Here is a 72,089-nt window from a genome sequence, read left to right as displayed (position 1 = left end):
ATAAAGTCAAGCGGCTACTCAGTAATTTCTTTGCTCTCCCTGACTAACTATTTAACGAAATCAAGTTATAAGGCACTTACTTGTATTCGCGATTAATTCACTCGAATAAATGACCTGATGATCTCTCGGGAGACAATAGCGCGTTTTCACCTAAAGACAATGCGCTTTTTTTTGTTTTTTTGTTGGAGGTTTGTAAATCTTTGTACTCGACTTCAGATGTTGTGTAAAGCAGCTAGGAAAGCCAAGGACGCGAGTACGTGGTCCTTCAAAGAGCTTAATTCCGCCGAGACTAAATTTGGGGTATGCACTTTGATGTCGGGAGTTGTGCTTTCTTCTTAAAGTACCAAAATAAAAAAATACTTAAGCAAGGTACAAGTACATACTCAGAGAATGCACTTCAAGTAAGGTACAAGTTTTCTAAATCTACTTGAAGCAGTATGCTTTAAGCACAACGCACTTAAAGTACTTCCCAACACGGTTTTTACGCCAATGACTATAAGCAGTGTGATAGAAGTCAAGTTAGTAAGCAATGGTCAAATTTGATAAACAATGACATTTTCGAAACGTTTGGTTCAGTGTACATCAATTTTTTTTTCTATCGAACTGTTTGTTTATAACTTTATTTTAAAGTAGATGTTTCGTTTGTTAAAGGAATTGAGCTATACAATTTTCTTTTTAAATGTAATCTCCGCCCCTGATAAGTTTGTTCAAATTCAAATTAAGCCGTCTTGTACGTACTAGCCACCAGAAGTCACTAAGCCAAAACTCTGATCGTGATCGCTTTGTTATTTTTTTCTTAAAAACCGGCTAGCAGCCCTAAAACCTTGACAACTGGATGGTTGACGGCGACCTGGTCATCGCTCTCTGCTCAGGCGCCACATAGATTCTGACGCCGCCCCTCGAGAATGAAGGACGTACCTGGTATCTGCGAAGCTCTGATATCTCGGCAGAGGTTCGTCGTTTGCTCTGGCACGTGCTCTAACGGCTTCAATTGTGAATGCGTAAACGGTCTTGATGCTGACTTTGACCTACTTATGATAACCGTGAATGCGTCAACGTTCTTGATGCTGACATTTACCTGCCTTTAATGAATCGTGCTAGCGTGTTCAAGGGCAATGTGCATGCACACTAAACGCCAGAGCCAAGAGACGTCAATCGTGAGTAATATGAGTCGTCGGCTGCGTTGGTCCAGCAAAAGCATAAAAAGGAGAATCATCGCAGAAGGACCACGGTCCTCGTGATCTGGCAGGAAAGCTCTGCCGCGAGATCTACTACTTATCGGAGGATGTGTGGTCTTTGCGAAGTGACAGTGAATCTTTAATAACACATTTCGTAAAAAACAACGAACTCCTTCGGAAGTGGCTTGCTTCTGAGCGACAGGATGTACCAGCGCCAACAGCCTCTGAGATTTTACAGCCCGACACAATCGTCAAGTCGTCAAACAGAAACTGGCCAATTATCACAGAGGCCTCGAAGCACCAACCGGGAAAAGCGTCCACTGTCCCCACGGCTTCCGAACGCCCACCTGGAGAAAAGGCAAGGCAGCGTGCATCATACTCGCGGATGGCGAGACCTCCCGCGAACGTCGAGCGACGAAGGGAGCAGCCCGAAGTGCGACGCACCTCTTCTGGCGTCGACGGAGGCAGCTTTTTACCAAACGCTTTGGATCAGCTAATCTACACTGTTGCAGATCACTCCAAGAAGGTTGTACATGCGGACCGCTTTTAGCACGCTCTGCCACAAAGAGGTGTGAAGGCTTCAGTTGGCTCGTGCAAGGGCAGCAAGTTGCAAGTCGTATGTAAGCCTCCAAGGAAACAGGCTCTTTTCGTTTCCAGGCAACATCCTGACACCTCGGGCGATAAAATCGCAGAAATAGTGTCACGTGCTCTAAGGGGCCCGGATTTCTCGTGTACGAAGCTTCCATCTATGTGCGATACATATCCTTCGTTCCATGTGTCTGTTCATGACTATGACTATGAGAGGATTACGCGTCCTGACGTTCGACCGGCGGATTTCCTTTTTCGGTCATTCTGCGGTCAGCTCAGGCTTGACGGTGAGAGTGTTCTACTTGTGTTCTGTGCATTCTTCAATGGTGTATGTGTATATACCATGTAGCAATCAAAAATCTGGGTAACTTGAAGAAAAACAATTTAGATGGTGCTGGCTAAAAAGAGCTATAGGAAAACCCATGAATTTCTTTAAATGACCATGTAAATGGCTAAAGACATAAAAGAAAAAGCCAGAGGCAGCTATAGCATCCTGGCTATAGAGAGCCATAGGACGACCCACAAGTCCTTTTTAGCAGGACACGTAAGAAGCTTCTGTGTGTTGAGTGATGTAACTCTACCATGTAGCGTTCGAAAGTCAGAATAACTTGGAAAAAAAAAAACACTTTTTATAGTGTGTTGGTTGAAGAGAACTATAGGAAAACCCATGCAGCCTTCTTTAAATGACCGCATAAGTGGCTAGATACACCAAAGAAAACGGCATAGGCAGCGATAGCCTGCTGGCTAAAGAGAGCTATAGGACGACCCACACACCTTTTTTTAGCAGGACAGTAAGAAGCTATAAATGACTAAAGCAATCAATGTAAAAGCTATAGACAGCTGTAGCATGCCGGCTTAAAAAAACCGTAGGGTAGGCCATACAGTGGTCTTTAGTCAGGCTTTAGAAAAGTTAATGAGCGCTATGGCTGGAGAGTGATGCGGCCATACACAACGGAAAAGATGCCCATTAAGGCGACCTTAAAAATGCTAAAGACTGCCATAGAAAACTCTTTAGCTAGTTGGGCCAAATAGCTATGCCGACCATACAAATAATTTTCTATAGCCGACCGTACGACACTTTTGGATTGGTTTTTAAAGGCGTCTACTACAACTAGGTTGGGGTGCACTTGTATTGGTCCCGTAAAGTGTAGATGGATCGTGTGCCAGGGTGCTTCTGAACGTTCCCAGACAGAAATCGGTGCCTTAAGGGCATTTCTTTGTGCCGAGCTGTGCCGACTGTGCCGAGCTTGGCACGACGACACGAGACCCAGAAGTAAGGCATCATTCGTGAATTGCCAGTGCTGTATGTGACTCTCCATCGGTAAGGCGTGAACTTATCTCCCGCGAGTTTGCTCACTGGGCCGTTCTGAACGGCGGTGTAGCATTCACAGAAAGTGTCCCCTTGCTGTGTCAGACGTGCTATCTCTGCAACTGTGAATGGTAGTCTCCACAAGGACTCAAACATTAAAATACCACCGGTCGCCCACGGTTCGTCGTCGCTGTCGGTTAATGGCAGTCCACTTGACGCGTCAGCAGTCTGGTGGTACTTGCTTTGCCTGTAGGTTATGTCCTAGTCATACGCAGACAGTCTGGTGCACCATTGGTCATTCGTGGTGACAGGGCTTAGCTGTCTGCTTCTCCGGACCCAGTATACCCAGCAGATGTTGATTGTCCTTGATTAACGTCACCTTTTTATCAGTGAAGTACTTGGGAAATTTTCGGGCTGCGAAAACCACTGCAAGGCCCTCTCGGTCCAGTCGAGCATAGTTTCCCTCCGCTGATACCTGTGTTCATGAAGCAAAAGTGATCGGTGCCTGCCTTCCTTGGTCATCATGTTACGAAGTTGCGAAAGAGCTGCTCCCACACTGTATGGCGATGCGTCGCAAGAAACATTGAGTGATCTTCGTTCGTCGTAGCGCCAGCACTCTGTTTCAGGATCAGAATTTTCAGTCGCTCAAACGCTTTCTGGTGCTTTTCTTTCCATCTCCACAAGGTGTCTTTCTGAAGGAGCTCGTGGAGGCAGCTGCCGATGGCTGCTGTGTCCTCCAGGAATCTGTAAAAAAAAGCAAGCATGCCCAGGAACGACTGTGAGGCTTGTCTACAAGTCAGAGCTGGAGCATCAACAATGGCTCGGGCCTTCTCCTCTGTGGCGTGGACCCCTAGCTGTTTCGTCGATTCGGTGTCCCAGAAAGAAGTCTTTTTGAACCCCAAAACAGCGCTGGGTGATTTAAGATGAAATCGACTAAAGCATGGCTGGTCAACATTTTTAAATTAACTGATGTTTTTATATGCTATTGTCTAGGTCTGGTATGAACGAATCCAAACTTAGTTTTGACCAGAAAAAAAAATTGGGAATAAGAAAAATTGTAATTCATGAAAGGGTGGGCAGTTTCATTAACACGCTGATGGAGGGGCGGGATGTTTGAAAGTAAATAACTAAAACGATAAATTTAGAAAAATTATAATACCTTTAGAAATAAAGTATATGTACAACTTGCTTGGAATAAGGAATAATTATATTTATTTACAGTATATTTTGTTTTCTAAAAGTTGCCAAACATGGCCGCTTGAACGACTAATTGCAAAACCTGGAGGCCTGTATCTTATGAAATAATTTAATCATTATCCCACAATTTTCAGATACTATCCTGTTTATATATGGCTATTATTTAAAATAAATATATAAAAGGTATCTTAGTGATACGTTAGTCGGAATATATTTAGGTAAACATGGGGAAAAAATCCCACAACGAAAATTTCTGATGCGAATAAAAATAATAAACACCAACTTCGTTTTTTTTTATTTGGGTACACTGTCATATTTTATTTTGGCATTCATTTCTATTAAAACATATTGCATTATTTGATTGAGAAAGAAGACAGACTTAACCAAAGTAGGATCCTTTTTCAAAGCCTACACTTAGCAGGGCCTTATACGAGATGTGACTTCGAGTTCCAGTTTCATGAAACTAACACGCATTTTTTACATAGTTTTCTTTAGGTGAGGCAATTAAAAAATATAGCAATCGTTTACACAGTAAAAGTGAGCAGAAACTACTGCGTACAAACAGCTGTCATATTACGAACTAGTTATTCGAGAAAAGATCCTGCAGCCATTGGCCACTGGGAATTTTTTTTTACTTTATTTTCCTGCGACCACTATATGCTCCTCTCTATTCCAGTCTATCTCCATTCCTCTCTCTCTCTCTCTCTCTGTTATACATATCCTTGACTTATATCTAGAATAAAAACGTATTCAAGAATTCCCTTTCTGCATGATAGTGTTCTCTGGCTAGCAGCAATCATTTCCTCGAGATCACGATCATGGCTCAATAGTTGACGGAAGTACCAGACGACACTAATCGCTAGTTCTGGCAAAACGGCCGATTTAATCTTGTTTCCCTGCTCACTGTCAAGGACGAGGGGGTTCGCTTCAAATAGCAAAATATGGCCGCCGATGCCTGTTTACAGAGCAGTCGTGCCTGTCGCCATCCCACTCGCTGGCGTCACGGGCGCTAATATCAGGCACAAAGAGGCACACCGACAGACAGCAGAACCCTCAAATACTTGAGCCCCGCCTAAGTACAGTAGTGCGCATACACTGTCGCCATGTTTACCTAGGAATGGTTAATATGGCGGCAGTGTTTACGCTCTGGGTAAGGAAAAACATGGCGTGTGGTATAAGCCGGATCCTTACACGAGGTGCAAGGTGAGCCGTCAGACCGTGTCTGCTGCCCTAGAGTACTTCCCGAAAGTCGAGCTACACTGTTTGCGCCAAGGTCCCAACCAGAAAGACGTGATCTCTGTAATGTTCGACGGGGAAAAAACGTTCGTGCAAAAGCACTTCCTGAGACGCTCGATGCGAGCGCCCTTTCGTGTATACAAAGACAAATGTCTTGTTTCCGGCGTTGGGCTAACAAAATTTTATTCCTTGCGCTCTAGATGGGTCAAATGTATTCCACACCAGGAAGTGGGCGTTTTTGTGCGCTGCGCCAATTATTACCTTTGTATTGACGCTGTAGAGACCGTTACAGGCTCAACATTCAACACTGGTGAAATTAACTAAGCATTTCTGTGCGACCCACTAACAAGTCTGCGACTTTAAGGAGGCTGTGAACACTGCCCAAAAGGCCACTCTCTTACACTCGAGGAACTTCATATCCCAGAAGATGAAGATATATTGTGCTTAGAACATGAGAGTTTGGCGACCTTGTGAAAAAAAAAAAAAAAAACATTGGATCCTGAGACTTTCTTATAAGTCGTGCAAGTAACGGTTGACAGTTCTATATTTCACTACCATATCCAGCAAACTCAAGATAAAGCGATCTACGACGAAAAGCAGTGCATGCAACGCGGTAGCACACTCTTTCATTTTGATTTTGCTGAAAACTGGACCATCGTGCTTATGACAAAGTTCAAGCATAGCACTGGGGAAAAAAAGAAGTTACAACATTTACATCTCTAGTGACGAAAAAAAAAATTACAAACAGCTTTGGTATCATCAGTGAGGACCTGTGTGACGACGACGCTCACACGTGCTTGGCTGTAAAAAAAGTGAGAGAGAGAGAGAGCTGAAGGCAAGGTTGCGGTATACTCGCACGTGACGTAGGTAAGTGACGGAGCCACCAGTCATTTTAAGAATGGCTACCAGCTTCACCAGTCAGCTCAGAACGATTTCCCACAAGACCAGTGGTTATTTTCTGCGTCTGGACATGGGAAAATCCATGCGACGGAGTTGGCGGACTCGTGAAGCACCAGGCCACGCTGAACAACCTGAAAGAACGTTCAATAAACGTCATTCAGACGGCCAGGACGATGGTGGGCGTTCTATTCGAGAAGCTGGGTTCATCTTGTGTATCTGGACGAAAATGAGATTGTTCGGTATCTTCACAAAAAAAAAAAAAAAAAAACGAAGTGGCTGACGGTACGCGCTTTTCCTGGCATTCAGTCTTGGCACGCGTGGCGGCTGTGCAAGTCATCAACAGAAGGAGCCTGTGAAATATGTGTTGCACGGACAGTCGCATCTGGTTAGAAGAGACTTTATTAAATGGGTACCTCGCGAAAAGCCTTAGCGTAAAGTGCCGAATTCGATTCCCCAAGGACTGCTCATTTTGAATGCAGGGACATATTTATCACAGTTTTCTTCGCGGGATATTTAACCTACTGTTTTACTTGGTGATAGCTTACATTCTTTATCTCATCACCATATGAGAATCCCCAAACCTTATCCTCGCGCAGGATAGAATATCTCGGCTTGCCACGATCCATTCGTGCACCGAGAGTATCGAAGTTCTTACAATCCGGGTGATTGGTGTCCGAGTGGTCTAGCACACACCAGCACGGAGCACGTGGAGCGAAAGCTCGCGCTGCAGAACCCAGGGATCCTGCGCTCAATCCCCACCCCTGCCCGTTTCGATCTGGATGAGCATCGTAACGGCGTGCGGTCGTGTATCACTTCTGCGTGGTGCACGTTAAACACCCCAGGCTAGCGGTCGAACCGCACTGGCTACATTGTTCATCTACAGCTGAGACACCAGACGCCCACTCAGGCAGACTAGCTTCCGGCTGTATAAAAATACACACAACAATTTGCTTTTGCTTAGGATCCGGCGAGGTGGCACTCCTCACCTGAAATTGATTGTCCCCGGAAGTAAATATAGCTAACCTAAACAACTTTAGTTTCTATCTTTATTTTTGTTTGTAAAAGTAAAGTTTTTTTTTTTTTATCTTAAATATAAAATACACCGGAAAGTACAACTTCACACTGCATTATCTTTTTCTTGAGTCACTAGTCTCTAATTGTACGCTGTATATAAAATACTGTACATAGTTGCTCCTGACTTTTACTGTGTGACCGATCGCTCTAGTTGTCAGTTACCTCACCTGAATCAAATATATGAAAGATGTGCGCTAGGTTCCTGAAACTGGAACTCAGAGTCACTTCTCGTATAGGGCACTGCTAAGTGTAGGCTTTGAAAAAAAAACCTACTTTGGGGAGTTGTGTCTTCTTTCCCGATCAAAGAGTGCAACATGTTTTTAATAGAAATGAATGCCGAAATTGAGTATCGCATGGTACCCAAAATTTGAAACAAATCGAAGGTGGTGCTTTTTTTTGTTCATGTTTTTGTTTGCATCGGAAGTTTTTGTTGTTTGACATTTTCCCCATGTTTGCCTAAATATATACCGACTATCGTATCACTCAGATACCTTTTACATGTTTAAATGATAGCCATATATAAGCAGAATACTTTCTAAAAGGTATATGGCAATGCTTTAAATCATTTATAAAATACAGGCCTCCCAATTTCGCCATTTGTCGTTCATGCGGCATGTTTGGCAATTTTTAAAAAATGAAATATAATATAAATAAATATAATTATTTCATATTTTAAACTAGCTGTACTAATAGTTTGTTTATAAAAAAGTATTACAATTTTCCTAATTTTATCGTTTTATTTATTCACTTTCAAACATGCCTCCCCCCATCAGTGCGCGTTAATGCAATTGTCCACCTCTTCATGCCTTACATTTGCTGCCCCTAATTTTTTTTTTTCTGGTCAAAACTAAGTGAGGATTCATTTATATCAGACACTAGACGATGGCAGATAAAAAAATCAGTTGACTTAAAACTGTCGACCAGCCACCCTTTTGTCGATCTTATCTTAAATCACCCCACTTGTCTTTACCAAGGCGGAGGCTGTACTTTTCCAGTTGCTTCAGGACGGCCTCCAGCGGGGAAGCGTGTTGTGGTATCCTTGTCCCCGATAGTTACATCGTCGAGGTACACACAAACGCCCGGAATGGCCGTCAGCATAGACTCCGTGAAGCTTTGGAATACGGCCGGTGCTGTGAAGATCCTAAAGAAAATCGCTTTACGTCCTGAAGCCCTTTCGGCGTGTTGAGGGCCAGAACGTCTGCAATTCCTGGCGTTACACGAAGCTGGTGATACGCTTGGGCCAGATCGACAGTGCTGAAAATTCTAGTGCCTCTCAAGTTGCTGAAGACTTCGTCTGTTGTAGGAAGTCGGTAGGCTGCCTTTTTTGCTATTTTGTTGACTGTGCAACGGTAGTCGCCACAGATGCCTAGTGTGCCGTTCTTTTTTCGTACCAGCACTGGAGCGGTAAATCACTCACAGTGTGGTGTTCACTATTTGATGCCTTGGTCTTGAAGTCGGCCTAATACAGCGTCTACAGCTGATCGTTGGGCGAAATGAACGGACCGTGATTTTAAGATTGTCGGTGTTCTTACTTCAACCAGCTCCAGTTGCACTGCAAGACCGACGTGTCTCGAGACGTCTTTGTGCAATACACACTGGCACCTATCTAGTTGATTGGAGGCATGTTCTTCGTGTAAGACATAATTGATTCTAGCGATGTATATACCGAGGTATGAAAACCAGTTCCGATCCCGGAGGTTGCAGCCGGATCCTTTGAAAGAGTGGCAGATTGCAGGTCTTGCCTTTGTGCGTTGCCTGCACTGCTGTCGTACACAAAAGTTGAAGTGACTGTCCCGACCATGTGGGCAGAAATACACTTCTGGTCTCCAGCCGAGGTGAGTCGTCATTTGAAGTGGACCTGAAGGTCTCTTCACTGATGAGCGTACAGGCCGCTCTTGTGACAACTTCGAAATTCAGGCTTTTGTTGTCAATAGGTACATCGCGTTTGATCTTTGGTGCATGGGTTGAGTCTGGTTAGCTCGTACAGTGTGGATCAGTCCGCTGAGTGGTGGAAACTGATACCTGATGCAATTCCAGTCGACAGCGGTTAGTGTTGCGGTAGCTCCATGTTGTGGTTCCGGTGCGGGCTTTTCGCATCTTTTCGTCTTTTGGTGCACGCTTTTTTCAATGTGCCCGCGTTTCTTGCAGCATAGTTGCAAGAAACTCTGTGAAACTTGCACTTTCCCGGGATGTGCTGAGCCTCGCACATCCATCAGCGTTGAGCGTTCCGATTACTCCGAGGACGATCTTGTTTTCGTGCCGCGCAGTCACTTGTGCATGCCTTGTGCACATCTATAAAGTCGGACTTTGCCGTCTTTTGATCTTCTGTGGCGTTCTTTGCTCGAGAGCGAAGTTGCAGGTCCTTTTAAGGATGAATTCCTTTTCTGCAAAAAGCCGTTGCTGGGCTTTCCATTTATAGTACACAGGCAAAACGATCTTGCAGCATTATAGCTGCACGAACTGACGGAAGGTCTTGCAGACTGAGGGAAGGACCGGCGGATTAGTTGCTTGCTAGGTGTTGCCCGAAATTGCAGTCTGCTCCGCGTTTCTTAAGGACCGTTCCGTCAGCAGTCACTGTTTTGCCATTCTCCTGGTCACGACATTGAAAGCGTGCTCTGCTGTACATCTCGGATAGTTGTGGATGAAAGTGATCTTTAAAAGCGTGTACAGTCTCGTCGAAGGTCGCCTGGCCGGGCTGCCGAGGTTGGATGAGAGCGCGGACCACATCGTATGTATCTGCCTCACACAGCGTTGGTAAGTGCCCTATTGAAAATTCCATCAAGCTTCGTAATTTGGGACACTGACTGCCAGTCAGCAGCGTTGGTGGAACGTGATGGACCATCAGACGTCATCTGATGGTCCATCAGATGACGTCTGACTGCCACTGCCAAGGGAATTTCATCAACAAGGGCAGCATTTATATAAGAGTAAAGCTATACGCACTCATAAATATCGCCAAATGCCTCGATAAAACAAAATGTTCGAGAAAAAAAAAAAAGCAGCACCACCGCGCATCGAACCCGCGACCACATGCGTACAAATCGGACACCTTAACTGCTATGCTACGCTACCTTTCTTTTTTTTTTTATTTAAAATTGATCTTTATGTACATGTTTAAAAAAATTCGTTCACACTTCCTCATGCACTCAAAGTGCAGAAAAAAACCCAAAACAGCATAACACAGTGTGCAGCGTGCAAAGTAACACAAAGCGACACGACAGTTCACGTGTCTAATCCGCAGTTCAAAGGCCGCAAATGAATAGGCAGTACTAACCCTGGAGACCGCCGCAAAGCAAATGGCGTGCCTCTACTTGGTGATGGCAGAGAGCCCGCGCACACCGAGCCGAGCCTTCAGTGTTTCCCAACACTCAAGCCCATCCTGCTCTGTCGTCGCTATCAGCGAGCTGGCATACACAAAACCATCCAAAAAATGCCTCCAAGCTGGTTTCCCTCCTTCGACAACATGAAGGTGATCCGTTCTTGACCTCCACAACGCGTGCAAACCAAGGATGGTCAGAACCTCAAAGGCTCGACTATCTCTTCCCGTCCCACACTCAAGAAACATTGCACTTCGCCACGACACATACAGATCAACTTCTAGTGCCGCCCGCAGCTGTGCCCAAAAAAAGTTCAGCATTTGTGCAAAATAGGATAACATGTTCAAGAGTCTCTGGAAAAGGACAAAGCGCACAATTCGTGGACCACGGTACGAAAAAACCCTTTTGCACCAACCATGTTTTCACCGGGAGAACCCTCAGATGTAGACGCAAGAAAAAAATTTTTGTAGCTGTTCTTACGGGATAGCGTCGGAGCCGTTTGAAAACATCCGATTCCACTGCTGTTCCTCCCCACATCCGATACAGTGGGACAGGAATTAGCATGTCGAGCGTGTCCCAGTACAGGGTCTTTCGTTTCACCTTGTCAAGGTACTCATCAGAGAAGCGGTCCTTAAAAAACTTAATCGCTGCTTCAATTTCTTTGTAGAATTTTAAGATCCGCGAACGGGAAGATCCAGCCTCACCTTCTAGCCACTCTCCTAAAAAATTACCTCCGAGCACTCTGAAGGAGGATAAAACAATGTCGTTCCTCTGACTTCTGAAAAACATAAAACGGTGAACAACCCCAGGCCACCTTTCTTTTGGCTCAAAAACAAGTTGTCGCGTCTCATGCGCTCAAACAGTGATTCCCACACAAAGGTGGCAAGAAAGCGGTGCACTTTGCAAATCTCACTTTGTGCACATGGTCCCACTTGGGCTGGATACCATATGGTTGGAAAAAAAACAGCATTGCAGACAAAAGCCCGAGTAGGCAGAGACATCTGCCTACCGTGCCACTCGAACATTTTGACATTTAGACGGTTCAGATCGATTCCACCACGCCCCGTGCTGAGACGCTCCGGGTTCAAATTCACTCCTAAATAGTTCGTCACCGAGTCCGCAACTCTTATGCCAAGAAATTGTTCCGGCTTGGAGCCCCATTCGCCAAGCCACGCTCCCTTTGACTTCCCCGCGTTCATTTGGGCACCGGAGGCAGTGCAGAAAGCGCCGATATGTTGAACCGCCGCCTGCACTTGACTTTTCGAAGAGCACAGCACTGTTAAATCGTCCGCATACGCAAGCACATTTACGGAGCCTCCCGGCAGAGTTAAGCCACGAATGTTCACGTCACCCGCGATAGCTCTGCACAGAGGTCCGAGGTAGAGCGCGAACAAAATGGGGGACATTGGGCACCCCTGTCGCACCGATCTGCTGATGGGGATGGAGGCAGTCCTGTTTCCGTTCACAAGCAGGCAAGTCGACACGTCCCGGTAGCACAGCTTCACGTACTTCAGAAGCCGCGCTCCAACCCCGCAGCTCTCAAGAATGCTGAAGAGGAATGAGTGCGATACACGATCGAAGGCCTTGCTCAGGTCTACTTGAAGTGCTGCGAGGGGCTGGCCGAGGACCTGCGCCGCTTCGCACGCGACTCGCATGGTGTGCAGATTTGTGGCGATAGTCCTGCCTTTGAGGCCGTAGGTTTGGTGTCCGCCTCCGACGTCACGCAGGCCAGCGTCCAGCCGTCGGGCAATTACCTTGGCCAGCACCTTGTAATCCGTGGTCAGAAGGCTGATGGGACGAAAGCTGTCCAGACTGGGTTCTCTCCCACCATGCTTCTTCGGTATGAGAACTGTCAGAGCCTGTCGCATGGATGGTGGCATCAGGTTCCGTCGCCGAATGTCTTCGAAGACGTCACAGAGGATCGGGGCAAGTTCGCTCAGGAACGTCTTGTAGAAAACGCCGCCTAGACCATCGATCCCCGGAGACTTCCGTGGGGCGAGTTTTTTTACGGCCCATTCGATTTCTGTGACGGAAATCTTCTCGTTTGATTTCCTCTCGCAGCTTCTCCGACACCTTCGGAAGCGGCACTCCGGGTACCCGGAGCGGCTGAAGGTGGTCTTTTTCCGTAAACAAATCCTTGTACGCTGAGACGAAAGCGTTTTCAATATCTTCTTGCTCTGTCAGAATGGTATCCAGGACTCGGAGTGACGTAACGCGCTCCTCAGCAGAGCGCTGCCTTTCCTTCGTTTTAAAAACTTTTCTTGGTTCTTCGTCTCTTTCCAACGCAAGCGTGCGACACCGGATCATAGCTCCCCGGTACTGCTTCTCGAGTATTTCGAGAAGTCGTCCCTTGCAATATTTGATGTCTTCAGTGAAGACGCCAGGAGTCTTATTCTCCTCGTGAATCAGTGTTGAGAGGGTTTGCAGGAGTTCGCGCTTCTCGGCACGTCCGGGGGCAGCCTTTTTCCGGCCGTATCTGTACGTGGTCAACTTAACTTCTTTCAGCTGTTCCCATTGTACTGCGTTCATCGAGTGGTTTCCTTTGGCTTCTTGAATTATCTGTTTTATCGTTTTGCAGAGCTGCTCGTCTTCCAAAAGTGCGTCATTCAGTTTCCAGCCACTCCACCATGATGACGTGACGTTTCTGCGGACGACCTTTCCCATTGTCATGATGACGCAGGCGTGATCAGAGAAAGCTACCGGGACAGCTTTATAGGTCAGGCTAGCTGCGGCGAGTTCGCTTGATACGTAGATTCGATCTAGCCGTGCGTGACAGTCTCCCTGCCAGTGTGTGTACCCAGGGAAGGCGGTTTCCGTCAGCTCTGTGACGTCTTGAAGATCAAAGTCACGCAGTAGCTTGCGCAACTCGACCAAACTTGAGTCTGCCCTTGCGCCTTTCGAACAGTCCACCGCTTTCATGACACAATTAAAGTCTCCGCCAAGCACTGTTTAGCATGGAGTATCCAGGTACTGTCGCAAAGACGCAAAAAATTCTTTCCGACTCGCCGAGTCATTCGGAGCGTAAACCGACACACACTTGTACATTTCGTTATGATAAATGACGTCAATACTGCAGATCCGGCCATTCTTATCTGTTTCCCACTCGGGGCATACATTTATTCCTCTCCCTTTTTTAACCATTACCGCCGTTCCAGCGCTTTGGCCGTTTGCGACGGACACTAAGATTGCGTAGTGACGCGCCACAAAACGAGCCATGGCTTCAACTTGTGCATTTGTCGAAAGTTTGGTTTCTTGCAAAAACAATACGTCTATCTTCTTTTCAAGAAGAAAGTTCAGCACCCACTGTTTGCGTTGTTGCGCTTGTACACTAACGCAGTTTAGCGTGGCAAACTTGAGACGCTTTATGTTTCCTTTGATTTCTATAAAGGGAGGGTCACTGGCGGCGTCAGTAAAAACATTGCGAACGTCTCAGCGAACCGAGAATCGAATAGGAATGAACGAAAAGAACCCCACCTACTCCGGTGGCTTCCGGCCATGTTCCTCCGTCGGAAGTCGCGTGGCGGGGTTAAACCTGGCCCGTCGGCCAGGTTTAACCTGCCCTTTCTTCTGCCATTTGAGGCCCGACCGCTGCACTTGGCCGTCGTCCTCGGAGCGCTGGTCCGACGGGAGCTTGAAGTTCTCCCCAGAGTCACTCAGCTCGGGGTCGTCGTCCGTCGCCCACTCCGCCGTGCCGTCCTGGTCGTCCGCCCAATTAGATGCCTGGCCCTTCTCCTTGACGTCTCGCATTGGAACCTTGAAGTCCCTTTTGCCGGGATTGCTCCCCGTCGATGCCGCGGGAGCCGAAGCAGGGGGACTCGTCGGAGCCGGTGCCGTCTGCTGCTTCTCGGGCGGCGCACTTTCAGCTTCCGTTTGACCCGGCGTCGTGGTCGGTACTGCGACGATGTGCTCCGCGCCCTCTGCTGCCTTCTCAGCCTCCTCCTCGTCCATTTCGAGGCTCGACGCTTCGTTTTCGATGGTTGCCTCGGTGACGGTGGCATACGTCACCACACAGTTGACGCGCTCATGCCCGAAGCGTCCACACTTTTCGCACTTCGGTACGCGACATTCGCGGCGTATGTGTGCCCTTACACCGGAGGCAGAGCGGTGAGCGCCCTGGTACAATCACCAAGACGTTCCCGCCAGCGATCCTCAACTGATGTGGAAGGCGGTCCAGGGATACGCCCTCCTTTGGGCTTAGCCGAGCCAGCCTAGTCGTGGACTGGATGCCCGCGAAGCCATCGGCTCTCCAGACGTCACGGGTGATTCCGTTCACCTTTCCGAAAGGCTCCAGGGCCTTCCGCACAACCTCGTCGGTGACGTGAAAAGGAACCCAGTGCAGCTTCACGCGAACATCCGCGTTGTCGGGGTCGATGATCACACAGCGCTTGCCTTTTACGGAGAGCTCCGCCCCCTCTACCACACGCCGCTTAGATTCCGCCGTCTTCAGAGAGAGCATCCAGACGTGGTTCATCTGGTATCCTCCAAATGCGTCGATGTCGGCCATCACGTCCAGGCGCTCCAGCTCTGCCCGGAAATCAAAAATCTTGTACGGTCTTCCAGAGACGTCGCCATGAAGTAGAACGGAGTTCAGCGCAACACTTCTTGAAGGAAGCGGGGGCAGAACGACACGGTAGTCGTCGGTGGAAGCAAAGACAGAGTTTCCGCGGCCTGCGAGGGCCGTTATCGCCGCTCCTTGGGAGAGCATGATTACACAGCCGTCGCTGGCGAGCGCCGGGCGTGGAATGCTATGCTACGCTACCGTTAGAGGAACTCGATTTGACTATTCCTTTTATACGAAATGCTTTGGCTGCAAATGCAGTTAAGCCGTCAGCATGTTATGCAAAGCACTCGTACATCACTCGCCGTACTTCAGTTCTACTCACCTGCCATGTAGAGTACTTTCGCGTCGTAGGACGATCCTTTTGTTCGCGCATCACCGGCCCAGTAGACCTGGTACACCCTGTCGTCTTCAACTACACCGCTAAAGTCCCTTACATCGTCGGAACTCACAACAGGCTGGGTCTTGTCGAGTAGAAATTCTACTAAAACATAAGACATTGTAGAGTCCGGGCAGGATCGACAGGTTGGAGCGAGCGGGCAAACAAAACGAGTCGAGAGCGATCGTTCATGAAAGCTCGGCGAAGCCTCTATGGGCGAAGCGAAGTGCGAAGTGTCGTGTTCGGCGCTTCGGCGGGCTTCTGATCAAGGTTGTCAGTCGGTTGCGTGTCATATCTCTAACGTCAGCGGTTTTATGGGCTCACGTCCCAAAATCGTTTTCTCCTGCATAGATTATTTTTCGTATTCATAGATTTGACGAAATAGCGGTATCCGAACGAACTTTACGTCCTTTGACCGTACGTCTGTCTGCACGTCAAAGCTTTCTGACGTACAGTCAGAGACAATCGATGTACAGTCAGAATCACCACCAAGACATCCTGATGGCATTTCGCGGCGGCCGACTGCCACCAGGAAACCATCAGAAAGCCGACAAGCGGGGTCTGACTGGAGTTTGACTGTCGGTCAGAGTAACTTGTTGAACAGTCAGGTATGCTTGACGTACAGTCAGGCACAGTCAGCGGTCCACTAGAAAACATTGACTGCCAAACAGGGTTACATTGATGGATTTTTCCTTCGGGTGGGCTCGTTTCTTCGGAACGTTCTTGATGTCGTTGGCTTCGAAGAAAAATTAGAGCCGCCCGTACCAAGATTTCCAGGAGCTTCCCGTGCCATCGAACTCTGGAAGGCGACCGAACTCAGGCGTGTCCATTGCGTTGCGCTGGTGGTCGTTCAGTGTCGAGGCAGGGTGTCCGGTGAGCCCTGAGTCTCCCTCGTCGCCAATTGTAATGTCCGTGAAGTCATGGTTAGTTTAAATACAAAATAGCATTATACAAAAAATAAGAAATGGCCAGCTTAGCCCAACGTCCGTTCAGTTCAAGGTCTCGTGCCAGAGTGCCCGCATGTCTTTCGCGCTGGCAAAAGCTTTGATGCTCATCGCTATTCGCGTGGTTCCTGGGGACGGAACCTTTCCATCTCGACACATTAGATGCCTAAAGGAAACTGCAAGCATTACCGGCTTCTTGTTGATATTGCTTAAGCAACAATTTAATTCAAGTTGTCAAAAGTCCCACGCACATGTAAAATGTTAGCGAGTCGCTATCTTGAATCCCTGTCTGAGATCCTTACCAAGAGTGTACTTAAAGAAGCGGCGAAACGATACTCAATTAGAATGTTTTTTCACTTTACACGAGCTGAATGGCAATAGTGGGACTCAAGGATACGCTCACGCAACGCCACTGGCCAAAAAAACTCCTTTGTTGCTGTGTAATTTCAAGGACAAAAGCGATCATTTTCATTCAATCTCGCCTTTGCAAAATGTGATGACGTAACGCGGGGATCGCAGTACACCCCAATGACGATATTTGGATGCGGATCATAAACTGAACCCGAGCATTGCGTGGGCATTCAATTTTGGCTCGTGATAATTACTAGCTCGAGAAGCATTCGGTTGACCCGTGCCCAATCGCTCCAACGACGAAAGTACCCGAGCCATAACAATGTCTGTAACGCAGCGCGTGTCCTGTGCTTTGCCAACCCCAGCGCGTGGCTATGAGCAACATTGGTGGCATATAATCGGCTCCAGATCACGTGGCCGCTTGTTCTGGCTTCGAGTTGAGGGAATGAACGCTGCTTGTTTTTCTTTAATTTTTTTTTTTTGAGACTCCTATTGCGTGAGGCGAAAAACGAACGCGTGTTTCATAGGTCATCAACGTCAGGGATTTCTTCTAAGCGGTATTTGCGCAATGTACAAAAAATGTTGCATCGTCCCTTTAATATATCAACCACAAAAGACATATCTGGCCATGCACTAGTTGTCGGTGACCTCTATGCTTCGCGGTATCTGTACGTATAAACCGAAGAGAAACGCTGTTGTTATTTCACTCGAGCAAATGACTCTGATATTTTTGATTTCTTAAAAGGGGACCTTGATAGACTTCTTGTCTTTTTCGAGATCAACAAGGAGCCGGTAAATAAACTTTGGTTTTCTCTATTTTTCCTTTACAAGTAGTTTTTACATGTGTCGACAAGTTCGTCCCTTTGGGAACACTCAAATTAAAAAAAAGAAAAAAAAACGCGTGAGTGATGCCTGAATTATTACAACTACAACGAAAGATAAATCAAATAGAAACGTTCCAACCAAGTTTTTTTTTTTCCCTTCCTTCTTTCTGACATCAGTCGCACACCCTAATGCCTATATTCAAATATGAATAGTTCAATATCAAAATGCACAACTTCGTCAAAACAAACACCAAGAAAGTTTTGGGCGCATTTAAAAAAAAAAGAGAAATGTAACAGTTAAAGAGCTTTTAAAAAGGGCAGATGCTTGTCGGTGAATAGTGCCTCGCTAGGCATTATAATCATTTCTTTTTATATGTGTACGCTATTGAAAACTCTGTTATCATCATTCATTTATGACAATCACGGGATCAGTGGCTTGGTAGTCTGAAGCGATCCTTGACAGCCTTCTACGGATAGACATTAGAAAGTCGTGGGTGGTCAGGATGTAATTCATAACGCTTTCCTAAAGAGGTATGCCGAGTGGTGTTCCAAGCTTCTTTACGTGATTTACTTTTGCATTTTAATACGAATCAAGGGCCACAAAATTGCAAAGTAGCCAAATTAGTGCCTATAGCACATAAGAATGGAGGGAAAAATAACGTTTGCAATTATAGACCAGTGTCGTTCTGGTGTGCATGTAGTAAGCTTCTTCAACATTTCATTTTCAAGCACATCCTAACTTTTCTAAACCCTGCAGCGTTTCCAATAGTTGTACAACACGGGTTACGTAGAGTGGGCTCGACAGTGACCAAACTCCTCCACACGGCCCATAATTCTGCTACAGTAACTGATAGTGATGGTCATGTGATGCTAATAAAGCGGTTCTGGTTAAAAATTAAATCAAACGTGGTGATTCCCAAATTGGGTTAGTTAGCCAACATAAACTTTTACAAGTACTTTTTTTTAGTATATGATGTGGGATTGCCATGTTAACTATCTAGTTACTAAACTTTCTAGAGTTGTTGGCATTATTGCCCGCTGTCGTAATGTTTTACCAATCAGTATTAAGTTAAAACCTTACTACGCACTATTCGAGTCCAATTGAAATTACTGTCATCTTGTATGGGCTACAACAACTGAAACAAACCTTCAAAATTTACTGTTATTGCAAAAAAAGTTTTACGTATACCCTGGCTGTCTCACATACAGATCATACAGAACGATTATTTTCTAGATATCAAATACTTTCCGTAGAATGCGTATATAACTATCGTTTACTCTGTACCCTTCGTTTCTCATCGCCAACACTCATAGAGTTTCTTGTATTTTATTTCTGAACTTGAAAAACTTGAATGCAATATAAGCACACGTCATGTGGACACTTGGCTCCTTCCTCGGTGCCGCACAAACTACAACCTCCAGTCATTACATCACAAAGTACCGTACGTGTTCAATAAATGTTTCACGAACAATATAAACATCTACACACTTGGCAAAAAGACCTACGTAGCTACTGTTTTAACTATTCATAACTAATATTGTTTTTCTGCTACTTCAGTGTTATGTGACCTTGTTTTATTTTTCTTAACATCCTGATGAAGTGTTTTATACGTTTGTTGCCCAAGCTGCTGCCATGTATAAGGAGAACCCAGACACAGTTAAGCTGCTTTTTGTCTGGGGACCCCTCCAGTACTTCTGGAAAAATTAAATTTATTGTATTGTATTTATTGTATTTTAAAGTTGATGCTGTTTTCTTAAATTTCGCAAAGGCGTTGGACAGGGTTTCGGGTCGAAACTTAGTGCATAACCTAAAGCAGATATTAGATAATGATTGCCTCTTGAATTGGCTAGACTCTTACCTTACCAACCGTAGACAGTTCGTACCTGTGGGCAGGACAGAATCCATTGATTTAGCTGTTTCATCTGGAGCACCATTTCTGTTTGTTTTTGTGAATGATCGGATGGTTAATAAATTCTCAATACAGTGACGATTTTTCGCAGACGACTGTATACTGTTTTTCAAGATAGCTTGCGTTTATGATAAAAAAAGAAATCGTTTACATAATAGCCTTCAATTTTTTTTTTCTTTTTGTGATGCCAGAAGTGCAAAGGGACTTGGACGTTATGAAAAGCGTGCAAATAACGATAGCGCTGAAGAAGGTACCGTTTTTTTCTCCTGCGCTCTCAACTTCAATGTTTTAGCAGTAGACAGTGAATACAAGTTTCTATGTGTTACAATTATATCTAACTTAATCTCGACCTCACACATTGAACCAAAGCGTCTAGAAAGGTGTGGTCGCCGTGAAGGACAATGATACACTGCACCCATGAAACGAAGCTAACGGCGTATAAATATGGGATCCGTCCTTGACTAAAATGTGCTGACATCTTATGAAACCCCAATTCACAATCGGAGGGGTTAAAAGGATATATTAGGTTCATTGCTAATTCATATGGTAAAGAATCACATTTTTGTCTGTTTTATGCTGAGTCTGGGCTGCCTGAGTAGTCACGTCCAAGGAAAGGTAAAGCGCTTGCATTTTTTACCATAGCATAGTACATAACAACACTAACTTTAGACTTTAGACATCACACTGTCTAAAGTGTGATGTGTATCTACAGTATAACGTGAGCCATGACACAAGACAGAATCATAAAAAACTGTTTCGTGAGTTTCCTGCAGAAAAAGACGCGTTAAAACATTCCTTTTTTCGCGTACCGTTTGCGAGTAGAACGAGTTGTCTCGAAGCGTGACGGAAATTGCCTCTTTTCCTACATTTTCTAGTGCAACTGAACTTTTTTTGTGTTAGAATGAACTGCAAAAGCTAACATGCTTACTCGTTTTACTGGATGTTTCTGTGTATCTATCTTCTATGCTGACTTATTTTATTTTTAAGTTGCACCATGTCTTGGCCTTCAAAAGTTGGCCGGCAGTTTCTTCAAAATAGATAAATAAATAATAAAATTATCGCCTCCTAACATTTGTTTTAGATGAGATCATTACAGATTTAAGGTGCAACTTAAACTACAAGTCTGAAGACGTGAAACTGCCCGCCCTATTTTAAAACTCTCGGTAAGATCATTCTTAGTGTTTTACATATATTATCTTTTTTGGTTTATTGACTTTTTCTTCGCATAAAACGTAACAATACTTTACGGACGATACACGCCATACATGAGCAGTTCTGGAAAACGTGATCTCTCAATTCCCTTGAACATTTTAGCTCTAGGGCTGGAGGAACTTTTTTTTTCTTCTTTTTTTTTATTAAGGCAACAAAAAAGGCAAGTCCGCCCATCTGCCAAGACTTCATTTCTTTGCTAGAAATTTAGATGTTAGCTCCTGCTTCAACTTGAACGTTTTCAACTGAGCCTAGAAGAGCAAGAAAATTTTCCAACATTTTTAAATATTTTCTTTAATTGCAGAAGTACGATATAACGGAAACCGAAAATAACTGCAACTTTACTGGTCCGCCATCCTGCTGTGACGTAAAACTCTGCTTGAGCAGCGTTTGACGCAGCTTGAGCCTGTTTCGCCCAGTGTCAGAAGCAATCAGAAGGCTGTCGCGATCCTTCGTGGGAGTGAAAAGTTCATGAAGCTTGACCGAGTCAAGCAATGATCAGCAAACGTGTTAAGAATTTCAGCCCAAGCTTTCAGACCATTCGCCGTTCGCATTCGATCCATTGGCATCGCATCGGAGCGGACCACATATGGCGGCCTTATTCACGATCCGCCGGCATCCGGACCTTGATGCCGCTTCGTAAGCAGAAGGGTACGGAAGGTTTTGTTCGCTAGCACGGTGCGGACTGTTTGCTAGCACGACGAGAACGTTGTAGAGCAAGCGTTCGTGTCCGACTGCCTGAACCCACTTCCATCGCAGAGACTATACTCGCTCGGAAACCGATAAGATGTCAATCAGCTGCATTTTTTGGCTGTTTTGTTGCGCCCCCCAGCACATCACCAATATCCCCCAATTCATCGCATACGGCAAATAGCCTAAATTATACGCACTCCGCTAAACTACAGACGCTCATGCATAACGACGCGAAGCAGGGAGCGTCATATGCTTTTGGATACAGCATTTGACGTCACGGGTGACCCTTCTCGTTGTTGCAAGAGGTGTACGCGTCAGCTTGAAAATTCATTTTTTCGAAAAAAAAAAGTAATATTTTGATTAGATGGTTTGTAGGTATATTAGGGGTGAATATTTATTCCATGGTAAAAATTTTATAAAGATTTATGATCATTAATATTATGCAGAAGCTCCCCTTTAAAGCGCAAATTTATGACCTCTGAGTTAGAACTATACTGTGTGTGCGAGAACAGGAATGCATGTTTTCGCATGCCAAAAAGCGTAACGTCAGTAACTACTTTTACGGTGATAGCAAAAGATAGGCGCGATTTCACTTTGCTTCCCGCGTTACGTCGTGGCATATTTTTTCTCTTTTTTTCTCTTTTTTATGAAATGAAGACAGGTTTGGAATGTCGCTTATTATGAAGGAATGCATCCAGTCAATAAAAAGATTTAGAATAGCGTAAAGACCCTTACGTTTGCACTGCGTACGACTAACGCAAGTTTTCAGCGGAATTCTGCCGAGTGCATCATAACTAAGGATGCCGCGAACTTTTTTCGAACCGAAGGTTCGATGATCGAATCAAGCGGTTCCAAAGAATCGAAAGATTTCGATTTTCGAACTTTCCATAGCGAGAAATTCGACGGAAATCGAATCTTCGACCTTGTTAAACTAAAAATTTCGACACTTTTCGAATTTTTGAACTTATTAAGCAGCAAAATTCGATGCTTGTCGAACTTTCGAACTTAATAGACTACAAGCTTTGATGATTTCCGAACTTTCGAACTTCTTGCATTAAGAAGGTCGAAGCATTAAGAACTTTTGAACTTCCTATGCTAAGAAATGCGATAATTTTCAAACTTTTGAACCGATTAATCTAAAGAAATAAAAAATTGTCGAACTTTCGATTCCTGGAAAGTCAAAAGTTGACGAACTTCGAACTTTTAGAGTAAAAGTGCGAAGTTCGTCGAGCTTCGAAAGGTTGGCGGGCGTTTTCATTTGGATTCAAGCAATAAGGTACATTCGTAGTTTTATTTTTTTTTTTTTTCATTTTTATGTGTGGTGTCGTATTTCTTGGGAAAGACAATGCTGTTTATTTCAATCATCTGACATGCTTGGTTTTAAAGAAGAGATTCCTGGAGGAGCGAGGAAGCACGACGGGTTTTTGACAATTGTCGTTCGTGCCATATTTGAAGCGCTCTATAGCCGAAGCAATTTATGGTAGAGAGGTTAAGCTTTTTAAGAATGATCTATGTATAGCCTAGGTAAATGTCGTCTTAAGATATGATTACGTTCAAGACGAGTTTCGAAGAAATATCCAACATGTATCTACGGGCAATTATCCTCTAAAGTTGGTAATTTTTTTCGTCTAAATTGTTTTAGGTATGGCATCTAAATTAACACCATTGACAGTACGTATTATCACGCGTAATACAAAACAATGTGTTTATTGTTTTTTTCACGTTGAGGAATAAATTAACTCATAGGAGAAGGTTTCTAAAATTGTTCAAGTTCAGCACGTCATAAAAAAAAATGTTTTTTTTTTTTTTGTTTCACGTTTTTGGGGCGTGTTTCTTTTAGCTTGCGCACATTTTGGTAGGAGAAACTTGTTTCGTAGTTCTGGGCTTCTGAATATGCAAGAATACAACACTTCCGGCGGGTTCTTGATGTTTTTTTTTCTTCAGCTTTTTTATTTTTTCCTTTATTGTTATGTTTATTTATTTAATATTATTATTTTTTACCAATGTCACAGTTCTTTTGGTTGAAAAGACATATCCTTGAACTTCCGAACCACCGAGCATGTGACGAGTAGTGCCTTTTGACAACGAGTTTCTCACAATGACCATCTACGCGATCTTTTATGCAGTGAAGAACGACAGTAGCTATACATAGGAGTAAATAATTTCAGATTAAAATAAGCTCGACCATGCCCTCTTTCCCCGTATTGTTTTCTTTAACAGTCCGAAATATCGGCGGGGGGGGGGGGGGGGGGGGGGGGGGAGAGACTGGACCCCCCCACCCACCCGTTTTTCCTCTTTCGACGCCACTGGTATGGTAGAACTCTCCTCGACCTCCAGTTGTGTCAGCTTCTGTGATTTTTGCTCGGCATTTCTTTAGTCCCGGAAAATTATCCTCCAAAACAGCTACAAACTAAAAAATTGTCAAGGTGCAGGTGAGCTGGTGTATGTTGATCATGATGCAAAATCCCGAGACTGGGAATGAAATTCGCAAGAAATTGTGTAAGAAAAAAAAAGGGGGGGACAAGATAACTTCTCGAACTCAGCTGAGTTGAGTTGGAGACGTTGTCCTGAGGTGAGTTTTCAGCTGAATTGAGTTTGAGACATTGTCCTGAGCTGAGTTTGAGGCGTTATCCTGTCCCCTTTTTCCTGTCCTCTTACACTTTTTCTTTCAAATTTCTTTCCTAGTCTCAGGATTTTGCATTATGTACAAACTAAACTTACTATATGCCAGCGTCACCCGAGCGGCGTTCGATCGGATTACTACCAGCGTGCAAGGGGGTAGGGAGGCAGTTTGCCAGATCGCTTCAAGGTTTTTCTGAGCCTCAACGACCTGCCTGCCCCTGGCCGTTTCGAACTGGATGATTATCGTTAAACAGTGTGTTCGTGTGATCACTACTTCGTGATGCACGTTAATGACTCCCCCCCCCCCCCCCGGGCTGGCGGTCACAATTACTGATCTATGGTCACACGTCACTCTGCACTGGCAAATATTCCAGCGCATCCGGGACACTCGTCGTCTCATTTAATTGCCTGACCGACTTCGCGCAGTCTAAATATCACACCCGAACTTTTCTAATCCTTATTTCGTGAAAACCAGTGAGGCCTGAAAACGTTATTTGAAACTGAAACTGTGGCGGAACATGAAAATCGGACTTCGAACTTTGTGTACTTGGACTTGAAAGAAATTCAAAACTTTCGAAGATTTTTTTCTAATTTAGCCCTAAAAGGGAATTGACACCTTTGAAATTTTCGAACTTCATGTAGAAAGAAATTCGATATCTTCGAATTTATTGAACTTTAGTCTATAAGAATTCGAAACGTTCGATCTTTCGAATTTTAGATGGAAATAAATTCGAAACATTTGATTCTCTCTAATTTGAACTTAGGAAAGTTCGAAATCTCCGAATTTCTCGAACCTCAAGTAAAAAGATATTCGAAATAATTGAACCCGAACTTTTAAAAACCGTGAAAGCTTCGAACTTTTCGAAACCGTGAAAGCTTCGAACTTTTCGATTTTCAAATTCCACGATTTTTGAAAGTTACGAATTTTTTTAATTCGAACCTCTGTACGGTCGGAAATATCGACACCTTTTGATTTCGAACATCAGTTCGGTCGAAAATATCGAAACCGTTCAATTTCGAACCTAGGGTGGTTCGCGGCATCCCTAATCGTACCCGCATACCAAACTCCGATACCAAAGCAGTTGTGGCGCCATCTAGATGTGCCCATGCAAACTGCTCTCGTCACACCATAACATCCGAGATATTTGGTGGGATCTTTTCTCTACAAAAGTTACATTCTGGTGGTTTTGGTATGAATTTCGGGTCCTGTCTCAACTTTTCTTGTGTTTCCCATTTCTTGAGGATCATCTCCTGTGGGACTGCAAACACTTCAGAAGAGAAAGGGAGGATGCACATGCAACAATAGATCCCGAAGATAAGCCCGAAAACCTTAATGAATGGATAAAACCAGCAGGGAATTCCGGAAGAAGACTTAAACTGCTCAGATCCGTCATTTCCTACCTGGAGAAAACGGGCCTCAGTAAAACTTTCTGAATTTTTTTAGGCCATGCCGTAGAGCAATTGCCTGAGCCTTAATTATGAAAGAAAATAAACGTATTTCATCATCATCATCAACATCCGAGATCCCGAGTCGCGCGCGCGAAGCCTTTTCCGGCCATCCCATGGGACTCGTTCCTCAGCAGTACGAGTGTGATTTCGCTAACTGCGTCGCTCGCCACCAGGTAGCGACGTCCGCCCAGTCATAAAAAAAGGGGGGGGGGGGGGGGGGTGGAGCCGCCAGCGTCCCAGGTAGCTATCTGCACAGGTACGGGCCAGCCCGCGCGCCAAGGTCTGTGCTCGAGCTGCACGGCTATATTCATGAAGAATCCGGGCCGGTTACGGGCCTTGCAATCAAGACTGCAAGGCGGGCCAAAGCGGGCCAAGCCAGTTATTATTTTTTTTTATCAACAAGTTCTATGGCAGCGTGCTGGGTGGGGGGGGGGGGGGGGGGGGGGGGGGGAGGGAGTGGGGGTGCAGGAAGTAATTACTGTGGGGGAGAAACAGATGCTGAAGCATGTGTGTGTGCTTTTATGTATGTGCACGTTCCGGTGTGTGCAGCGGATGCTCTTCCAGAGGACTAGCGGCGCGGCGTTCCTTTTCGTCAAAACGCACACATACGCGCCAACACAATGCGTTCCCTTTGCCGGCGTTCCCTCGCCGGTATTGAAGGCCATCTCGTATGGGCCTTCGGCCTATCTGCCGCACCCTCGTCTCTCCTGAGTCAAAATAAATGAAGTGAAATCTGCACGTATGAGTGCGTGCATCCCAAAATAAGTGAAGATATTACCCTGAGGAGTGCTTTTGCTGAACAATTTGTCGCACACCACCAAAAAAGTCGGCGATTTTGCTTTATATATATATGTTACGCAGCGAGAGTGGGCAATTTAGAACTCTGTCCGTGTTTTGCCCTAACACGTGGCGACGTTTTCCTTTCTTTTCAACTGTGACACGTGGTTTTGTTTACCGCTGCTTGTCATTTTTGTTTTTTTTCCGTCCTTTCCGCGCGTGTTCGGTCGCAGAAAAAGACGGTCTGTGTGTTTTTCTTAAGAAGCTGCCTAGGCTTGCAGATTAATCTAATAAATAATAGCAGCAACAAGAAAAAAGATGTTTACAGTAACTAAGGTTTGGAATCTGTAAATAAACCAGGTTGGAAGTTGGAATAAAGAAACCAGGTTAAAACAAGGTAAAAATTTATACAAAAAACGGTAATTTTTTTTATATCATTGTTTTTTTTTTTAGCAAGTTACATCACAAAGTGCCAGCTACATAACAGGATGTGATGGTTTGTGCAGCATGTGCCAAAAACTAGACGGTTACTAGACAACTAGCTACCTATTGAATGAGTACCTACAAATATCCCAAAGTATAAAAAAAGAGGAAAAATCATTGCGTGGCGGTCATATCTTACCGCAAATAATTTTTGCCCTTAACGTGCTTATAGCACAAGCAAACAACAGTATGACCTGCATAGTTTACGTAATACATAATAACACAATATGAAAAGAAGGATGACAGGAACTGCACTTTTGTTGCATCCAAACTTGTGCTCAGGTTCGAAAATCTACGTCAAACAAATTGCGAAAATTTAAAAAGAAATACAGCATGGTTGTTCCTACTTCAGAATATATATAGATATAATTAGCGACTCCGACAAATACGCATCTTTGAGTTATTAACTTTTCCCGGTCCATTGCTTTTATATTTGCGTTACTTCGCCTATATATCTTTTTTTTTCTTTCTGTACGAAGTTTTTTTTTTCCGCTGCAAGAAATGATTATGAGACAAACAATTCTACGATAGTAACAGAGAGGATTGTACGTCCATTCCTCGTCAACATATGTATGCCTATGAAAGACAGGGTAGCGTCTCGTAAGAAACTGCTTGAAGCGACTGCATCGCAAAGTACTTCACGTGTAATCTAAAAATTCAAGGCTTGTAATCTGTAAATATGCTAGGTTGGAGTACCGAATAAACCATGTAGAGACAAGGTTGGAATTTAGAAATAAACCAGAGTTATTTTTCTTGAGATCCCATTGTCTGTTTGCATATCCATTAAGTTACGTCACAAGATGCATAATGGGAGACGGTGGTCTGTTCTACGTGTGCCAAAAACTAGACGTTTAAAAAATAACGCCCCTCCTTTTGAATCAGTACCTACAAGTACCACGAAGTTTATAAAAAAAATGGCGAAATCATTGCGAGGTGCTCGTATCTTACCGCCATTCTTTTTTTCCTAATGCCAAAATCACACTGTTTATACGTCATACAAAAAACAGACTGCAAACAGATTCAAACGCGAGTCAATACCAGATCTGAGCTTCGAATGCCGCATGGCATCGAGTACAAGGAGACACGTGGCACGCGGCATTTGAACCACGGATATCGTGGTGACTGATATCTGCAGACTGTCTTCTGTATAAAATCCTCATGATAATCCGTTCCGATCTGGATGAGCGTCGTACCGGCGTGCGGCCGTGTATCACTGCTGCGTGATGCATGTTAAAGACCCCAGGCTAGCGATTGCACTGCACTGCCTGAATTTATTATCTACAGCTGGGAGACACGTCGCCGGTTGAGGCAGACCAAGTTGTAGGCTGTATAAATATACACACAATCCATTTTTTTCTTCTTCTGTGTAATGTATAAACACTGTGAGCCAGGCTAAACGTACTTCTAGTAAAAGAAAACACCGCAATATGATCCTCAGAAATTGCGTATAAATATTAAAAATATTTAAAGGACAATATGGACTGCACTTTATAGATCAAACCTGGCGCTCAGGTTCAAAAGCTAGGTCAAACAACGTGCGGAAGTTTTTTTTGTTTTTTTTTAAGTGTAGCATGATTTTTTTTTGTTCGGGAAAATCTAATTTTTTTAAGTAGAAACCTTTTTTTTTTTATACGCGATGCAGGTTGCAGTCAAATATATCAAAAGGCACGCTTGCGGGGCTAGCCGCAACATGTCCAGATGAATATCTCAAGCTAAATAATTAAATAAGCATCACAACTTGTCTATCTACGTCCCGAAAGCAGCTGTTCACCGTTCTACCACAATACACAAAAATTTGTAAGTGGAAGATGGGGAAAACAGCTAAAAAAACACGGACTACGAAGATGAACAAACACGACAGTACAATGCTGTCCCGTCGTGATTGTTCCTCTTCGTAGTCCGTGTTTTCTCAGCTGTTTTCCCCATCATATATAGCGTCAACCAACCGGCCCAGTTCACCACCTTATTGTAAGTAAAAGTTGCAGTGACTCGACGTAACAAGACTTCTCCTTGAGCTCTTCTGCCTCGCGCCATGTTGTTGATGGCTGGGTTGGTAGCGCCTCCCCGCGGAGAGACGCCGCCTCCTTCTCTTTTTCAGATTACGCCATCTCCTCACGGCGTTCGCGCGCTTCAGGGTCTCGGAGGCCATGGTCGCACTGCCCTGCCCGGGACGAGTGCAACGAGGACGGCTCGCAGGGGGCCGCTGCATACGCACCCAAAAATCGGTAGCGGGGTGTGCATACCTACACAATAGGGAGTTTTCGTAGACCGCGTTTCCCTCTCCACTAAGCCCTCCGCAACGAAGCAGCCGCTACTGCGCCGTCGCGCCGATGGCCTTGACTGTACAGTTCCGGGTAGCGCAGCTGGTTGCGGAGAGCGTTGCGGGACAGCGGAAACGATCTACGAAAAGTCTCTGACTCGCTGATATTTGATATTATTTATTGCATATGGCAGGTAGAAATGTCGAGGCTTGCTGGTGTTGGGGGAAGGCTGACGCCCATGCTCTAGTGTGCCCACAACACCGACCTATGCACTCGTACAATAGGGTATTTTCACATGACGTCAATCCGCCATTTTGTTGTTACTTTGTTTTTTCAAACAAATTTACTGATATGAAAGATTACCTCGCAACCTGATGAGGTGATTTCAGCGTGGTAAAACTTTTAAGATCCTGTTCTCGACGCATTTGAGGGGTCATGTAAATGCAGCAAAGTAGAAATTTGGGCTAGTTGGTTCATGATCAGTAAATACAGCGCCAAAAAACGACAGGACAAAGACGAGAGTGAACAGGACGAGGCGCACTCGCAACTAAAGTTTATTTAGGAAAAAACACATAATATATAGGCCGTTAAAAACGCCTATTCATCCCATCAATCCAGAAGACCTCTTGATAAAATCAAACTCTCTCCCTGAGAGGGCAAGGGAAGGCTCGCTAACGCAGTCATCTCCCTTTGCTCTAATCTCAAACGCCTTGTGCACTTCTCGGCATATTTTATCTTTATATTTCGCAAGAACCTTCACATCATGCAAAACTGGTGAGCACGGGCAGCGACTACAATGAACAGCTAGATTCCCAGACGGGCTTGCTCTCATAGCTCCCGCATGTTCCCGTGCACGATCATTGACACATCTGCCAGTCTGGCCGATGTACACGGAGCCGCAAGTCAGCGGAATTTCGTAAACCACTCCGACGGCACACTCAGCATATTTGGTTTTGTGTTTTGTGCCGCACTGCTCCATGTCTGTCTGGGGATTATTGATTCTACGGCACAAGCGTGCCATCTTTTCCGGAGCTGAAAATACTAAGGGTACTCTAAACCGCTGTGCAACTTTCTTTAAATTATGGGACATGGCATGTACTTACGGAATAATTACCGGTCTTGTTTTTGGCCTCTCTCTTGCCCGATTAGTTGCCCCTTTGAATTTTTTTAACAATCATTCCGCAACCTCAGTCAGGCATCCTTGTGGGAAACCTGCCTTCTGCAGGGGTGAAATCTGTAGATCAAAGCTGTCTTGCACAGAATGTTCACAAGAGAAGTGCACGAGGCGTTTGAGATTAGAGCAAAGGGAGATGACTGCGTTAGCGAGCCTTCCCTTGCCCTCTCAGGGAGAGAGTTTGATTTTATCAAGAGGTCTTCTGGATTGATGGGATGAATAGGCGTTTTTAACGGCCTATATATTGTGTTTTTTCCTAAATAAACTTTAGTTGCGAGTGCGCCTCGTCCTGTTCACTCTCGTCTTTGTCCTGTCGTTTTTTGGCGCTGTATTTACTGGTCATGTAAATCTTTGGAATGCTCTCATTCAGCGCACGCCAGACAGATCGCAACAACAAAATGGTGGACAAAATTACGTCAGTAAAAACCCCCTATTGGGTCCGGACATTTCCTTGAACGTCGTTTTATCGAATGCCATTTCATCGAAGCCGTTTCATCGAACACCGTTTCATCGAACGCCGTTTCCTCGACTCCGTTTCATTGGAGCCGTTTCATCGAACGCCTTTTCATCGAACAACGTTACAGTCTGTAATATTTTGGAATTTAATTTTTACACAACTTCATCTAATTCTATGTTTTTTTTCTGTTTTTATATCACTGGGTGCAGGGACGAGATAAGTGCCATCGTGAACAAATCCTGCTTCGAGAAGAAAGCCTCCATCAAACAATGACCCCTCTCCATGTCACATGAAACAGTTATAAGGAGACAAAAACAGAAAGCACAGACACTTAAAAGTGTTTTAAGTGTCTGTCTTTTATTTGCAGTGTCGTGGTTTGAGTCATCTACATGAGTAAAGCTTTTCAGTAAGTTGCATGCACAATTGTTTTTATTTCCTTTGATTCCAATTGTTATTATTTTTATTAATTTCACACCACCTTCAAAACAATTTCACAACTGACTACCTTAGTCTTAACAAATGCAAACTCAGCACAGAGCCATAACAGAGAAATTCGATGAAATGGCCCTTAGCGATTCGATGAAACGGCGTTCGATGAAACGGCGTTCGATGAAATCTCCGTTCATTCGATGAAACGGTGTTTGACGAAATGTCCGCTACCCGCTTACAATATACCGGGTGATTCAAGGAGACGGCAGGCTTTTTAAATCGATCGGAAGATTCAACTTCCTAACCTATCGCGCTACGAATTTGTGCAGCGTTGCCCACAGATGGTGCATTTTTTTTTTTTGTAAAACTTGGAAACAGCTAATTTACCCAAGCAAAAAGTAAAGAAAGAAAAAAACTTAGCTCCTATGGAAACGCAGCGACGCCACCGGTCTTCAAACAACACGGCGCCGTTTTGCACGGGACACAAGAGATGGAGCAACGAACGCCGCCAACGAACGAGCATATACGGCGCCTAGAGCCAGCGTCTTTAGCAGACAATCTTTTCGACTCAAAAGCGGAGCGCGTTACGCCGGGCGGCGACAGTCGCAGAAACAAAAACAGGCGCGGTAACAACAAGGAACTGCAGTACCTTGTCTGCTAAAGACGCCGGCTCTTGGCGTCGTCTGCTCGTTCGTTCGCGGCAGTTGGTGTCGCGACCGCTTGCGCCATCTCTTGTCTCCCGTGCGAAACGGCGCCGTCTTGTTTGCAGACCGGTGGCGTTGCTGCGTTTCCATAGGAGCTAAGCCTTTTTCTTTCTTTACTTTTTCCTCAGGTAAATTCGCTCTTTGCAAATTTTACAAAAAAAATGCACCATCTGTGGGCAACGCTGCACAAAGTCGTAGCGCGATAGGTTGAGAAATCGAATTTTCCGGTGGATTCAAAGAGCCTGCCGTCTCCTTGAATCACCCGGTATATACATTTGTACAAAATGATAAAAAAAATAACTAGTGCGCTTACAAAGATTTATTTGTATATTTCAAAATACTATCAGTCTCTATTGAGACTGACAGGGTGGGTATACAAGTGTAGAAAGAAAATAACAACAACAAAAGCAGCACACACTTAAGATGAAAGATGTGTTGTCCCGTACCCTGTCTTTACTTATATAACTCTTTCTAAACCTACATGTGCTTACAAGCGCTGCGTTCCATGTGTATGGTGCATGCGCACTGTGGGGCACGCAACGATTACCCAAACGCGCAGCACTTGCGTTCGCTCTTGCACACAATACTGAAACTTCCTTCTGACAGTCCCTAATGTGTCCTCCCCGATACTTGAGTCTGACCTATATCTCATCGTGTCTTGACGTCTTGCAGCACAACGTATATTCACCTCCCAGTGATCAGATAAGATTGTCACATTGACATGGTTTCATGAGGTGATTGCCACTCCTGCATATTATCGATCTCTATTATCACGTGCGGTCATTCGAATGGGGTTCCTTGTACGTTGACCCACTTGAAACCGATTATAAATATAGGTCCCTAACGTTCATCAAGTCACCATCACCTGCTACGAGGAGTCTTATTAGCTACTGAAGCCGTCGCATCGGTCGTCAAACATTCGGTTAGTGTGCTCAAGTCCTTTTGTGTGTGTGTGTCACCAGAGCTTAGACAGATTTGAATAACTGATATCGGGCTGAGAATTTTTTTATTGTTTTTTTTTTTTTGTTTTTGTTTTTGGCCGTGCAGATTCTTTTAATTTCTTTTATGGTGATTTGCGTTAGAGTGTTTTCTTTTTTTATCCCTAGGGCTCAGTTGGCGATCAAGGTGGCCCCAAGAAACGGGGTCTTAATTAGTTATTTCGTTAACTAAAAAGTTTTAGGTAACCTTGCTTTTTCATTTTCAGCTTTAAAAAGCATAATGTATTTGTAGAATTGACGCTCTGCCACCGTATACGGTTTGTGTCTGCCGTGAAATTGTGATCGCAAAATTTGTGGTGAGTCCTACAGGGCGAGAATTGTCATTCTTGTAGATAACTTCAATCCGGAACTATGCGAACAAGCGAACAAAAAGCGCCAGTGTTGTCGATTCTTCCAGCCTCGGCCGGCTCCGCAAGCTAAGCCCACTACAATAGCGCCGCTCGTTTACAGCTTAGTTTCGGTTTAAAGCTGCATAGTCCTGCTACGTTTCGCTTCCCATAGCACCAATTACAAATCCTTGCCTGACCGTATTGCGATCAAGCGCCACTTCTATTATATCCCCCAAAATGAACATATACAAAGTTGATTGAAGATTTTAACTAATTTGATGGCGAAATAACCCACTTCGCCTTCCTTTCTATTGGCCGCCATGATCAGCAACGTTACTCGAGGGCTAAAAAATACCTAACGCAAATTTTCTATAGTATTTGTTTAATTCCGGACCGACTAAAAAAAGACACCGTGCATACTTGACGTATTAGGGATAGTAGCGTTTTCTGATGTTATGATGAATGCTTAGAACGAATGTCACTAAATCCGCTCTCAATCTGGTATCCAAAAAGTAAGTTTCTCTAATTAAGAAGGCTAAGTGACCACAAATGTTGACTGTCTGAATAACGCGTCATATTGCGTACGTGATACAACGCAAGGGCTGTGGGTGCACTCACAGGTCGCGAGGGACAAATTCTTTTTTTTTTGTAACCACTAGCTGGTAAATTATCCTTTTTTCTTCTTTAGTAATGCGTTGTTCCCCACTTAGATTGTATCTACGCTCAGCGAAGTATACTATAATAATTCAGGCATAAAGTATTTCCTGATTATCTTTCGAAATAAAGAAATAAATAGATATTTTTTGTAGTCGTCGAATTAGGCACTACTGCCGCGAAATATTTTCTAAAGTACCATACTAGACAGTGGAGGACAAAAATTAAGTTTACTGATTCGTTATGGCTTACCCGCCAGCTGATTTCTATTTTGCCTCAGCCGATCAAGGCGAGCTAAAAAATTTTGAATGGAGATAACATTTGTAGGGCAATCACGCACTATAGCTGACAGTAGGGTTAAAATTGTGTAGAATGCAAGTCATACGCTTGGCGGTTGTACCATAGTGGGAGAAATGAACTCCTCCTATGGTCGTTTTCACCTCAATAACCCCATTAAAAAATAGTCCGGCTCTTCGCGGAGCAACACTAATTTCCCAATTTTATGCGAAGAATTAAACGATATGTGTAGGTACATTTTAGATTAGATATGTGTCATCTTCTCAAGACGTGCATGTTTCAAGCGCAAAAAGGATCGCTCCTTTCTCTTACCACCAAACCGTGTACGATCTACTTCGCGTGGCGTATGAACAATGCACAAAACTTGTTCGTTTTTTTCCTAAAGGTGACTAAAAATAGCAAGGTCATGTCGAAGGATCTCTGACGTCACAGGCCGGAGGCCAGCGTGGGGCATAGATTGAACTGCGTACTTCTTCAAATCTCCTGCGGTGAGAGAACTCACTGACGTCATCTATCAGCTAACCGCGCGGAACATTTGGCATCTCCTTTTTTTTCGCTTACCATTATTAAAAAAAAATATTTTACAGACTTTTTACAATATTATACACGACCATTTCTCATAGAAAGTATACGTACATACATTTGATCTCGGAAATGCCGCGAAACTTTCGCTTTTAGTGATATGCAGTTCCAGGGTCACCTCATAGGTGGCGCCGGTGTGTTCTAAAGCTACCCAAAGGGCCAGCGCTCTGGTATGCTCTAGGGCTACACAAAGCAGCCCGCCGGCTCAGACGCGATTAGTAGGTGACCCCCGTTCCGAAGGGGATATTGCTACACACATACATCACAATCACCATCATCATCACCGTTCTCTTTTCGTAGGAGATAACAAGAACTCGGTCGTAAGCAAACTCAACTGTATAAACGGGCCTTAAAAGCCCGTTCACGGCGTTAAAGGCCTTTGTATTCAAAGGCGTTAAAAGCCTTTGAATACGACCGATTGAGGCAAGAGCGGTCTTTAAGCCTCTACTGACGACTTGCGACCGGCTGCGCAGCAATGAAGCCGGACGTAAGCCGTCACAAGAGGTTTGAAAACTTGTCTTGTTTCAGTAGGCCGTAGTCCAACGCAAGTGTGTCAAAGGGCCTTTAAAACCGTTCTCACCTCAGTTGGCCGCTGTCAACGGCGAGTGTGGGAATGGGCCTTTACTTGTCTTTAGCCCCATGGTGTGAAAACGTAGCATTATTTCCTCGAAGTTTAACTTTTTTTTGTATTCTCTTCTATAGGCTCATTTCTTAAACAAAACCATGAGGGCAGTCTTTCTGGTGCCGTTCCTTTTGGCCGCCGCGGTGGCGGCTGCTGCCTTCGATGGCGAAGAGCAATGCGACCCGGCAAAGTGCAGGGGAAGCCAGAACTGCATGTGCGCCAGCATCAAGCCTCCCAATGGCATGGAGGCCAAGGACATGCCCCAGCTGGTCATGCTCGCCTTCGAAGGGGCCGTGAACGTCGTGAACATGCCCTTCTACCGTGAGCTCATGGACGCCCCCGAGAGGAAGAACAAGCAGAGCGGGTGCAGGATCGGAACCACCTTCTTCGTGAATCACCAGTACCTTGACTACTCGGCCGTGCACGAGCTCCACAACATGGGCAGCGAAATCGCACTGCGATCAATCACGTACGTAGACTGTCTTTCTGGCTGCCGCCTTCTGCATACAGTATATGGTTTGACTAGGGCCACTAAATAGGCCACGTCTAGAGAATCGGCACTCCATAAACCGATGTTCTTGCGTCGCCGAAGGGTACGAGGATGTAGCAGGAATGATGGGAAGGCAGAGAACACTTTCCCCGTGATCACGTGGGTTACTATTTTTTTCGTTTCAAAACTGCGGTAGTCTACAGGGTGTGTGCGTGCGAAGAAGGGAGGGGGGGAAGGGGAGGGAGGAAGCGAGAGAGCCATGCCGCAGTGGCCGTGTATGTGTGAGGCAGGTACGTAGCCGCCCCATGCCCCCCCTGGCTACGTGCCTGGTGTGAGGAACGACGGGAAGGGGGACAGCAGTACCTCTGCTGTAGAGTGGAGTTTTTCATTGGTACATCAGCAGTTTTGCCAGGAAGGGCGCTAACAGCTACATCTGTAAAGAAGAAACTACGAATGCAGATTTACAGTGGATCTTAGGAGTGCAAAACGAGCCGGAAAAATCGGTGGCAGCGTCTAGGCAGCTCAACCTTTCCACCGAAGGTATGTTTAGATGGTACCTTTTACCTGGTGAAATTTGAAGGCCTAGGTTTCTTTTTGTGCTAAAATATACTTACAAGTTTGCCAGGATCAATGGCAAAAGTGTTCGTATAAACTACCGAAATAGCGATGGCCGTAACTTCCGGCGCCATTTGCCGATAGGCGCAGCGAGCGGACTACGAAGAGTTGTATCTGCTCGCTGCGACTATCGAGAGAATGAGCCAACCTTTAGAACTGAAGCTTTCACTTCATATCTACGATGAGATAAAACGTGACCTGTCCATATTATTCGATTCATTCCTTCCAAGTAGTACCCTCTAGACTCTTCGTCATCTTATATAATACCTCGGCTAAGGACCAACTATAACACACATCAATTGGCATTCTTAAAGGAACCATAAAACGAATTTTGGGCAGGGATAAATGAATCTAGATGGAGATTTTACTAATAGCATATCGTTTAAAGAGGTAGTGAAACGAAATTTTAGCGCCGATCTTGTTGCATAAATATGGGCTAGGGACAGGCACCACCTCGGATATATAAATATTGCGCTGTAAAACACAGGAAAACTAATTTTAAACATAATTAAACGATTTCAAATTCTCATCTGGTGGATGGGGGGAAGTTCTCGTGACATCACTTGTGCCATAATAGCAGCGCCGTTCTGCGGCAATACGGCGTGCCGGCAGAATTCGCCTAGGCCTGAACGCGTTTGCAAAGTCTTGGCGGAGAAAGCCAAAGCGTAGTTGGCCACAGTGAGCTCGTTCTCGTTGCGGCTCTTTGCACGACACGACCCGAGCATGCTTCTGGCACGGCCGGTATTAGTTGCTGCGAGTCGCGAGCTGCGAGCCGACGTTAAAAAGGATATGTTTGAACTTCGAGGGTGTCAGCAAGAGCCACGCAAATACCTGTTCACACTCGGAGCGGACACGCGCGTTTGATCGAAGTGCTGGATTCGCTCTGTTAGACCGCGTTTCGGTCAGCGCTTCTGGACCGATCTTTTACGATTGCAACTTGATACTGACATGACACTCGGCAAAGAAAGGTTAGACCGACATCGCGTAGCTCCCACGAACTGCTATAGCTCGACACTGACGTAGCGTTGAGTCAGAATAAAAATGGCATACTAATAACAGCTAGAGTGTACATACCGAGTTGCGAAGGTAATCCGTATGGCGTTTATTTGAGCTCTACATCACACAAAACAAGGAGATAGAATCAATGAGAGTCCCTTTTCGACGACAGCGTTCGTCACCGCTGTCTCGAAAAACAAGGAGATCGAGATGACAAGGGGAAAATACTGACCTCTGAAATTTAGTTCAGGGATCAAACTACTCATCCGGTAAGGGTCCACAAGGGTCGCGCGGGCATATTCCATTCAGCAGGCCAGCCGGTCATGGACAGACGGTCTTAGCCAAGGACCGCCGGAACAACGGTGCGCCGAGTCGATGTTGCTGCTAGGCCTACTATATTCTGCCGAGCTCGCTCGGTCGGCAGAATCGTGGCCGTTGTAGCTCTTCTCGTGTGTTTGTGGATCCTGCGTTCTTGATCGTCGTGGTCTGTTTTAAGTACTCCTTCCTTTTTTTCTTGCTGGTTGAAGTCGGGACGCACGAGAAGAGCACGTAGAAAAATAAATGTCCGTTGGTGGCCGATACCAAGTAACTGAGCGACGCTGTCGGCCTTGTTGATTTGATCGTAAAAAGTGCGTAAGACAGCTTCAGAGCTGTCGTAGGATTCTGTCGTAACCTGCGCAAAGGTTACGACAATTTCGTTTCGAGAGTACGGGTTTTCTCTCAAATTTGTCGTACGCACTTTTTTCGTCGTGAGTTCGCTTTGAGAATCCGGCCTCAGAGCTGGTTTTGTCAGTGCTGCCGTGGTTGCCGACTTGCCGTGGCCCGTGGGGCAGTGTGCGTGCAGCCCTTGCACATCTCAAACGGCCACGTTGTCAGAGGTCGTAAATCGTCGACGCGCCACCAAGTGGCAACGCTCGTAACCACAACATTCACGCCGTAGCCTTTCCCGTCTGGCAGAAGTGACGTCACGAATGCGCCCAATATCCCAAGACGCATCGCGCTCTCCGATGGCCGATTTTTGAGCGCGCGCCCAATCGGGCCCATTAGGGTGAAAAATATAGCCATCCGTTCAAAATACAAACGCGCGATTATGATTTATGAATATCATTGATCATATTGAACCTATTTCTGACCATAATAGGTGTATTTCAAGTTTCGCTTCAGTATCCCTTTAATGGGTCGAATGAAAGAAGGTTGAAAGTCAAAGCCTGAAAGAATGTTGAAAGTCAAAACCAAACAAACGTTTGAAGACACAGCGGACTATTTTCTACCTTCCCTTCGAGAGCTTTCTGCCTTTTTAGTGTGATACATCAGCGGTACCCCCCCAAAGCGCGTCACCCGGACCAACCGCACATCACACGACACCGGAACTCACTTATTCCCTTCACCCCTAAGCTGACAGTGCGGTGGAGGCTATGTGATTGCCGGACCAGTCAGCCGCCTCCCTTTCATCACCTGACCTAACTCCTTACACGTGGGTCTGCGCGAGGGAGTGTGATCACGTGGCAAAAGTGTGGCTGGCCCAACGAGCACGAACCTTTCTCGGCACTGTCACCTCAGGGGTGAATGAGCTGGGGAAAGTAACTTTTGCCCGAGTTTTGAGCCACGAGCTAATCTTCTAGGGGGAGAATAGCGGTGTCCGGGTACACAAACGACGGCTGGAGCAAAAGGAGAGTCCCTCCTTTCCGTCTTCTTGAACTGCTTGGTAGAATGCACGAGTTCCGAGTTGAGGAGGAAAGCGAAGAAGGAAAAAGTTAAAAAATCGTTTTCACGACCCCTTTAATGCCTGATTTTATGAACAAACACTCAGTCGTTTCATAAATTAAGCAAAACTGCACGTAGCTCAACGCATAGTTTTAAAAACAGTATTAAAAAAACCATCTATTATGCATAAAGATAAACATTCTAACATGTCGTTTACATTGTCCTCTTGATTACAGGGATGTACGCCATTGTTTATTTTTGCATCATCCCGAATAACTATTTAAGTAACCAATGTGCGCAACATGAACCGTTTTTGTTGCGAATTATCTTTTTACTATTTTTTCCTTGCGGTTTTTGTTGTTTCCTATCTAGATACTGTTTCGCTATTGTTGCCCCCTGGGCAATGTAAACAGGTAGCAGGCCAACAAACAGGGATTCACTAGGCAGAGCATATATGCTTTTTGCTAACTACTATAGACTAACGTTCGTTTCCGACGTAGCCGACAATACGAGCTGATGTGGCCAATCAGACAACGTCAAAATGAGCACCATCAAGTGTTGTTGGTCTCAAGTATAGAGCTACGCCGTGAAATTTCACCAGGTAAAATGCACTGTTTAAATGGGCATTCGCTGAAATTTTGAACTTTCTATATGCAGGCCTCGATTTTTCCTGCTCGTTTTACCGCGCTAAGATCCATTGTAATCACCCTGTAGAAACATCCTAAAGAAGCCAATAAATATGTTACTAACGCAGTCGTCTGTGTAAATTTGTAGATTAAACATAACAGCAAAGCAAGGATTGTTTTCCTTATACGACGTTTTGCTTCGTTCGTTGGCCTTGTGAACAATCATAAATGGCCATTCTTCTTGGTGACTTTTAATTGTGATATCTTGCATATCCGGCATTTCCTTTTCACTGAATAATGAGTCTAAAGCTATTGAGGGGGAGATCGAACAGTCACGCCTCTAGTGGCAACCTTCAGCTGTGGGGACAACAAACCGAATTTTTGTTTTTTTGTTTTTGATCAACGATATCGAAATTGACGATTCGAAGGTCGCTCTTCGTGCGACCATAGCGCAGGTAAGAGCGAAGCCCTCGTGCCCAGACCGTGCATGACGAGGCTCAATTTCTTTGTCATGCTGTGTTAGTAAACACCGGGCTATAAGGACAACAAGCTTGATAAAGCTCCGCATATAGTTTGATATTCTGCCCAACAGAGTTTGGGTACGACAACCTTTGGTGCAATTGTACACCGCGCAACAAAATCAGCGTTAACACAATCGCTGATATTTTGTTTTAACTTTATTCTCCAAATATTGGCGTGAAACGAAAACATTTACAACCTATGTTGGTGGTGACCCGGATAATCACATTTTGTTGTCGCTTTGATAATACGGTTTTTAAGCGCGATAGCAAAACAGACAAAAAAAATTGGGAAAACTGACGATTGCTCATTCGTACAAGATGCTTCGCGCTCTGTGCAGCAAAACATAGTCACCTTTTTCGTTTTTTTTTTTCTCTATTTTTTATTTACCCGGCATTACCTCCAAATAGTACTGTGCAAATAAAACAAATATTTACTTTGGTAAATTCGTTAGTTATCTTACCTTCCATTTTTTTTTAACCAGAAGAACTGGGAGTAAAAGCATTCCTAGTCAAATTATACGATAAAATGCCGCTTCTTACTACTTTCACAAGTAAATCCAATTATATTCTTTCAAGAAACTGGCTTTCCCATGCTTTGGTTAAATGCGTTTATTTACTACGTAATAAAACGGTTCAGCGAGGTGCTTGCTGCGTAGTAGGTTGAGAGATTCTGATAACGACCATGGCAAGTAACAGCCGTTCTCCTCCACGAACAATACTTGAGAGAGAGAGAGAGAGATGTCGTTTGCGTGTGAATGGAGAATCGGTGGTGGGCATTCGTGCGAGAGTTCTTATACGCATAGCGTACCCCCTGATGCTAGCAATACATATCACTGGCGCTTCATTGATTTCTACAAAATAAGAAGAGCGGCGGAAGTAGGGAGTTTCAGTAGGCACTTCCGCCAACTCCGATAGCGATACTAGACAGTCCGGCTGCACCTCTAATGGATCGTTCCGGCAGCACCTATCGGAGTTGCCGGGACGATACATTCAAATTTCCTCACAAACAGACAACTACCGCAATCGCAGGATTAAACGGAGTACCGGGAAACATATAACAGTCACATTTATATGGGAGCCGCGCTCACAAATTCGTATAGATTCGTTGGCTGGCAACAATCCGTGTTGGTGCTGAAAGTGTGTGCCGACAACGAGTTTCAGCCATGGGTCGTTCGGTTACCTCGATTAGACACCCGAACTCGTTAAGCCACAGTCATACAACTAATACGTCATGCGAAAGAAATTCTGCAGAAACGGTCTGAGGTGTAAGTGTCTTTCTTGTGAGAAGGTCCAGTCGTACTGGTCATAGAAAAACTGTCTCCAGTCATGGTCGAAGCATATATATGTATAAAGCAAAAATGCGTCTAAGATGCGTGAGAAGATCTCTGCGGATAAACTTGTCCCCAAAGAGACTCCCTGTCTTCTGTATTATGTACTAGCAGACTGCGGCTCGAAGCTTTGTTTAGACAGTCATGAGAAAATGTGAATGCTGACGTCTCCCGTTGCCTCTTCCAGACTCAACGGCACCATGGCTTACTGGACGGACCTCGACACCGACGGCTGGAAAGCCGAGATCGTCGGCGAGCGCGACCTGCTGGCCTCCCAAGCCATGATCCCGGCTTCGGACATCTACGGCATGCAGGCTCCCCTCCTGACCACCGGCGGCGACAATAGCTTCAAGATGATCAAGGACGCGGGACTCCTCTACGACGCATCTATCCCGCACAACCGCGTGAAAGACAGCGGCAGGATCATGTTCCCGTACACGCTCGACTATGGGCTCCAGACCCCTTGCGTCATCGAGCCCTGCCCCGAGGACAAGTACCCTGGAGTGTGGGCCATCCCTCTGAACGTGTGGTTTAAGGAAAACCAGATCGAACACCTGAAGATGGACTTCCCTTGCTCGACCATCGACAGCTGCACCCCGCCGCCTGCGTCGGCGGACGAAGCGTACGAGTTCCTCATGTAAGTAGGCTCCACATCTTGAAGGCGCGAAAATTTTCAAATCGACTCCGGTACCATTACCATCTTTATGGTGGACGTTCTGACGGTGACGCTCTGACGTGGTATTCGGCATTTCCATGTCAGCTACATCGTAGAGTGTACGTACTTACAGACCCATTGAGTGCTAAGCTTACAGCGTTGTGGAAGCTACACGTTCGCCGAACTAATTAACCGCCTTCCTTCCATCACCTGACTTCGCTCTCCGGGCGTGGATATGGGCGGCAACGTGATCACGTGACGAAATAGAGACGCATGAATGGCTGGTCCAACCTGCACATAGCTTCGACCGCCACTGCCCGCACATATATATATATATATATATATATATATATATATATATATATATATATATATATATATATATATATATATATATATATATAATGGGAATGAGTGAAGATTGATAAGTGCAGCCGTGGTAATATTGTGAACGAAGAGAGGAGAAGGTCAGTATTGAATTTATTGCATTAAAGTTAGGGAAAGGGAAAGGGAAAGAGATCTGGCGAAAACTTGGGCCAGGAGCGGGGATTGAGCCCGCTACCTTGGCCTGTCCAAGACGACGCCTTAACCGATTAGACCATCCCGGCAACTGGTTTCGGCGGTCTCAATTTCTTTTTCCAACAATAAATTCAATAATCACCTTCTCCCCTCTTCGTTCACAATATATATATATATATATATATATATATATATATATATATAGGGGTGACCGAAGTATAGTTTGTCTCCATTCCCTCCCCCCCCCCCCCCCTCCGCAGAGGCCCTAGTATTTCGTCTGGAACGAAATCCCTAAATCAATTGTGCAATGTCACCTTATTTAAATAATGAAGTGCCCTGACGTCATGCGCATCACTTCTTTACGCCCCCAATTAACAAAAAAAAATCATTCGATTTATATTCTATTACCATGATATTCCGAGAGATAGCCTACCTAAAATCAAAAGAAAATTGGGTGAAAATTAGGAGTAGACTAACATTCGGTTTGCAGTCAAAAGAGTTTATATTTTTTTTTTATTGTGTTTCTTAGAAATGTTTACCTCGGCGAGGGGAAGCAAAGCGAAGATGACTGAAGAAAATAATCGCTGGAGAAGGGGAACAAGAGGGGCAGAGGACAAACACAAATCTCCAAACACAGCTAGGTGACTGGTGCGCGACCGAAAAAATCCACCTGATCCGGGTATCGAACCCGGGACCTCTCCATTACAGGCGGAGCGCGTACCAACTGAGCCAACCAGGGGGTTAGGCGTCACTAGAGCAAATGGGTCTTATCAGCCGCCACCAGTCTAACACCAACAAGGGTGAAGCTTGCAATTTAAGGTTATGATTATATTGCAATTAAGCATTATCTATGAGCGCATCTGTATAAAAAAATGCATTATCTACAGCATACACATTTGATCTCACTTTGCACCGTCCAGAAAAATTGGTTTCTGAACGTATCGTGCTGGAATTTGCTACAGAGGTGCGGCTAGGTTGTGCACGCATAGGGTTAAAATATCAACGAATAAACTACGATGCAGACGGTGTTCGTTAACTTGGAGATGTTGCCGACAGGTGGCGTTTGCATCGAAAAACCAACCGAAAGAACGAAAAGGAGAATGGAGAATACGCAAGGAGGCAAAGAGGGCAGGTGAGCTGGTTAGTCAACATCATTGAAAGAAAACTTGAGACTGGGAAATAAAGAAACGGGGAGGACAACACAAAAACTGTGTCGTGCTCTCCGTTTTTTTTTAATTTTTTTATCTCTCTTATTTTTGGGTTTCTTTCAATGACTGGAGGATAGGTGTCGAAGGCCAAGAGCAAAGTGCACGCAAAGGACAAGGAGAAAGTGAAAGGAATTAATATGTGCTTTTTTCGTTTGATATTTTTTTGGCTAGGCACGAACATTGGTCGGAACCGCCCTATTCAAAGGGAACAGCTATAACGTCATCATTATCATTATCATCTTTCGCTAGATCGTGTGCTATCGAAACCCGAATCGGCGCGCTAGGCGAGCTTGCTGCGCCTTGGATGCATACGCCATCTGTCGACAGCGTCCCCGAGTCAAGGAGCACCGTCTGCGTAGCGCGGGAAAAGACGAGGGTGTTCAAACAAGAAAAAGTTACAGGGTTTTTTTTTCACCGCAAAATTAAGCTATGCAATGACCGACCGCTCATTCCCGCCGAAAGGTAACGCTAGAGGTCCGAACCAGTTGCCGATGTTTCGGCACGAGCAGATATATCGGTAAAAAATTACAGGTGATTTCCTGAAAATTTCTATGTTCAAATAGGGCCCATGTTTGCCCGGTTTCGGTTTGTGCCGCCATAGAGCACACCGCGTATTCGAAAACAATGTCGGCCACAATTTTTCCGTTGATATTTTCAGAAAAATAATTTGTAACTTTTGAATACAATATTGGTTCGCGCTGAAACTTTGCCATCTCGTTCGGACCTCTAGCACTACCTAGGGGCGGAGAATGAGCCTCCGGCAATGCCTAATTTATTTTTATGGTGAAAAAAAAAATCCTGTAAAATTTTTTTCGGGACACTCTGCCGATTGTCCGACGCAGTTTCTCTTTTTTTCTTTCTGGAACGATAAAGTTTATATGTTGGTGTTTTAACTTCACGCGTGCACCACCTAGCTGCACCTGTGTAGTAAATGTGAGCGCGATAGGTAGGGAAACCGTTTTTTTGCGAACCGCCCAAAGTGGGATCGAAAGTTATAGTATGCATACTGTTTATAATACAGTTGGACTACTGAAGAGATGATTAATCCAACACGACTGGAAGACACTCCGTTTCATACGTACGTCCGACTGCAGTCAAGGCTACGCGCCGATGGAGCCAATCAAGCAGCATCAAAAATCCATTTGCACGGCGCTCGACGTCTTTGTGCGCTTGCCATACCCGGCTTCACCAATCACGTACAGTGAAAGCCCCATAACCCTCCGCTCTTTCCTGTGCGTCATTGGTTTAGCTGGTGACTGCGAGCAAACACAGACGACGAGTGCCATGACGATGTTGCTTTTTGAAGCGACTTGATTGGCTCAGTCGAATAAGATCGTCAGCTCTGATCAGACTTGATGCGAAACGAAGTAAAAAAAAAAGAAAATGCTATTCATCAAACACATGTTGGCGAATTTTACAGGGCCAACTTCAAGGAGTTCTACGAGAACAACAAGGCACCGTTCCCGATGTTCCTGCACGAAGGCTGGCTTCGAGAAGGCGACAGGAAGGCAGGGTTCCTCAGGTTCATCGACTGGCTTTTGGCCCAGGACGACGTCTTCCTGGTCACCGTCAAAGAGGTCATCGAGTTCATGAAAAACCCCAAACCCGCCAAGTCTTACAAGGAGTCGCGGTGCGTGACCGAAGTCAAGCCAAGTGACAAGTGCAAGGAGCCCGAGACCTGCATCTACCCCAGGGTCAAGATCGGTTACAACATTGGTGACCGGGTGATGCGAAGTTGCGTCAACTGCACTGCGGAATACCCGTGGGTCAGAGCCACTGAGCCTGCCCCAGCCCCCGATCGTCCCCTTGTTCATTTCTCTCAGCATTGATGTTCGGCGCTAATTTATGACGCTTTCGCTCGCTTCTCAAATAAACAAAGTCAAAACTGCTCCTGTCGCAATTTTTTTTTTTTTTAATTTGTTTTTTTTTTTTTATTTTTTGATATTTACGAATTCAAAATGGCCATCTTCATCTGTGGTCAACTCAGGGGCGTCGGGACTATTCGGGAGTGTTTTTCCGTGTGTGTGTTTAAGAGGGGGGGGGGGGGGGGCGTTTCCTCGCCCCCTCCTCCCTTGTTACGACGCCACTCGGTCGACTACTTACGCAATCGTCCTGTTCTCTGTTTAGCTTTCAATTTCTTTCTTCTTATTCTTTGAGTGCCGATTGGACTAATAAGTTTCGGGAGCATCTTGGGGTAGACTCAAGCCTATAAACCGTTTGTAGATAAAGCTAAAACAAAAAACGCACCAAAAAACTCCATTCGTGGACCCTTGAAAACGCCACAGGGAAACGCTAACGCTGACCCCTTCACTTTTTTCTGTTGGCTTTCTCTTTCGCTTCCTCTATTTTCCGGTAACAAGGCCTCTTTTTGGCCTTGTTACCGGATCAGTGTTAGCGTTTCCCAAAGGGGGACGTGCGCGGCGTTCCTCAAGGGTGACGCTAACAAATTCCCCAAGAATCCATCAATGGATTTTCCTGTAGGTTTGTTGACCCCTTTCTTTGTACTCTGCCTGTCAGGGTGCGTCAACGCCCTTGGATACAGTCATCCATATCACTGGTAGAGTGAACCGCATCCATCGTTTTAACTACACACACACATCACAGCCCACGCGCCGCTACTACGGAAACCCAAAGCGAAAGAAAAGAACCGGCGACGGCAGAGCGGCAACTGAGCACACCCGCATTCCACCGCGACGCGGCGCAACACCTCATAGATACCAAAGCCGTATTGCTGAATGAGATGGCGTCATCACAGAAGGCCAACGCTGGACACCGATTGGACGCGGCGATTCCGTCAACGCTCGGCTCAAACTTGACTCGAAGAAAAACGCTGACGCAAGACGTGTTTCAAATCTGTGTCCAGCGTTGGTCTTCTCTGATTAAATATCTATCGATGTGATCGGTCCGCACAGAGAGGAGGCGGTGTGCTAATAGCGGTAAAAAAAAAAGTTAATTTCTTCCTTTCATATTACTACCAGCTCCAATATTGAGGCTACTTTTGTTTGTGTTACATCGTCCTGCAGATAAACTATTATCGGTGTGTGCTACCGATCTTCGAATTACCAGCGGCATGTTTTGCCACGAGCTTCATTCTCTGCTGCTTGAAATCAATGAGCGGTACCCAAGATAAAATGTCTTAGTCTTTTACGACTTTAACTTTCCTAACATAGTTTAGCTTAGTCTAACAACTAGTGGGTCCAGTGAAGCCAGGGATTTTCTCAATCAATGCTTAAACCCTAATCTCACCCAAGTCGTCAACAAACCTACACGTGAAGACGGCATCCCTGATCTTCTTTACGACGTCCCCAGACCGTGACATCCATTAGCCAAACGAACGGTTTTAGCGACCACGATTTGCTGACCGCGGAGTTATCCTTACCCATCCTCAAAAAATTATCAAGGACTACTCCAAAGCCAATTTCGACGCAATGAACAGGAATCTTTCTGCATATCTACCGTTATATGCCGCCAGTTTCTACCCTATGGGACTGTGGAACATAACTGGTTACTTTTTAAAAACAAGTGAAAGAATCTCTTTGACTTGTTTGTTCTCTATGTCCTTATACGGAGCGATGATTGCAACTCATAGTATAACTAAGCCTTAAAGTCCCTCAACAATAAAAAAAGCGATTTGTTAGAAAAGCAAGGCGTGTCTATAGACTGCGACGCTGACTCGGAACCTTCGTCTGGCTACACATAAGTTCTTTTTGAGGATCTTTCTAGTACCCTGCGTAACAACACTAAAAAAATTCTGCAATTTTTTCCTAACTATCGCTCCCCCTCTATCCAGCTAACCGATGAGGACGGTTCCCCAATATCTGAGACGGACTGTGCCACAGTATTAAACGACCATTTTTCGTCTCTGTTTACATTAGAAGACGCCCACGTCCCTATATTACCTGCATTACCGTGCGAGTCTTTAAAACCTATTGACATCTCATGCGCTGGATATATAAACTTCTTGACAACTTGAAATTTACATCCTTCTGAGGACCTGACGACATCACCCCCAAAATTCTTTACTACACCAAAGCAATATCTAGCGAATTTCTTTACTTAATATTCTCACAGTCACTGTCGCAGGGATGCCTACCATCCGATTGGAAACTGGGCAAGTTCGTTCCGGTCTTTAAAAATGGAAATCGTTCTTCGGCTTCGAATTACCACCCTATATCTCTAACATGCGCAGCCTCAAGTTTTCTGGAGCATATTATCTACTTAAACGTTGTATCACTTCTTGAGAGAAATAACTTCTTGTACAACACGTAACACGGTTTTCGTAAGGGACTGTCTTGTGAGACGGAGCTCATAGAATTCACCCACGAGTTATACACTAATTTCGAAACCAACGATTAAACTGATGCCCCATTTTGGGACTTTCCAAAGGCTTTCGACCGCATTGCCCACTGTCGCCTGCTTGCCCAAATTTCATGCCTCGGAAATGAACCTCTCGTTCTCTCCTGGACCCGGGATTTCGTCTCCTCTCGCACTCAATTCACCACAATTACTAGTTCCTCATCCACCCGCGCTGAGGTCACCTCGAGAGTTTCCCAGGGGTCGGGTCTTGGTACCCTACTTTTTCTTATCTTTATCAATGACATTCAAGACAAAATTTCTTCTCACATCCGCCTTTTCGCTTACGACTGCGTCCTATATCGAAAATAGTTTCTTTTGAAGACCATCTTCCACTTCAAAGTGACCTGAACGAATTCCAGGCATGGTGCACCAGGTGGTTAATGATACTAAACAAATAAAAATGCAAGTTTGTCCAGTTTTCACGAAAGCGACAAGGATCTCAGTTCTCATGCAAATTAGAAAATACCTTAGTCGAACACGTCCCGTCCCGTCCTATAAATATACCTCGGTGCGACTCAAACGAACGATTTCACCTGGAGCGCTCACATCGAGCTTATATGCGCTGAGGCGTCTCGCTGCCTCGGTTACATGAGACGAAACCTTAAATCAGCTCCCCCCATTCGCGCGAAAATTGACTAATGAGACATTAATTCAACCCAAATTGGAATACGCTGCGGCCATTTGGATTTCTCACCAAATATACTTATTTAATGATATCGAAGCAGTCCTGAACCGCTCTGCCAGGTTTATTTTGAAGAAATATAATTGGTCATTTAGTGTATCCGCCCTAAAGAGCGAACTGAACCTTGCTTTACCAAACGTCCACCGTAAGGCAGCGCGATTCTGTCTCTTTCACAAAATTTACTACTACCTCCCTGCGCTCCGAGACCCTCTCCTCCTACCCCCAGACGAACTTCATCGCGGCTGAATCACCCGTGTCACGTCCCCCCCCCCCCCCCCCCCCCCCCCCCATCGCAGGCAGCACAATCTATTTTACCTCTTCCTTCTCCCCTCGTACTATAGTAGACTGGAGCGACCTCCCCTCGCTTATTATAATTTATAATTAGAGCTTTGTGTTTTCGGAGTTTATTTTTCGTGAAATTCGGAGGGTGTTTTTCGGAATTTATTTTTTAGCGAAAATGCGTTGTTTATCGTAGTTTAATTTTCGTAAATCTCCAATTCTCAGAAATTTGGAGATTAATTTCGCAGTGTTTCCTATTAAAAAATAATAAATATTAAGCGGATGCAAACGTATGCCAGATAAAAAATAAAACGCGCTCGTATCAATGAAGATTTCTTCAATTGAATTTAGCGTTGGTGTCATTGGCAATAGTAATTTGTCTCACCACAAAAGTCGCACAGAAGTGTGACTTCGATAAACGTCGATACCTTAAAGTCACTAAACTACCGGAGGTAGCCGCAAGGAAGCTCGCAGTCATCCCATCAATCAATTCCGCGGCAGAAGTTTCCACTGCCACTCTTCCCTATTTTATACAATCTCTATGGTCCATAGCTTTCACTAGCGAATTTTAGTAGACCGTGTTTCCGCCTCCGCTAAGCCCCTCCGCTACCCGGAACTCTACAGCCCAGGCCATCGGCGCGCAGGCGCAGTGGCAGTTTCTTCGTAGCTGAGGGCTAACGGAGGGGGAAGCACGATCTACTAAAACTCCCTACTGTTACCCCACAGAAACATACACTCTCCTTTCTCTAAATCCCGAATCCCATGGCCCAAACTGGAAACCAAAAGAGTGGCTTTTGTCGTGACACGAATGGTACGATAACCTGGTTAACAAACCTTGACGAGACAAGCCGTAAGACCCCCTTTTGTCAACGGTACGAGGCTTCGAAGATAATTATGGTGTCATATCCCCAGAACCATTCTTCCTGCGCTGCTCAAAATGTAAAAAAAAAAAAAAAAAAATCTTTTTTTGTTGTGTGCGTATGTGTGTGTGTGTGTGTGGGGGGGGGGGGGGAGGGGGGTACAAAATTTTTACCGGCGGGTGTTTTTCGGCGTTTTGCGAATTTATCCGAAAACACGGAGTCCTATTTATAACCCAGACGGATCTCGCCGCATTTCGCAACACTCCTTGTTATCATTTCTCTTAATTCCCACCTTGCCGTTCTAAATGTTTGTCTTGTGCTTATTGGTTTGCATGTATCATAATGTTTTCATTCCCTCATTCTGCTCCCCATGTACTTAGACTAATTTGTGTATTGCCGTTGCTCGTGGCGATGACCACGTTGTTTTGCAGCACCCTATGTATTCGCATATGTTGTTACCGTTTTATGCTTTCGTGTTATGTACACCCCCCCCCCCTCCTCAACAAAAGCCTTTAAAGGTACTTGAATTTAAAAGAAATAAAAACCTCATAAAAAAATTTGTATTTTCATTTGAAAAAAAACAAAAAAAAAACGTTATATTTTATATTTATTATTTGCATAAAATATGCATGGTATTCCAAGGCAGGCATCAAAAAGTATCGGTGGAACTTTCTGTGGCCGAGATAACTTTCCGGTGACCAGCTTCTTCTTGTGTGTGTTTCAGTGAGCAAGAATGAGCCGCACGTCTTTTAAGATTTTCTAGGCGGAAAATCGGATAAGGTACGGGTGTCGAAACCGGACCTGAGATAATTTGGTGTATGTTTCAGGACCATACGGCGCCAAGAAAAACTACCGCATCTCGTTTTATTTGGCCTCCGTGGCAAAAGTTATACTTCCCTACCTGACGGCCCAGTGGAAACTTGTGTACACGTGAGACATATCAACGAAGTTAGATGGTTAGGCCAGTTAGACGCCCACAAATCAGGGTTGTACACGTTCCTCATAAAAAGGAGCGAAAGCTTGTGCCTCGTTCCTTCGGATTTCTGGAACGCGTTTCCGTTGCAAGTTCCATATGTGAAAAAGCAACTCGTTCCCTTTACAGTGAAAAAAATGGAACGTATCGTTACATATACGTTACATTTGTATTTTGCTGATTACCATATTTAGTTAAATCCGGCAAGGTTTTTTCAAACCTTTTTTATACATTTGCTTAAATGGCAAGATACGAATTTGAATGCTGTGATGGAAGCGCACCAGGGGCTCTAAACTCGTCAAACACGAAGTTGGGGCAGACGTTCCCGAAGCGCACCGATTGAATAATCACGACGATGACTTCGCGCTTCGTCGCCGGCGTCCGATCGCCGCGCTTCGCGAACTTTCGGCTCCAACTTTATGTTTGACGAGTGTAGGGTCCCAGGAGAAAAAAACAAGCGGAAGCAGAGTTTTATTTGTTGATAGATTCACCTTTGAAAATCTCTACTTTTTTATTTATTATTAGTGGTGATAGGGAAGAGAGAAATCCCGCTACATGTTGGGCCACACCTTCTGTGGGGGGCAAGTCAGTTCCGGGGTAGGGAAGGGTTAGGGATAAGGGATCAAAAGAAGGAAGTAGAAAAGAGAAAGGAGAGGACGGAGAGGTACGGGGTGGAGGTAGTTTGGACTACCTATGACAATGGACGGTTCACTGGCTCGGGGCGTATGGCACCATGCCTTAGAGCCGGTCTATTAGATCTGCATCTTCTAAGAATGTTATGAGTAAGGCGAATGTTTTAGTGGCATCTTTTACTGAACCTGGGGGAAAAAGAATGTCTTCAGTTGTCCCGTGGGCAACCCTTGCGAGCTGTAGTCCATCGAGGAAATATTTCCTCGCGTCCGCTAGACTTGGACAAACCCAGATGAGGTGTTCTGGGTCCTCGGGAACGTCACAGCTTGAGCAGTTTGGGCTGATTGTGGGATCCAGACGACGAATGGCCTTTGCTGTGAAGGCGCACCCAGTGCGAAACCTATGCATAATGGAGGTGCTGGCTCGTGAAAGCTTTGGGGGCACACGTGCGGGTGGTTTTCCTCCAGAGTGTCGAGGGCCAGGATGTTGTCGATTTATTTCTTTCTGTATAAGTTGTCTGGCCTCGTGGATTCTCGATACATAGAGTGTTGGCAAATTAAGGTGGTGCGCTTCTGCTGCAAGACGATCGGGTGTCCCATTGCCTGTGATGCCAACGTGTGAGGGCAGCCATTGAAATACTAATTGCCAGCCTTTTGTTTCCAAGTTTCTTGCTGTGTGGGCAACGTACCGTGCATATTAAGGGGCATTGTTTAGGTTGCTGAGAAGCACCAGTGCTATTCTGTAGTCTGTTAGAAGGACTGCCTTTTCGCAGTTGGAGATGTCGTCAAATGCTTCAAGACCAAGCCAAAGAGCGGCTAGTTCAGCGGTTGTGGAGAAGGTATGAAAACTGAGTTTTTTTTGATCTGGTCATATTAAGCTCTGGGATGAAGATTGCTGCAGTAGACGATTCACAGCTGTGAAGCACCGAGCCATCAGTGTAGACTTGCACCCATCCCAAGAAATATTCTTTTATTAGCTCTTCAGAGAGGCCTCGGGCGACACCTTGTGCCGTGAGTTGTTTGTTTTTAAGCATGGGAATGGACCAATTGATTTTCAGCGGTTGGGCGTATGGCGGTGGAGCTAGGTAGATCATAGCAGGGGCGTCTCTAAGCCCTTCAAACTCTGTTGCGAGGTATCCTAGACGAGAGAGGGGACGGCTGCGCAATCGGTTCAGGAGAGAACCCGTTGGCTGGCAAGTCGTTTGCCGTGCGATGTGGCGAAGCGTCAGTTGTTTGTCCTGGTTTTCAACAAGGTTCATCCTTCCTTCTACTAGCGTCGGAATGTTAGGTGCGCACCTGGGTAGGCCTAGACATAATCGAACAGCAATGCGTTGGAGGGTTTCAATGGCTAATGACTTCGCGTTGCTGATGTGAACTAATGGCAACTCATACATCAGTCTGGAAAGAATCAGGCCCCTATACAGTTGCATCATCATTGCCTGAGGTGTTCCCCATCTGCTGCCTATGATCGTACGGAAGGCTTTGAGGTTTCTGCGACTTTTGACGAGTGTTGACTTTACTGCAGGGCGCCAAGAGATGCGGTCATCTAGTAGAAACCCAAGGTAGGAGTACGTTCGAACCCGCGTTACTTATGTTCCGCTGATTTCGTGGATTCTGTTAATTGAAGCTCGGGCTGTTGGATGGTACTGAAGGACAGCTGTTTTAGATGTGGAGAAAGTAAGCCCCGGCTTTGATATTTCGTCTACATGTATGGTTAGAGCATCCTGTAGCGCTTGCTGCATCTTGCTGTATACCTTTATTGGGGCAGAAGCCCAGAGGGCCACGTCATCAGCGTAAATTGCAATGTTTATTACTATGTTTATTATAGTAAAGTGCACACCGGAGCGTTTGTAACGGGATGGGGTGTAGCTTTAATTTATTTGATAAAATAGACGAATATTGTGGGGTTAGACTGACGATGAGATCAAACTAAGGTACTGTTTGAACAGTTTAAGGATATTTATTTATTTATTTATTTTAACCTGCAGCTTCCAAAATATATTATTACACGAAAACAAAATGTACAAATATACACATCTTCACAAGTATGCAAAGAAATATACACAAAAATATACACATAAATGTACAGGCCTTAAAAACTTCACTATAAAAACGAATGAGAAGCATAAATTACTTTCGCTTAACAATGAATACGAAAAACAAGCTATATGGAAACATCAAAATAATATTAGAGTGTAGTCGATTCAGATCTTTAACTGGCGCAATATGAGTTGCACCAGTTTTAAATCTGGTCCTACGTGTTATTAATAATGCAATACACAACACAATTGTCGGCAGAAAGACGGATACGGCCGGATACCGAAGTCCCGCAGATAATTTATGTAAGACGACACAAACAGATGTTTTATTTTTTCACGGACATTGTCTAGTCAATATCCTGTTAGAGAGGAAGTCGATGTGGCCAATGAACATTCTTCTACAGTTCTATGACGCGTGGGTTATGTGTATACAGAATAACTAAGAATGAAAATTGGGAGATCAGTGGCCAAGTGCGCTAGCGCACTGCAGATCGAAGCAAGTGGAGCGGAAGCTTGCTCTGAAGAACCAGGATCCTGGACTAAATCTAAGAGAGTTACAGTTTTGAAGTGGAGATGGAACGCAGCCATCTTCGGTTCAATTCCCATTCCTGTGGGCTTAGATCTGGATGCGAATCGTACCGGTAGGTTGTCGTGAATCCCTACAGCGCAATGCACGTAAAAAAAAAAAGAAACAGGCTAAGATTCGTAGTGTATAGGCCAAATTTATTGACTACATCAGAGACACCCAACGCATATTAGGGCTACTAACTTTTCGCTCTCTGAGCAAACACAGCCACACATTTACTTTTATAGCTTCTTTCGCGATAAATTAGACATGCTCAGTTTGGTGAGTTTTATACATGTACAATGGCCAATTTTGTTTTAATAACCTCAATCAAGCGTTAACCGTCGGGACGGCCAGTGCCGTACAATGGAGGCGCGCGGTGATACGGGAGAGATTAAGCGCGTGCGCACAAAGCCCTTTCTATGGGGAGCGTCGTCTGCTAGGCTATTGTGTTGATCGCCCACAGCCCCTGCTCCGAAGCAAAGGAGGGCAGGGCGCTTGCAATGTCGAAGTGAATCACCGATACGCCCCTCCTCTTAGAATGTGTTCACAATCCTATTGACGATAGCTTGTCTAACGCCGACTGTTGCTGCTATATCCCTTTGCGTCATGCCACCCATCGACATTCTCACAACACGTTCATGTGTTTCTATGGGCACTCGAGGAGTCATAAAAATGTGCGCGCATCCGCTGTTAAAAAAAAACTGACTACCTGGCTGCCTAAGCTAGATGACGACAGCAACAACGCAGTTGATAATACAAAAAACCAAGCGGGAACCCTGAGTACACTCCGTTTCACTTTGCGTTGTACCGCTGCCAACGCTACGAGCAACCTTGGCCAGTCCGTCGCTAAACGTGTGCCACGTGGCCTTCCCGTGGGGTACAACTGCAAGTGGAAGCACGATGGCAGGCGGCAGGGTGAAAGCACTGGATTGGTATGATGGCTCGTAGCATTTGCTGCGGTATATAGTTTAATGCATCGTTGCATTCAGTTTGTTGCGTCACCGCATTTTTCATTTTTGTTGGTGTTCACAAAATAAACGCAAGCACGAAATAAAAAAAAAAGTAAATTAGACTTGAGATGACGTCCGGTTTATGCCACGCTCACGCCTGAGCAGTATCACGCAAGTAAGAGCTGTTCAAAACCTTTGTTTATTATCTATGCCGGCAGATCATGAACAGAAACTGTATGCGGTCAACGGAATGGCCTAGCAGATGATGCTCGCCCCGGAAAGAGCTTTGTGCGCACGTGCCTAATATCTCCCGTGTCGCGCATCCCTCCGCGGCACAGCGCTGGCCGTCGCGGCAGTTGACACTGGCTTGATATTATTAAAAGCTTGGGCCACTGTACATGCGAGCTTAATGCAATCACGAAAAAAAAAAAAAAACGTTCGAATTGGATGCATTGAGCGACATCTGAATTATTTATGTTTTCTGACATTCTCTTGTCGCGAAGACCTTTCACCTTGGGGTATTTTCAACAGTTTCGACCAGGGATGAGAGAAATACATGCAAATATGTATCGAAATACAAATACAAAATACTTCGTCAAAAATGTATTTAATTACAAATCTAATTACATTTCCAAAAAAAAAGCATTTAGGTACAAGATACAAATACAACCAAATGTATTTGGTCTCCTCCAAATACTTTTCCAAATACATTCCTCCGAATTGACGTCAGCGACTTCAGGGCACCTGCAACGGGTTTCTGGGTATCCCATTTTAATTTTGCATCGCACACTCGGGAGTTAGTGTGCGAGGCTCTAGTAACGTAATAGTAATGTAATCACGAAAAAATGTAATCAGCTTGGACGTAATAGGTGAAAAGGTACAGAGCTTCAAGCAGCTTTTCTTGTCGATTACATTTTGGTATAGGTCAACAAAGAACCAAGACGACGAAGACGCGCAGCACTAGCTAAAGAATTTTTTATTGTTGCAACTCGCACCAGTTACGAAAATTTGGACGACCCGCGCATTTAGAATGTTCCAGGCAAAAATATGGATGGAAATCAGGCTGGAAAGCATCACAAGTTGTGACAGGCACTTATTTAGCCAGACTGTCTGGGAACGTCCATTTCGTCACTATCCTTGCCCTGGACTAGCACCGTAATCACAAAGTCACTAATCGCTTGTGCTTGATTGAGAGACACTGCATTCGGTGCAAAACGTAGTTTTCTTCCTGCTCTGGACAGTGACAATAAATTTGAGGGATGTATCTTTGCCAACAAAATTGTATTTAATTACAGTTGTATTTGAAATACCCACGTTTTAGTATTTAAATACACACGTCAAATGCATTACCCAATTTGTAATTAATTACAAATGCAAAATACACAAAGTATTTGAAATACGTATTTCAAGTACTTGTATTTGAAATACTGCTCATCCCTGGTTTCGACATACTGTTTTTTATAAGCGAGGTAGGACCTCATGGTAATTAGGCTTGAGGGGTCTTTGGACGTTGGACGGTAACTACATGTCAGCCTATATCGCACCATTGTTAACTCTAAATAATTATTCACGATAGCTGCCCAAGCACTTTGATATCTTGAATTTGCATAATGTTGAAAACTGATCCGCACATCCGTTTAAACTTATTTACGTAAAACGTCAGAACTATTATGTGCAGCTGCGTGGCGAGCACAGACGCTTCCACCGACCTGCTATAAAATTCGAGGCAGTTACAATATCTAGATAATCCCCTGCAGGCTAGTGACCGAAACGCATTGTAAGTATAGTTTTTATTCCCATTAGTTTAATACAACCTATGATTTACTTCAACTATAGTATAGTTAAGAGGTAAAAATTCGGATTCTGAACTAAGCGATGTGTCAATTGTCAAACTAAGCGCATTTAGTGATTTAATTGTCTCCGATCAATTAGTCATGATGGTACCATTTAAGTAACTGCATGACCTGCGTTAGGGGGTAACTAACATCTATGATATGCTTGTTTCTTTCGCAAAACAGCCGCGTGTACAGTGTGCCTAAAATGTTAAATATAACTCGCAAACGGTGGCTTAAAACACATAACCGCGCGTCGTAGAGATATAAGCGATGATTCTGCAAAGAATAAAGCCGCACTTCACGTGGCTGTTGTCATTTCCTGATACAAGTTGTATGAGCTCATTAGTGGGGCTTTTTTTTTGTACTTGTTTACATCACTTTCAATTTTGTTTGCCACCTAGTTTAGCGTTTGACTACAACTGGCCTGGTGTTGTCATCCTCGATGTAAAAGGTTCGAACCGAAGCGGAAGGTTGTGTTTGCATTCGCCGTATTGAAAGCATAAAAAGCTCGTGAATTCGACCGTCTTTATTTTAGAACCGTCTGCGATAAAACCAAGCACAGTGTGATTGCGAAAAAAAAATAAAGTTAAAAGACATGGCTTTGTTAATGTTATCGCCTAAGCAAGATTCGGCCATAATCATCCCATCCATACAGGTACTGCTCAGCCGCTGTCACACTGCTCGCACATCACACAAAATACACTCTGAAGACACTGTCTGAAGCGAGTTTTTTACATGTACGACGGTTCCGTAAAATTGTTCATACAAAAACCTGTACGGAGACATGTTCCAAGAGTACATGTGCGTGAGGCCTACATGCATCAAACATGCTTGAGGGATGTCCGCGTATAATTCTGTCATCATGTCAGCCGCGAACACTGTGCATCTTTTATGAAGTATGAGCAGTGTTCCTGCGGCTTAGCACTGGAAAAGAACAGCATCGTGGGCTGCCAGACCCTGCCAGCAGATGACGCAGTCAGCCTCTCTGATCAAAGCTGGCGTGTTATTTCTAGCGGGTGAGCGTGCTGTATACATACTGCCTACCAAATGTAATATGGAGCACGCGAACTGTGTCTTGTCCTCGGCGCCATATTTGTGGGTGCTGTCTAGAGCGCACGCTCAGAACGAGACCCCATTAATAGGCTGCTAAGACCGGCCATTTTGGCGGTGCGGAATGCACGTTGCAAAAGAACCCTGGAAGCTAGCCATCAGCACGCGCTCAGCAGTCGCGCACACAGCTATGGCCGCCAGTGAATACTTCCTATTGCTGCGTGTCGTAGCGCTCAATGGAGCAGCCTAATCGCGGGGAGCTCGCTGTTTTGAGGCAACAATAGACCGATCTCACCAAGCGTTCGGAGAATGCGTGAAGTCGCCATAACTTTAGTCCAGAAGAGGCAGGCTGCAGTGCCCGAGGCGGCTCGTGCCGTCTCGGGCCCTTTACGCGCAAAGTTCCAGCGAAGTTCGGGCACGTGCAGAGAGACTAAAGATCTCTCGATGCATTGCGGCAGCGGTGCTGTTGTCAAACTGGCCGGTGAGATCGGTCTATTGCGACAGGACTATTGGCGACGTTAGCCATCGAAAGGGTCGCTGTTGTCGGCCCACCACAACGGACCTTTTCCGAGAAGCGTTCTGCGCACGCGCGAGCGCCCGATGCCAAGCAGCGGAAGTCGGAACGAAAAATCGAGGAAATTCGGAAGGAGGCTGTATATCAGCGAGTAAAACACGTAACTGCAGCATATATATAATTGTGTTGCACAAAAAAAGAGCGTCGACGGAAAGGAAAACACGACGTTTTGGTGGACGCCACGGATGCTCCTCTTTAAAGTCGCGTTGAGCAGGCGCCGCTGCTCAGAGAGCGAAAAAACTGGTAGCGTAGCTCCCATTATCGATTGGTAGCGTAGGTAGGTCACTTCCTCGATTTTTAGTTCGTGCAGCCACCGCCTGCTGCCGTCGGTATGTGAAAAAGGTCCATAGGCCGAATGCTTACTGTGACGTCAACAGAGTATGTCTCATGGACGGAAATAAGAGGAATGTAAGAACTTCAATTTTGATGGTGTTTGCCGTGTTGCTTTGGGAGCACTATGATTTCAGGCTTCAACCATGCTCATTACAAACACCATCGAGTTTGTTGTTCACAAGGTGATGACGTCCCGAAAGGTAACCAGAGCCGTGTATTGGGAGAGCTTGGTCAATAGGCGAAGCAAAGGCCGCCGCCAGCGCCGAATACTCCTCCCACGCTTAGAGCGTAAACTAAATTTGTTACAGATCGTCGACCAATCAGGAGACCGCGATGTCACATTATTGCAAACGACATTTAAAGCGTGAAATAGAAGCGTTCAATCTCGGCCTCTCTACTCCATCCCACAAATGTCGGCAGTGAAGACAAAGGTACAGGCGCGTCAGCCTAGCTCAGCAAAACGCTTTTGTTTGTACGAGAACTCGTGCATAGGAGGCACTTTCCATAGCCACGCGCTCGTGCCCATGCCTTTGTTTGCACTGCCGATGTTTGTTCGCTCTGGGCCGGTTTGCTAGAACAGCGTCCTGAGACTGGCTAAAAGAATGCAGTGCAAAGGGTGCGGCGCGCGAGCGTCTTTAAACACGGAGTCCCGTTCGGCTCGTGCGCTGGCTTTGGCAGTGCTTTCTTTCCCCGTCTCAGTTGAGACGCTGTTTCTAGCAAGTCGGCCCCGGTTTGGAGCGCACGTTCGTTTATTTTACACTTGAATATTGGCGTGACTAAAACCTCACATGCACAAAGTTTTCAGTCACCGAGAGCTAAACCTTTTCACTCTAGCGACGCTAAAACGGCTCAAATTAGTCGTGTAACATATTTAGAGCACACGACCACCGTTAGGGGCTCTTTCGCGGCCTGTGGTTGGCCCCGAGATGCTCGCATATTAGCGGCGAGATGTTTTGGTGGCGCCCTCCTGTGACGTCATTACCTTGCAAACAACAAGTTCGATGGTGTTTGTAAATAGCATGGTGGAAGATTGAAATCATTCCGCTCCCGAAGGAACACTACCAACACCGTCAAAATTAAAGTTCTTTCATTCCTCTTATTTCCGTCGATGAGAAATCCTTTTCTGACGTCATAGTCAGCGTTCGGCCAATCGTGGAAGACCGACCACAGCGACGCTTTCGGTCGCACACGTCGCCAATTCAAATCAATGTATGGCCAAACTCTCTCAATAAACGGCTCTAAAGGTAACCAAACGAGAACGCCACCGAACCATGCCGCCGCTAATTGGGAGTGTTTAGAAAATTTTATTTACAACAGTGGTGTCATGCCCATAACAAAACCAAAACCCGAGAACGCGCTATGTACAGTATATAGTCTTTCAAGCTAGCCAACCCCGTGCCTAAGCATTGGCCTAAGGCGCGGGCACGCACCCACCGCTCGGCAAAGCGCCCGTCCGCGCGATCACTCGCGCAAAGAGGCCCCCCAACCGGTACCGCGCTCGCACGTCCCGACCCTGCGACGCCTCAAAGAGAGGGCCGCATCGTCGTCCCGTTCCCCCTTTCTCCGCCTAACGCGGTCTAGATATGATCAACATATTGAAAACGGAGTTCAATGCGAGAGTTGTGCACGTGTAGGTATCGGCAGGACCAGCGCCGCAGGAACTCCTGCTCTCCGAGGAGGAACAGTTGCGCCTCGAGGTGGGACACGAGCTCCCGCCGTAGCCTGAACAGAAGCGGCCAGAGCGCGCGCAGCCTCCGTCCCTGTCCCACGGCGCAGCACCGGTTTCGCCACAGGACGTACTCGCTCGCGGCGAGCAGAAGGCACGTGAAGAGCCCCGAAGGACATCGTCCGCGCAGGAGGTAAAGTGCCACGCCCAGCCCCCGAAAGCTAGAGCGAACGACCCGCCAGAACGGGCGCGTCACCACACACTCCGACACAACGTGAACGTTCGTCTCTCGGTCGTCGCAGTTCGGGCAATTCGCTAGACGCCATATTTATGGGTGCTGTTTAGAACGCATCTTCAAAACGAGCTCACGTTAATAGGCTACTAAGACCGGCAATCTTGATGGTGTGCACTGCAGGTGGCAAACGAATTGTGGAAGCTCGTCCTGAGCACGCGCTCAGCAGTGACGCACACATCTATGGTCGCCAGTGAATACTCCCTTAAGTGTAGACGCAGCCGACGGTATCCGAGCTGATGGGACCAGTCGGACAGCCCCAAAAGCCCACCATCAAGGTGTTCGTCATGTTTCTGAACGTGCACAGAAACACGTAATCCCAAACAGAAAAGGCCAAGTGACTTGGGCGTTTGAAGCTGCTCGATTTGTCCGATTAGCTAGCGTCGGCTGCTTTTGGACTTCAGCTGAAACCAAGTATTAGCGGCCAGAAGTTTCTGTGGCGCCCTCATATGGTTACCTCTCGTGACGTCATTCCCTCGTGAACAACAAGTTCGATGGTGTTTTTAATTAGCATGGCGGAAGCTTGAAATCATAACGTTCTTGAACCAACACTGTCAACACCGTCAAATTGAAGTCTTCACGTTCCTCTTATTTTCGTCCATGAGAACTCCTTTGTTGACGTCATAGTCAGCAGTCGGCCGACTGTGGAAAGCCGACTACAGCGACGCTTTCGGTCGCGCACGACGGTAATAGTGGGAACCGGCTGCCGCGAAAAACCCATCAAGTACAATGTGCTCAACTGTTAAATATAACGCGGGAGTGGTGGCCGAAACTGATATCAGCGCTGTCTAGCGATTAAACCAATGATGCAGCAGAGAATAAGGTGGCTCTTCTTGCAATTGTCGCCACTCCCCGATACAATTATCGCACGCCCTCCTCGTTTCTTTCTTTATCACCCACGCTATAAATTTTTACTTGTTTGGCCTGTCTTTTTTGCCACTCTGTTTAGGGTTTGATAACAACTGCATTCCTGTTAGCATCCTTGATAAGCCGGAGTGACCACGGCGAAACGATATCTTTATATTCATCATTCTGAACATATTATTGGCGCAAAAGAATGCAAGCGTTACAGGTATTGACTTTCTTTTACGAAACAGTGACAGTATCAAGTTTAGTCTTCCATTTGACATCTTTTATGCAATAAAGTATACGTTTTTAGCGCTTCTTAAAACTAGCTTGCAGAAAAACCGTAATTCCCGAACCTCTTATATTTCTTTATTACGCAAAAATTGACTACTTTTCACAAAAAGACACCATAAAACAATTATTCAACTAACATTTATATTTATACAAAGTTCATGGTACCGATTCTTATTGCCTTTATTGTTGGTCGCGTTGGGACAGACCTTGAAATTTGACAAAACATATTGATAGCATTTCTTACTTCGTTTTTAGCAGGCCGGTTCGGCACATCATTGAAGCAATAAACGAATGAAGAAAAAGACGAGCTTTCCAATAGGAAATACTATCTTGTGAAGAGACAAACTCTCAAAAGCTTTCTGATAGATGCCCGTGTTAGTAACGTGTCATATTCCCAGCAACGGCAATCACTGCCTCCATCCTTCGCGGCATTGAGTCGTATAGCGATGTGACAAAGTCTGGGTCCCTTCGCAGCCTGTCCCATTCGTCGCGAACTGCCTGCCACAGATCGTCCGAGGCCCAGGTGTCGACGACATGCTTCCTCGCTAGCGATGCTTTAATCAGGCCCCCCACAGATTCTCACATGGGTTCATATTCGCCCCTCTCGGAGGCCAGTTCAACGTTCGAGCGCAGCGCTCTTCGAAGAGGAGACGGACTTCTCTTGAAGTGGGTACTGGAGGCTTGTCGTGCTGCTAGATGTGATCCCCATCGGGGAAAGGCCCGTTATAAGCGTAGGGGATCAAGACGTCGTCGATCAGGCGAGCACATATTTCTCCCGTGAATCGTCCTTCCGGCCTGACGAGAGGCCCAAGTCCATCCGGAGAAATAGCTCCCCATATATTAACAGACCACCAGCCACTGGAGAGAACTTGCTGGAAGTAAGCAGGATCATACCTAGGAAGAACAAAAAGTGTTAGTAAAACGGGTTCACAAAAAAAATCTTATTTCTTGAAAAGTAGCAGGTGTCGATTACACGCTGCCTGGCATGTCCGCCTTCGCCCCCTTTTTTTATTTTTTTCCACGATACAAACTCCACGTTCATTCAACACATTACCTGTGACAGTCCGGTCTCCACACACGTCGTCTTTGGTCGAACCTTGTGCAAAATGTTGACTCGTCACTAAAGATGACGTCTCTCCAATCGTCGAACGTCCACGCCCGATGCTCCTGTGCAAATGGCAGCCGCAGCGCCCGATGACGGGCTGTCAAAAATGATTTCTGACAAGCCAGTCGGCTTGCCAGTCCACTTTCCCGGAGGCGTTGCCTTATCGTGTTTAAGGACACATTAAGGTTCAAGGCTTGTCTGATTTGTTGCGCAGACATAAAAGTGTCATCGACAATCGCTGCAACAATGAGGTGATCCTCTGCGACCGAGGTTGCTCGTCTGCGGCTTCGGCAAGGTGCATCTTCGACTCTTCTTTCGTCCCGGTAGGCTTGAATTGTTCTGTTTGCGGCCACAAGTGATATGCCGGTCCATGCTGAAATGGTTCTTTGGGGCAATCCAGACATCGGCATTGCACACGAAGCCTGTTTTTGTTCGTTATTCTCAGGGGCATTTTAAAGCTGAGCAGAAAAACGGAGTTTCCGTTTTACAATGAAAGAGAGGATCAGAAATTTATCCTGTTGAGTGTCATGCGTAGTGCGTTATCAACCAAGCATGACGCTTATTTAGTCACACCAACGCATTTACCACGCGGGGCTACCATATCTCGGTGATCGTGCAGTTTCTCTGATAAAGGGCTCCTTCTTTAAACAACAAAAACAAAATCGAAGAGCGTCTTTTTTTTATCGCCGAGAACGCAGTGGTGATTTTTTCGGAGCTGGAAGTGTAACTCCAGAAAACAACAGCGGCATAATCTGCCAGAGTGAGCCGGTAGATGACGCATGCAGTCTCTCCGGCCAGCGCTTCCGCGTTATATTTAACAGTTGAGCACACTATACGTCGTCAATTACGCGATCGCTCCCAGCAACCGCATATGGGACTTCCTGCTGCGCTCACCACCGCCGTCGCGGGTGTCGGCACCCCGTTGTGCAGGCGCAGGCGAACGACCGTGCTACACCGGCAACTCCTCGTTTTGGCTACTTTGTCTTTTGAGTGTGTTAGTCGTTACCTGCAGACTCGGGGTGTTTGAGTCATTTTTGATGTACACCAGCGGGTTTGCGCCCTTACATTCATTCCTCTCCTCCGCCGGCGCTCGCAGTTAGACAGGAAAGAGCCAAAACACGTTGGGCATAGTTGCCGCGTGAAGAAGCACACGAGGTCCGCAAAGAACTGGCGAACTTGCACGATGTATGTGTAGACCTCGGGAAGTCCTTAGCGGGTCCGAAGAGCGTGACTTTAAGGTAGGGCGCGCTGCTGTCGCTGTGTCGCTAAAGCCCCTCTATCCTGGGAAAAGTGGCGCCATTCTTTGAACAATCCGCTGCGCACACTAATGGCCAGTCGTCACATGACATCCTGCTTTTGGTTTTGGACTTCTGGCCGCCATTACTTTCCCCAGCTGTTGCTCCGCCGCAGCTAACGGGGTGCCGCGTTTGTGGAAAAGCCGGTCGGAGAGCCTTTTAGTCCTCCCTCTGCAACGGAAGATGAACCTCGGACGGAGATCTTGCTTCGCCGAATCGGTCGAAAATATTTCAATCCGACGGGAGCCGCAAAGGTATGCGATGTAGGTGCTCTGTATGAGGCTCACCACGGTGCAAAAAGAGAGCTGTTTAGGGTGAGTTACGCACTCCAGTCCACAGTAACTGCTCATTCACACTGGAAGCGGATCCGCATTCGCAAAGCGGCTGCGAACGCGGTTGTATAAAGATCCAGTACAATTGCACGCGCACTTGATGTCATCGAGTGCGCGTGCAATTGTAGTAGATCTTTATACAACCGCGTTCGGAACCACTTTGTGAACGCGGATCCGCTTCCAGTGTGAATGAGCGGTAGCGCGAGCGATGTAATAGCGATCCCAACACTGCCGACTTGGCATGTACAGACGCCCGTACCGCGGAGGAAGCGTCGTTCAATACGGCCTCCTCCTGCTCGTGCTTGGAGCATTGGCGTCGCTCCCGCTTAAGTGGTATCCAAACGAGGGAGAAATCCCGCGGATATCTCTACGGCACGCGCATCCTGCGACGAAAACATCAGGCTTTGCGATGTGCAAAAGCCTCGCGTTTTCATCTCCTGATGCACGCGCGCCGGGCAGAAATCCCCGGGATTTCTCCATCGTGTGAACGCCCCTGGCGCGTGCAAAGGTGCGGGCCTGCTCCTGCTCGTGGCATCGGCGTCACTCTCACTTACAGGTGAGTGCGGAATACGCTCGCTCGTCAAGTGTGGCGTACGTGCTCGCGTACCATGCGTTGTTTCGCAAAAAGTTTATAGGCTTGCAACGCTCTCGCGGCTAATTGGAGTGCGAGCATCTGGATGTATCTATACACTGATTCAATAAAAGTGCGAGCGAAGCCAGTACGACAAGCACGAGTAGGCTTCCTGTCCACACATTAAAACATAGGTAGTGAATCATCTGAAATCGCGAAGAATATCATTCCAACTTGGCGGTTTGATATGATGAATAAGAACGATTTGTAATTCCTGTGAAACCGAAGAAGCGGAGAGGTACCCGGAAGCACGAGCCACCGACCGATAATCCAACTCGGAAGAGACGATTGGGACAAATATCCACAACACTTTGGGGATCTACGGTTGGACGATCAGATCTAGACCGTCGTCAGGGCGGTCGGATGCGAATGTGGGCTCTAAATGAGGTAATTGCCACACTTGTTTTACGAGAAAAGTTCACACACCGGCATCGCGTTGCTTCAGCTGACCGAGATCTCAAGACGCTAGGGAACATCCAGAGGGCGCCTCCGTTGCAAACCGGAAGTTAGAGGTGGGGAAAGGAGGGTTTTTTGGAGGAGGAGAGAAGAAATTGTGCCACTTTCCACAGTTACAGGGGCTTTATCTAACACACGCCTCGCGATAACATAAATGCCCACTCGGTGTTTCTTTTATTACCTCTATTCTGCGGGTGGCGCTCGCTCAATTACATTTGGGCGGATAAATTCGGCATTGGCCGAGGTATCCTTTCCATGGTCAAGCTGAATCAGATAGTAGTGTAGCTGCAACCTCGTGAGCATGTTTCTTTTCTTGGAGCTTGTTCAACCTGTGGTACCGGGGTAGGGATTGTGGTATATTTCTGTCGTCGGTCGGCTGTATGACCTTACGTTGTTCGATGCTGTACTTAGTTATTTATGCATTAAAGTACGATGTGCACTCTCGACTGCAGGGGATTGCGGGCTGTGGCGCTCCCATGAATTTTATTCGCGTCTCCTGAACATTTAACACATTTTTAACATTTCCTCACTTGCTGAAAAAAAGAAAAGGTCTCACCACAAAAAAAATATATATATATAAATACTCTTTACGTGCTCATCCCACTAGCTAATTTACTGCCTAAGACAATATTTTAAGTTAATGAGTTACTTCATAATTTGCTAATTTATTTTGGAATACAATATTCGCTCTTGCGACTAAGTAGTCAACTCCTTTAAAACACTGTTTTAGCAAAGTACATTGCGCGACTGAAAATTCCTTACTGTTTTTGTTTGCATTTCCCTTCACAAACTACTTAGAATAAAATGGAAAAAAGAATACCAGACGCGTTGAATATCATGCAAACATAAAACAAGTATTTCTTTCCCTTCATATTTCTAGGTTAACAAGGTGGTGAGAAAAGAAGTTTCCATGCAGTTTATTTTACTGATAAGCACCCTTTCGGTGGCACTCTCACAAGCATGGGTCATTCCCACAAATACTTGGCCATGGAACAAGTTGCGTCAACGGATACACCGTTGCCAACTACCACCAGTAACTCCCAAGCCGCCACACAGTTCATCACCTTCAACGGAGTACATAAAGCACGTGTCAGCGACAAAAACCAGCCCGCCATCGACAGTGAAGCTGACACCAGGAACATCGACTCAGCCTGAGTATTATGGGACTGGACAGACTGAGCCTGCGTCAGCAGAAACCGCGAGATCGGTTCTACCATCGTCCTCAAAGGAGTATATAACGCCTGTGTCAGCGGCGGAAACTAGCCTGCCATCAACCATGGTGCTGACAGCGACAACATCGACTCCACCTGAGTATGATGAGCCCGAATATGACACTATTCAACCCCCGACTAAAATAACAACAAAATGGACTCTTCCGGTTGTGGACTGTCCACAATGTACACAACGTTTGTCGTGCAGGACAAAAATCACATCCACGTGGCATGCGCAGATACGATTTTTGTCGTGCATGACGAATGTGAGTAGAACTTTTTACAAAGCCACCAACTGCGTGCTCAGTGACCTTACAGCCACTGATCACTGCTGCTAGAAGTTATCAGGAATTATGTTAATGCAATTAATGCAAAGGTGCAGCGAGCTTTACACAAACAACGATAATAATTTCTGGAGAAGGGGAACAAGGTGAACAAGGGGGGGCAAACACAAATCACCAAACACAGCTATAGTCGGTTGCAAGCTAAGAAAAAACCGGAAATGCCTCTCAGAGGAAAATGTAATCCTACGCCGAGAAACGCCAGCCAATTGTTTTCTTGACGTCACGATTCTGTGGACCAATCGCGATCCTTTTGAGAAAAAAAAAAGCTCAACATGGCTGCTGGCCTTAGCAACGCGATGCTATAGTTTCTCGTGACAATTATTCTGCTTTTTTGCACCGTGTTTTACGTGCCCGAGGTTACGCCACGAAATCTTGATGGTATCGGCTTGCGTTTGCAACAGTTTTTGCGCGACAACGTGAGAATCCAGCGACGCTATCGCCAACGAAAATTTCGAAGCGGGCGCGAGGCTTAGCACCGCTGAGAGGTATGTTAGACGGTATGTTAGACAGTATCTTGGTCAGAAAATGAATTGGGAAGACGGTACATTTGACATGAATTTCTTTCTTTCTTTACTAAACAGCTATTTCGTTGACAAAACGTATTCTAACTTATTTAAATGTCCTCAATGAATTAAATAAATATTGTAGTAGTTTAAGACAGGTTTCCTGGAAAAAGAAAAGGCAACGTTGCTAGCGAACTACTTTCTCGACGGCGGAGGCACTTCAGATGGGCGCAATGCGCTTGTGGGTGGAGCTAAAAGATTGTTCTTAGGTTGCATCCGACTATAGATGACTGGTGTGCGACTGAAAAAAAAATCCGCCTTGTTTTGGTGTCGAGCCAGGGACCTCTCCATTTCTAGTGGAGCGCTCTACCAACCGAGCTAACCAGGAGTTAGAAGTCAGTAGAGCAAACGGATTTTAACGGCCGCCACCAGTCTGACACCAACAAGGGTGAACGGCCTTCATTTTAAGGTTATGATGATGATACAAAAAATGCAAAGGAGCAAGCGAACTCAACGAGGTCGACTCTCGTAAGTGCTAGAAATAGTCAGGTGTCGACGCACAGTGATAGGTGTATCGATAACACTAACAATACTCTACTACCGATTAACAACAGTCGATAGTACTATAGATTATTGCCTATCATTAGTTAATTATTTGTAGCTTGATCTTGATTGACCATTGATAATTAACTCTTGACTGACTATTGATATTAGTACCATAAATACTCAACTTTCAAGAAAAAATATTGCGTGTTGACAATAATATCTATACAAAACTATCTGCGCTCATTTACGAAACTTTCGGGCGTGGACTCTAAGCAAACTATATATAGTAGCATAAGGTTACATTACATATGGTACTGCATTAACTACAAAGAATATTTGAGAAAAAAAAATTATATTTGAAAGAGTAAAATGTATTCGGGCTGACTTCCTTGATGGGAAATTAGCGCCAAAAGACGACGGACCAAGAGTAGAATAACAACGAAACAGGGCGCACTCTCAACTGAATTATTAGGAAAAAACGAACAAACGTATATACCAACGGAAGCACACCATCAGATATAACATGTCAAGTTACTTCCCGCCCAGCCCACGTTTCAAATATTCAATCTCATCCGTAGATAGAGCCAGAGAAGTAACGCTAATGCATTTTTCACCCCTTCTCCTAATCTCAAATGCCTCATGAAGCTCGCGTGACACTTTGTTTTTGTACTTCGCCAAGATTCTAGTGCTGTCAAATGACAGGGCGCAAGAGCATCTGCTGCAATGTAGAGTCGGCACGGAATGAAACGCGAACAAGGAGCGCATGGTTTTCGACCCACGCTGAGTCACCTAGAGACGCAACAGCGAAGGTGTGGATGCACTGAGCAAGAGTCTAACACATCGAAGGAGGAGCCATCTTCTTGCAGCTCCCATCTGGTTCAGGTGGTGCAGCATCTAGCGAAAACCATGCACCCACTGTTCGCGTTTCATTCCGTGCCGACTGTACAGTCAACTGCCCTTACGGTGTGGTCCTAGTTGAAGCGGCGTGCTCGCGGGCCCGATCAATGACACATCTTCCAGTTTGCCGTACATAGCTTAAACCCAGGGGCGGATTCAGAGAAAGGGTCAGGATGTCCTGACCCCCCTCTTGAATTCTGCCTCTGAAAAAATTTAGGGCGTGGAAACGGCAAAGGGAGGGGGGGGGGGGGGTTCTTAAACATATGATACGCTGCCCAACACCTGCCCCCCCCCCCCCCCTCCAACCCCCCAAGAAATACCTGCGTCCGCCCCTGCTTAAACCACACATCATTGGGATTTCGTAAATGACTCCGGTTGTGCAATCAGTGTATCTATTCTTATGCTTGGTATTGCACGGGTCTGTTGTCGGTTGGGGGTCATTAATTTTTCTGCATAATTGCGACCTTTCGTTAGGCGCTGACAACACGACCGGGACATCCTAACGCCAGGCCACCTTCATTGACCGTGACGGACATCAGCGCACGAATGAAAAGCGAAAACCCCAGTGAAAGAAATCAAACGAACGCGCCCAAACTACACATAAGAACATATAAGATTATATAAAATTTATAAAGCCTTATATGCATTTCATATAATTTACATAAGTTCTTATAGATGTATTGGAGCAATCATATATGGAAGCTGCCTTTTCAAAAGTGAATTGGCAATATAGGTACGCAAAGTCCATTAATCACCTCTTTAAATGTTTCTCTTTTCTGACACATTTCAATAGACATTTGTGCCCCTAGTCGTCCAATTACATTATATATTTACAAGTTTATGTCGAACTAACATGGGTAGTTACTGACTGTTTTTTATAGTTTATCACTTTTCGTTTGAAAACGTTAACTGAATGAAAATTAAAAAAAAAAAAAAAACGAAAAGCGAGAAACGACAACGCAGGTTTCCTATGATATGAGAAACGGCTTTGTTGGCATCTTGGCGTTTATTGCTGTGAAACCCTTGTGAGCAGGGAAGTGAATTTCGTCTCCCTTCCACCCAGCAATCTTTTGGCCGAACGAAAATCCGCTGTCATCTTTCCCTTCTGATGCAGTGATGACCTTGATATGTCGGTCAAGGTCATCTGATCAGGCCCAACAGGTTGTCCACAAACAAGACGGTGTGTGCCCACACCAAGTGCGGGCACTTCGCGCGCGCCAAAACCAAAATCACTTGTTTTTTTTGTTTTTTTCTTCAGTATGTTATTGTGAATTTTTCGGCAGTTCACTGCCGATATTTTAACAACAGTGTTTATACTGTATTTGAGAAGCTTTAATGATTCAATCCTTTTCTGATTTCTCTTCGACATTTATGCGGAGGTTATCAATTTCAATGGCGTATTCGTCCGAGTTTAGGGAAATTTCCTGGGAGGACATTTGACGTGTTTCGTTTTTTATCAGAACCAGTACTCATATCGTCCACTACCGACAGCTTTACGATTATCCACTATCTATAGTTTTACGATAATCGACTATTGATAGTTTTACGATAGTCAACTACTGACATTTTTATAATAGTAGTTTCTGGGTTGTTTTTAATACACAACTATGGGCCACACTATTGAGAGTACTATCTATAGTCAGCTATCAAAATAATATACCAAATGATGTCGCTCACGTTATTATGCAGCGGTTGACCTACCTACAGCACGGTGCACATGCTCTTGAATTCCTTCCCAGGTTCGATTAAGAAAATTAAACTCGGTTTTTCAGTCCGTCCACACAATTTACGCAGGGAGTTAGCGTCATTTATACTGAGATCAGCACTATTTATTAATTCCTTAGCATTCAACGCTCGTTAGACGAAATCCCGGCGGTGCCTTTGGTTTGTCATCGCCGGGGAGATAGGAAGAAGGAGGGGAAGAGGGTGAGGTGTGCGACGCTCCTATGGGTTCGAAGCGCAGACGTCAGCACGCGTCAACCTCTCCCTTTCTCCCCGGCGCTGACAAACTCACAGACACCGCCGGGTTTTCGTCAAAACAAGCCCTTTCGTTTTCGCGAAAGTCACGCTTACAGCTGGGGCGAAACCAGAGACGAGGACGCACCGCGGCGCGGTGGAGGACGGACGTGCTCCGTTGCCGCTTTGCCGTCACCGGTTGTCCTTCGCTTTGGGTTTCCTTAGTAGCGGTGCGTGTGGTGTGATGTGTGTGTATAGTTAAATAGATGAATGCGGTTCCCTCCACGAGTGATATGGATGCGGTTCCTTCCACGAGTAATGTGAATGACCGTATCCAAGTGCGTTGGCATACTCTAACAGGCAGAGTGCAGAAAATGGGTGAAAAAAACTTACAGGAAGATTCATTGGTGGATTCTTACT

At 45.5% G+C, this 72,089-nt stretch overlaps 1 protein-coding gene and 1 pseudogene across 1 annotated transcript; both read left to right on the top strand.

Moving 5' to 3' along the window:
* The first annotated feature begins 32,665 nt into the window (after nucleotides 1-32,665).
* LOC8051162 (chitin deacetylase 8) lies at nucleotides 32,666-46,055 on the top strand. The gene is made up of 4 exons (XM_040207555.3): nucleotides 32,666-32,945; nucleotides 35,586-35,974; nucleotides 41,973-42,422; nucleotides 45,588-46,055. Exons 2-4 carry the CDS (start codon nucleotides 35,607-35,609, stop codon nucleotides 45,994-45,996), a joined length of 1,227 nt encoding a protein of 408 aa, XP_040063489.2. The 5' UTR covers nucleotides 32,666-32,945; nucleotides 35,586-35,606; the 3' UTR covers nucleotides 45,997-46,055.
* Nucleotides 46,056-47,055: 1,000 nt separating this feature from the next.
* Nucleotides 47,056-53,549, top strand: LOC115331750 (annotated as a pseudogene).
* The last annotated feature ends 18,540 nt before the right edge of the window (nucleotides 53,550-72,089 follow it).

This window comes from Ixodes scapularis, unplaced genomic scaffold (assembly GCF_016920785.2).
Source record: "Ixodes scapularis isolate PalLabHiFi unplaced genomic scaffold, ASM1692078v2 PGA_scaffold8__174_contigs__length_109621045, whole genome shotgun sequence".
In the NCBI taxonomy this organism is placed as follows: Eukaryota; Metazoa; Arthropoda; class Arachnida; order Ixodida; family Ixodidae; genus Ixodes; species Ixodes scapularis.
Note: the sequence above shows the minus strand (reverse complement) of the source record. Positions and strands in the feature narration are given on the sequence as shown.

Bases quoted from the DNA above. Each gene is read 5' to 3' on its own strand.
- LOC8051162 (XM_040207555.3), top strand. From the start codon at position 35,607: ATGAGGGCAGTCTTTCTGGTGCCGTTCCTTTTGGCCGCCGCGGTGGCG. The intron at 35,975-41,972 runs GTACGTAGACTG...TGCCTCTTCCAG, and splicing joins ATCGCACTGCGATCAATCAC to ACTCAACGGCACCATGGCTT. The intron at 42,423-45,587 runs GTAAGTAGGCTC...CGAATTTTACAG, and splicing joins GAAGCGTACGAGTTCCTCAT to GGCCAACTTCAAGGAGTTCT.